We start from the raw sequence: 72,089 nt of genomic DNA, 5'->3' as shown, positions 1-72,089 counted from the left end.
CAGGACCTGTGGATGGATTTCATCAGGTCCTTGCAAATATATGGATAGATACTATAGACACTATACAGCAATATTGTATACATTAATGAAAATACCAATAGATGACATTTAGAAGGATATGAGCAAATAATGTAGACACAGCAAGATTTTTCATTATCCTGGACATGCCATAAGAATGCATCAGAAACAATCCCAGATTCCCTTTCCGACATGGAACTACACCCCATGTGAACTTACATGACTTGCCATAACAACCTAACTCTTACTGATTACCTGTACTAAAACTTTAGGAAGAATGTGCCTCAAAATTAAAAATTTGGCTGAAGTAGCTCCTTTTGCTTAAAGCAGTAATTTTTCAGAGCTCATCTAATCAAGAAATGCATGATGACATTCTGAAGGAGGCAGTGTTATTTCAGTATTTATTCCATCTACCATGATGTCCTCAATGATTAGGTATTTGCATTTTTGAAAATCAAATTATTTATTTAAATTAATTATTAAACTGCCCATTTCCATGTCCTCTTCTAACATCTGTGTTATTGAACAAGTACCAAAAGGATCAATGAGATATGTAGGACGACTGTCTTGATTTTTAGTTTATTTTTCTTTAATGACAATATTTCTCAATTATCTGTAGAGTTCATCCTTCTAGAAGAGAACAAGGTCTTCCAGTTTTCAAGTTACTGTAATATTTACTCAAAACAATGTAGGAAAAAAAAATAAAAGCAAGTAATCCGCAGTTTTTTAGAATTAGTGGGCCTACAAACCAGTTTAATAGAACACCAATTGTGGCTTATTACAAGTCAGTTATGACTACTTATGTATTATAAAGATTAAAGGTCTGTAAAGACATGTAAAACTAACTTAGTTTAAAAGAATACTGAAGATTCAATTAAATAATTGTATTGTGTCTGGCTGGGATTCTCACTGGTGCTCTATCTACAGCAGACTGGCAAACCAGACAAAACCAAGTTTCAGAATGTGAACATAAAAATGTTAGATCATTATTTTCTCCAAAACTATATTATTTTTGAAAAAAAGTTCAAGTACCAGTAATATCGTACATTATAACTTGCCAATGTTGAAAACACCAGATATAAAGAAGTGAAGTTGAACCTGTGAAAAAGCAAAAAGGCAAAGGGAAGGTGGTTTAAATATTTTGTCTTTGTTTCTTATAATCCAATTCTATTTTAATTGCCAATAAACTAAATTAATTTTTCCCAAGTCCAGAATGTAGCAAAACCAAACAAACAAGAAAGAAAATGTTAAAATATTCACTACAATTTCTCCTTAGCTACATCACCTTCTATGCAAATCTATAAGGCTTTCTAATTTGCCTCTACAGTTCACACCTGTCATGAAATCACAGAACTTTATCTTTTCTGCTCCTGCTCTCACATACTGCTTGACATTTTCTAGCACATGATGTAAACACACTCTTCCTATTTCCTTGTCTCCTGTGCCTGGACAGTGGAGTCTTAAATGATAGCCTGACAGGACAGGTATTTCTCTTACCTTTCTGGGTGTTTTAAGGTTGACTTAGCTCTATTCTACCTCAGTTAACAGATTCCTGGTTCTAAGTCTTTCTTCCTGCTAAAGTGAGTTCTCAACTATAGACATTACCTTTATAGTTACTTTGGTAGAAGAATTAAAACTTGGAATTGGTAACTTTATGAAAAACTTCTATCCCAGCTTGTAGGTAAGACCCTAAAACAGAGATTTATGTTTCAGTATGTTAATGAACCTCTCAGACAAGGCCTCAAAACTTTGAGAAGTCCCACTGCCCTTTCTTAGTTACTCACTAAAGGAGCTATGCAATTAGTGTCTTGAGAAAATAGATGCAGTCAGAGACACTGTTACTTCTTTGGTGTCTTGCTGTAAAGCCCATGCAGATTTTTTTCCTTCTGTGGCTATTTAATAGTTTTAATTCTCATTTATTTTATTAGTACTTTTAGTCTTTATTTTCCTATTATAATCTGGATTAATACTGCCTCAGGAATATTCTGAGGATTAAATTCTTAATGACAGTATAAATACTTTGAAGGAATTAATGGATTTTGCATTTGTTGTGAATCTTCTCAGCTTCAAAATCACTGCTTTTTACCAATCCTGATGAAATCCATATGTGGGTCCTGAAGGAGCTGGCAAATGAAGTTGCTAAGCTACCGTCCATCATATTTGAAAAATCGTGGCAGTCAGGTGAAGTTCCCAACAACCAGAAAAAGGGAAACATAACCCCCATTTTCAAGAAGGGGAAAATGGATGGCCCAGGGAATTACGGACCAGTCAGTCTCACCTCTGTGCCTGGCAAAATCTGGGCTGCACCAAAAGGAGCATGACCAGCAGGTCGAAGGAGGTGATCCTGCCCCTCTACTCTGCTCTCGTGAGACCTCACTTGGGAGTATTGTGTACAGGTCTGGTGTCCTCAACATAAAAAAGACGTGGAGCTGTTCAAGTAAGTCCAGAGGAGGGCCACGAGGATGACCAGGGGGCTGAAACAGCTCCCATATGAAGACAAGGCTGAGAAAGCTGGGGCTGTTCAGCCTGGAGCAGAGAAGGCTGCATGGAGACCTCATAGCAGCCTTCCAGTATCTGAAGGCAGCCTACAAGGATGCTGGTGAGGGACTCTTCATTAGGGACTGTAGTGATAAAACAAGGGGTAATGGGTTAAAACTTAAACAGGGAAAGTTTAGATTGGCTATAAGGAAGAAATTCTTTCCTGTTAGGGTGGTGAGGCACTGGAATGGGTTGCCCAAGGAAGTTGTTAGTGCTCCATGCTGGCATTGTTCAAGGCCAGGTTGGACAGAGGCTTGGGTGACATGGTTTAGTGGGGTTGTCCCTGCCCATGGCAGGGGGGTTGGAACTAGATGATCTTAAGGTCGTTTCCAACCCTAACTATTCTATGATTCTATAATCTCTACACCAAAGTGCATTCTGTGGGTCTAACCCCAATTGTTACTGTTATTTACAGCAGTATAGTGCGCACCAATAGACCTCTGCATGTTTTGTGCATTAAATGGTTAAGTACAGAAGGATGATTCCTCTTTCAGACAAAGCTCCTGTTTACCCTCCCTTTAGTAGCTGGAATAAACAGGTCACATATGATTCCTTTAATGTCTTTGGTCTATTTTTCCCATTAGCAATAGGCTTCACAACTAACCTTGGCTTTGTGCTGAACTTCTACATGCTCAAATTATAGTCAGCTGTTCACCCTTCTCAGATCAAGTCTAAACTGAAGACTGACTAGTCTGAACACTGAAAACAGCTATAAACTTTACACCTAAAAGTACTAAAAGACTTACTCTAGTGAGAAAACTGCATTACTCTAGTATGCAAGAGGTACAATATTCAGGTTTTGGCTGAGTATAATAACTACACTTGCATAGTTATTGTAACTTGATTTGTTAAAATTGATGGATAAGAGTAGCATTCTTATAGCTAAGGGGAAGCTCCAAATGTCTGCATTTGTAAAAGTGAGTTGAGTTGGGATATGAATAGGGGAGGTTTGTGGCAGAAATAGCTGTGCAAACAAAAGCTCCAGATGTAAATACAGTGTTACATATAGTGGCATATACTTATGCCACTTTATGTCTCTTAACTTCCAGTGAATTATAAAATCTAAGGCTACAGTGACATGTTACAAAAAATTGACATTTTAGGCATAAAGCCACATAACAATAATTCTTATCAAATGAAAAGCAGGTTCCCCGTAATACATGGTCACAAAGCAGGGTCTACAGCACAGAAAATGTTTAATGGAGGGAGTTTATTAAGCAAAGGTGCATATTGCCTGACATATAACCTAGTACTATGACCTTTGTTGCAGCCATATATATCTGGCCAATGCTCTACCAACCTGGCCAACTGGACAGCCAGCTGAATTTGGGAGGGCTGATCAGGAGAGAGACTACTAGAAGTTCACAATACACAGAATGCAAACAGGAAAAGCAAGAAAGGGGCTACATGAACAAAACCTGTATGATACTGCTGTTGAAAATCCTGAAGAAGGCCATCTACCCTACAAATATAACAGCCCTCTAAAACAGACTTACGATAGCTGAAGTCTACATATAGGAGCTGACACTTTTTGATTTCTCAAGAGATGTTTTAAGTAACTTTAAACTTAGATTTTTTTAGGGGTGTTTTGCAAGTGGACATCAGAAAGGGCCTTCAGAAGACTGGCTACTTTCTTTTCCACACATTATTGGCACTCTTCTTCTAGTAGAGTTTCCTAAAGAAAAAACATGAAGTTGCATTGACTTTATTTACTTTTTCATTCCCTATCTGCTTCTGCAATGACTTTCAAAATCAACTAGCAAGTTCAACCTAGTCTATCAGAAGTAGTAGGGCCATGAAAATATAAAGTCTGTGGTAATAAACAGAGGTCTAAATGAATGCCCTCAGTTTCAGCTGGTATCCAAGAAAGTCAAATTAGCCTCCTCTTGCTTTTCCTTCCCTTGCCCAGCAGTGCAGCGCAGTTAATGGTCATGTAAAAGAACTTACGGTTTTAAAGAGTGGGAAAGGTCAGTGAATATAACAGAGATTGAGTTGGCTGGTATAGAGGATACAAGTTTGCAGAAACAAAGATCTTTCTTAGCTGTTCCAGAACACTTGCTTGTTTTTCTTCTTTCAAGTACTTGGAGACTGCCAGGTACACTGTGAACCTGCAACAAAGGTAGCTAGTGTCACTCTGTAAACAAGAAAAAGGTGCCTACTAATGGCTAGGACTGCTCATGACATCATGTTTTCTTTTCAGAAAGTAGCCAGCTACAGTTTTACCTTCAAAGCCTGAATGATTCTAAAAAGAAGGTGTTCTTTTGAAGTAAGATAGTGATTTTCCAAAGTGATAGACAAAAGTTAAAATACACTGTATCCCTTCTTGGATACTGCTACTGAGCCCATACACTTTACCAGGTAATTGAAGCACTAAATAAACATTGCAAGAAAGTACAACCTGTCCCGAAGGAAAAATGGTGGCAAGTGGAAACATAGCTTGAAGATGTCGCTGCTCAGCAATGGCTTGCCACCCACAGTAGAACTATGCTGGTATATGGGACGAGGAAACACAGTTGCAGAATTAACTGTTTGTACAGCTCCAGATGAGGTATTAACTAGGTTGTGTATTGTGATGATTATCACATGGAAACTGAATAGCCTTAGTAAGGCTTGGAGATTACAATACTCTGAAATTATATTTCCTTGATGATTAGTCCCCACCTTTTTTCAGCTTCTCATGATTCCTTTGATCTTGGCCAAAACTCAGATATGCCAGTGATTTATTTGTTAATTTTCAATTCATGAGCTAATTTTCAACTAAAATTAGAACTAGAAAGCAAATTCCAAGTGCAAATTTCAAATCAGTTAATTAAATCACTTCAAAAAGTGAGACCATTTGAAAACAAATGATACCAGAGCCTCAAAGTTAGTATTAATACACCAGGAAGATACCGGTCCATTTATAAAAGCTCCACAGATGTTAGCTACCTATCAAGAATCAGGCTTTACTGAAATTAGCTCCAGCTTCAAGTAGTGCCTGCTATTTAAAGTATAGGCTACTTCAAACATAGATCTTTACATGAATTGTTCATTTCACCTGGGCATTTACAGTATTTATTTGGGCTTTTTGAAGTTTTCTTTATCTTATATTGTAGACTAATGGAATACACATGTATGAGAGACAGCCACAGACCAGAACTTTGTAGATGTCATCATTAGTACAGTTACATCTTCCTACCATCAGCAATGCCTCCGACAAATCAACAGTAATTTGGATAGACCAAACAAAACAGCAGTATAGAGTAAAGTGTGAATTTAGCTGTTCTGATGGATATTAATTTTAAAGCTCATTAGAACCATTAAATTGTCATTAATTATTTCTTTGATCTTTTCAGCAAAACATTTTGCTAATGCACTGATCCAATGTTTCTGTTCAGTTGTTCCAATCACATCCAGATATTTTGTTCAGACAAAGCAGAAATTTGTAAAAAGTTTATTTAATTGTACTTTATATGAGGTGTAAATAAGGCCTTGAATTATACTAGTCTAATTATCAGTTTGCTCTGCAATTTAATTAAACTCCTATAGTTAAGAAATGTTATGTATACACTTGTACCAGTGGAAGCTGTTACACTTTTTGTGAAACTTGAAATGATTTACTTGAAGCTCATGTACTTAGATATTTTAAGGGATTGCATAAATAATTTAAGAATTTATAAATAAATTATTTTCAAAACCCTATGGTTAGTTGGCCAAATCTGGCCAAACTATTTAACCAGCCATTGGGGTTTTTAAATTTTTTCTTCCATGCACTACAGTTAACAAGTCTGCCTGCATTTTAGGCTAGGAAAACTTTGTATTTTACTATGACATAAGTATCTATGCACAAAATTGTTTTGAAATAACTACTTCTGATCAGTTGTGCATGAAGAGAAGACCTAAGCAAGTAATGGATTAACACTAAACTAGTTTCTAACATGAGTACTCTGAAGTACTCTGAAGCAGCAGGAAGGATGTAGTATTTAAGTGACAGGATAATGACTGGTTTACCTATATCAGTTGCTGTTGATGGCTTCTTAGAGGGGAGAATGCAAAATTAAATAAAATAACAGTAGGGATACAAAATGAATGAAAACCAGGCAAACTAGGCTATGCCTGGTAACATCTACTGAGAAGAAAGAAAATGTTTGTTTGTGTATTATATCTAGCATTATGACCTTTGAGCTCTTCAGGACTTATATAAAAAGTAACTGAAGATTAGAAGAAGAAAAGTCAAAATATTAAGGGTTTGGGAGGAATTGTTTAGAGAGAAGATAAGGGGAGAAACCAGTACCTAACTTAGCACATAGTTGAATGTTAAGGGTATTTATTGAGTCTATCTTGCCTCACTGAAGTCTGTTAGATCACTGTTCAAGGTTTCACTACTTTAAAAAGGAAAAAGCTTCTTTGTCCAGAAGAGTTTCTAAATGTTAAGACTAGGAAAATGATAGATATTTCCTTTAATAATACTTGATAAACATGAACCACTACCATTACTAAAAAGATAAATTAAGGTAAATAACCTGAAAACAAGACATTTAAATGTATTGTGCTGAGTAACAGCACGCCTAACTTGGATCATGTTTTGTCTACAAGCAAAAATACAACTCAAGAACAGGCCGGGGATACAGGTGGGGTAAATCAGTGACACCTTAGACACAATAAATCACTCACTTTGTGGAAGATGATGGCATCTGGCACCTCACATTCTGAATTTCAGAAAAAAGCAGCTTATTCCCACAGGTGATAGCTTTTCTGTAATAACAAAAAGCTTTGCTAGCTGTTCCTAAAACACTGTATGTCAGGTGTATTTGTCTCTTGATACAGACTAAAAGCTATGTGTAACAGAAATCAGTATTACTTACAGCCTGAGATGCTGCTAAGAATGTCATGCTTACTTTGCCTAAAAAAAAAAAAAAAAAAAAAAAAAGCTTAAAAATGCAATACAAATAAATTGTGATGCGAAAGAAAAATCCTTCTCTCAAAGGGATGTGGAGAAAGTTCTCCAAACATGGTTGCAGCAATTTTTAACCACTCTAAGTAACTATTGTTGCTACTATTTTACTGCACAAGGATCACTGCACATACAGCTGTGTGGTGACCAAAGTCAGGAAGTTGAAGTGGCAAGAAAGCAAGCATGTCTGAGCAGGGTAGGTTTTGGATGATACGGCCACAGATCACAGCAGCTCTAACTCCAGTTAATTTAAACCATTGTGAAACCACACCTTGAAAGGGGATTTCCAAAGCAGCTGAGAAACCCGCAAATGAATCTAAGTGAAGGAAATTGAAGAAGCCTATTAAGTAAAATAGAACCAAAAATTTTGACTTCTTCTAAGTTTTGTAATTAGAAGTTCAACTTGTATCCTCCTGAAGCAGAAATTTATTCTGCTTGAATCTTAAACCTGCCTCATATTGCAGACACTCCAAGTGAGGTTTCCAAATCAGAAGCACCTATATTTCTCAAATAGAAATGAAAGGGCATGTGCAGGTACATCCTGGGGAACAGCACTTTGGGATGTATTTAGAAGACTAAGGGAACAGAGGTTACTTCCTGGGTTGTAAAGTGTAGGCTAGTACTTTTAACTGCTGTGCTCAGGGAAAAAAATGCATAGTAGTGAGCACACAGCCTAGCATGTCTGCTACAGACAGAAAGCAGAAAGACATGTTACACCTCTAAATAAATCATGCAAATGGAAAAAAACCCCAAACCCTAAGGATTGATCCTCACTGGAAAGGAGGTGGGATTAACGTTCCTAATTTGGATATGAAAGAGGATAGGAAAACTGAAGTCCTGGGGAGATGTGGGGCAGGGAAAGAAGGGGTGATACACTGTATATAGCAGACTACCCAATAGTAACAGATTATGGTAGAGTTTACATATAAACGCCTTTCTGGCAAAAGTGTGTTCATAGCAGATGCGAGTGTATGTGCATCATTTAATTAATCTAAACCAGCATTGCCAGAACCACAAAGCAGCTCTCCAAGGACATCTGACATTCATGTATCTGCATGCAATCTGACATGCATGTAACATGTAACATGCATGCATGCAACAAAAATCTTGTAGTCTTGAGAGCTGGTAAAAATTCTCTAGCACTGACTTTGATTATTAGTTTATGCTAGTGTCCATTCTGCCATGTGATCAGTTAATTACTTTTGATATCTAAAATAAGCTATTACAAATATACTTAATATATGTACAGTCGTATCTTCCTACCATAAAGACAATCTTGCAGAACATCACCATCTTCTCAACGAAGAAGATGCCCTAAGCTCTTGGAAGACTCACAAAATTGTGCTCATACTTCAAACGTTTGAAGATTTGGGCCTTAACCTGCAAGGGAAATGATGTATGTGCAGATCAACATTTAAATGTAGAAACTGTCACAACAGTAACTCTAACCATACAAAAGACAAAGTAGTAGTTGGCATGTGAAATGGAAAAACTGGACTTTCTCCTTCAATTATTTTCCTGAAAGAATAAGTAAGTTTTGTTAATTCCTGTACTAATCATTAAAGCAAATTATTGGACTTATGGGAATACTATATTTTCATTTGTTAATAGAAGCTAATTACTATTGTTGATGGTAATATGAATTAAAAATCAATATGCACCAAAAAGAAATTATGCACATGACTCAAAGCAGCAGCCTGGATAGATATTTTCTGGCAGAATAAAACTATTTTCTATACATGATACCTTACAGAGGGGTAGGGGAAGGGGGAAATGCAAAAAAAAAAAAAAAAGAGAGAAGTATGAAAGTCACTAGAACTCTGAATAATTAGGAAATTAAAGAGAGGAAGTTTGATAGCAAAAATAGAGGAATTTTAATAACATCTGCCTTCTTTATTGATGTCTAATGGTTAACAAGAAATTTGAATGGTTAATAAGAATTCTGTAGCTAAGCAACTGGAATTTATTTAGCTTTGGGTTGGTTTATTTGGTTTGTTTGTTGCTTGGTTTTGCTTGGTGTTCTCTTTTTTTTGTTTGTTTTTTTTTTTCCTCCTATCTCCTTTCTTCCCTGTTTTTTATTTATCTTCCAAAAGACAGTGTTGTAATTTGTAAGAGAAAGGGATGCTGTAAACAGAAAGGGATGCTAAATTCATGTATTTCCTTTTATTTGTATTTAGGTGTGGCTGCATTATTATAAATTCTGTGGATCATATTAATATTAAAGGTGTAAATTATGTATTTAAATATCTATATTGACCTGTGGGAGTTTTGCAATCAGCTGTAAAATGCACTGAAAATGTCTGTTATTTATCTATGTAACTCAAATCAGTCACACATTAATTCATATAATTTGTACACCAAACACCTATCATGTATTAGAAATTATCAGCTTGGTCTTATCACTTGCTTGCTGAAGGTAATTGCTTTAGTCCACAATTTCTGCATAAGACCTATCTGTTCTGGTTGAACAAGGCGGTGGCTTTCTACTCTTTTTTTCCTTAAAATTTAAAAATTCCTAATAGCAATAAAAATCCTTTTGTTAGAATCTGCTCTATCCTTAATTATCCTATTATTTATCAGAGTAGTTTATTAACTTAAAACAGTTACTTTCATTCTGTCTTGATTTAAACTTCAGAACATTGATCTTGTAGCGCTCTTGTCTATCCAATCTATTTTATTGTCTGTCATAAAAAATATTCTCTCTTAAGCTGACTTAGACAATCTTTAGTGCTTTGATAAGGACAATAATGTAATACAACCTTCTTGTAAACTTTGAAGCTGTTTTTGTCTAAGCAATTCCTTGTGCATTTTTTAACTCTAGAGGGAAAAAACACCACTGGGATTTTGGGGTACACTCCTACATGGTGCTTGAGAGCTGGACTGGTATATAATTTTTGTCTAGCCTCTGCTGCTTCTCAGGTAGCGAGTCACTGTGCATGGCAACCAATCCCACAGCCCTCTTGGTGGGCTGAAGGTGCAGATCCAGGAAACTGCAGCAACCCAGATGAAGAGTGGCAGGTACACTGGCTGACCACCCTCCACTGAGTGCTGAAGCAACCAGCTTTGCTTATCCTGGAAGAGCAACCATGAGGTAAGCTATGAGCCCCAGAGGTCTCCAGCTGACTGACTGTGGCTCAGATGTGAGCTCCTAGCCAACACAACTCTTCAAACTTAGAACTGATTTGACAGCTACTGTAAATTCCTTCCTCTAGTATACCTTCACAGTGACTTGCTTCCTTCAAGCTTCCCTTCATTGATGGCCAAGCTGTGTTTTCATGCTGATCTTGACCTCTTTCATTCTTGCAGGGTGCTACATAAATATCCAAAGGTCTGGTGCCAGATGTCAGTAATGACCCCACAATCCTGTTGGGTTACAGTGTAATTGCATACATGTGCCTCCAAAGAGGAGAAGACAGGCTGGCTATGCCATTGAGTTTACAGCACACTCTTCCACTCAGCTGCCACTTTCTTTGCCATTCTGGGAAAATTCAGACACACAGCTTACATAACTTTTTTCCTTGTGTGTTGTATTTTAGATTTGGGGGGTGCATGGTGTTTGTTGTATTTTTTTGGGGGGGGGAGGGTGTTGTTGTTTTGAGGGGGTTTTTTGGTTAACGAACGTGATGCATGTTAAATAAAAGGCTAACATTAATAACTTTAAAAAGAGCGACCGTTAGGTTCTGGAAGACCAGCTACCCCCCAGGAGAAGTCCTCACGGCGACAACGTCCTCCCAGCAGCAGAGCGCGGAGCCTTCCTAAATAACGCCCAGTACTACTTCTAACTGTGTAGCTAGACTAAGAAACGTGGTCGTGTTTGTCGCCGGGCTGCGATTTTACACCGAGAACCCCCACCAAACAACAAAAAACCTAAAACCAACAACCCACACTCCGCAGAACTGTAACGGGAGGCCGGGCCACTCAGGTCATGGAGTCCCCTTTGGGTGGGGCCCCGCCCTTCGCCTTCAAAGACGGCTGGGAGCTGGGCCCGTCCCGCCCTCAACGTTCCTTCCGTGTGGCAGGCAGGGACGGGAAGGAGGGACAGAGGGAGGGCACTACTACCGGCCCCCGGCACAGCGAGCGGCCTACCCTGCCTTCAGCAACCACTCGAGAGGCTCGGCAGCACTGCCCGTCGTCCCCGGCCGTGGCTCCTCCTGCTCCTCCTCCTCCTCCTCCTCCTCCTCCTCCTGCTGCCGGTCGGTCCCAGGGCGCACGGCTGACATCACGCCCGGGGTTTCCATCCGACCGCGGGAGGGGGAGCAGAGCGGAGAAGCGGCGTGATGGCGGCGGTCGGGAGGACTTGAGGAGCGGTGGCGGAGCAGAGCGGCGCAACGGTCACTCGGGTACTCCCTGCGCCCCTCCCTGCCCGGTTCGGGGCCCCATTGTTCGAGCGGGCGGGCGAGCGAGTCTACCGCGCCAAAGCTGTGAGAAGCCGGCGGCCAGCGGGACGAGCGGCGGCCCAGGGCCCGCCGCGGCACCAGCCCCCTACCCTCGGCTGCGGTACGAGCAGCGCCGCGGGGCGTAGCGCAGTCACGGGCAAGGGAGGCTCTGAGAAGGCTTGGCCAGGCTGGGCGCACGAAGGTAGGCAGAGGCCGCCATGGCTTCTTTCCCTTTCGCCGGCCGGGAGTTGTGCAGCTTCCGAAGATGGAACGGGAGGCGGGCGGTGCTGAGAGATGGATCTCGCTGCCGGGCGGGGTCCGGGGGGAAGGGCTGGATGCCCGGCGCGGGGTGGGTTCTTGGGCCCACTTAGCGGAGAGTGGGAGCTGCGAGGGCCGCAGCGGACAGCGGGTGTCGAGTCTCTCTCTGTTGGTCCTGCGGGGGGAGCCAGCGTAGAGCTGCCCTGGAGGCAGGAGAGCGGCCTTGGCTCTCTTCTGGCCATGGGGGGCGCCGGGAAGAGCGAGAATGGAGGACAGCGGCGGCCTTGGAGACGCTGCCAGGGAGCTTTGGCTGGGAGCAGCGCCTGTGCAAGGCCGCGCTGCCAGCGGAGGGCTGGCTTCGGGGGCGGGAGACGAGCGCCCTGGGGGCGGGCAGAGCGAGAGCTGCAGCGGGAGGCCGCGGGAGCAGGGTCTGGCGGCCTGCGCTCTCCTCCCCTGGAGGAAGGATCACCGCGGAACGGGAAACGCGCGGCAGGGGGAAAGTTAGGGCGCTGCTCAGGGTGCTTCCCGGGGCTCACCAGGTGTCGGGCCCGAAAGCGACGGGGGTGTTTGCGCGAGAGGGCGGGCAGCGTGCGGCCAGGCGGCTAAGCAGAGAGCGGCCTTGCGGGCGGACCGCGGGGAGCCGCCTGGCTCGCCTCCGCCGCGAGGTCCCCGATGTCGCTTCGAGGGCCCTGCGGTGTTGCAGGGCTTCCTTCTGTTACTTTCCCCTCCCTCATCGCCTTTGTTTGGTGGCCGGAGTGGCTCGGGTGCCTGAGCACGGAGCATTTCCCACCGCGGAGCGTTGCACCCCCCACTGCCACGACCCGGTGAGCTCCAGGTTGGGCTGTTATATATTAGAGAGCACCTTGGGGCAGGCAGCTAGCAGGACACACTCTAACCACTTTCACATTATCAGTGAGTTTATGCTTGCAGTCCATTTACCGTGAGCCTAAACGTATCTAGCTGTATGGGATACTGCAGTGATCTGATTTAAGATGAGCTTCTATGTGAGAAAATTATCATTCCATGTGTGGGATCTTGCTGGTTTGATTTACTGGAGACAGTTGTTTTGAACAGGACAGTCTTTATCTTCCTGCCTTTACCCACAAGTGGCTCTAAGCATTATGTGTATATCTGGAAATGCTTCCACTGTGTTTTGTCTATTGAATACATTTTACTGAGCAGATAGCTGAAGAATATATATGTCATTTTACCTCTGTGTTCAGGTGAGCAGTTTGTTTTTTTTTTCAGTTTAAATCCACTTTGTCCTGAAGTCAGTTGTATGGCAAAAGTTAAATCACACGATATAGTGCAGACATGCAGTAAACTGTTCTTACCCTGTAGTGCTAAAGAGAATGTAATTTCTATACCGTTTCCTATTCTGCGCACATTGCCATCTATATTGCCATGTTATTTTTCGTTTCTTTTTAGATGCAGACATGCTTTCAAATTGTGTCAGTGTTTTCCTTTACTGTTTTAGGTATTTGAGGAGAAATCTCGAATACACACAAAGAACACTAGAGCAAACACCTGACTTGGCAAACGAGCAGAATACCAAGAAGTGAATTCTTGATATCCACATTGTAACCAGAGTGGTCTTTTATTTATCATTTGAACCTACTAATATTTACAATGAATGGGCACAGTGATGAAGAAAGCATAAGAAACAGTAGTGGAGAGTCAAGGTAAGCACTTACTTGTTTCAGTTATAATTGACTATGTATTCTCCTATGTTGTTCTCCTATATTATTATAAACTGGTTTATATTTGAACTTGGTGCCAAAGCTTCCTGGTTTGCAAGCAGACCTAATTAGGAGGACTGCACATGCTTTCTTGCAGGTGACATTTCTGCTTGTTACCCTCACGTCGCTTCAGTGATGAACTGTAATGATCTTGTATGCACCTTATGTAATAAAGTTTATATAGTATTATGATTGTGTCAGCATCCAACAGAGTAGTAGTATTGCTCTTTTGAGGGGAAAAAAGAATGTCTGAAGTGTCAAAAGCTGAAACATTCTATTTGAATGAAAGCTAAATTGAGGAAGTGTAGTCTGGATGATCGGGTAGTGAGATGGACTGTAAACTGGCTGAAGGAGAGAAGCCAGAGAGTTGTAGTCTATGGGGCGGAGTCTAGTTGGAGGCCTGTATCTAGTGGAGTGCCTCAAGGGTCGGTACTGGGACCAGTATTATTTAATATATTCATCAATGATTTAGATGAGGGAATTGAGTGTACTATCAGCAAGTTTGCTGATGACACTAAGCTGGGAGGGGTGGCTGACACGCCAGAAGGCTGTGCTGCCATTCAGCGAGACCTGGACAGGCTGGAGAGTTGGGCGGGGAGTAACTTGATGAAATATAACAAGGGAAAGTGTAGAGTCCTGCATCTGGGCAGGAACAACCCCAGGTTCCAGTATAGATTGGGGAACGACCTGTTAGAGAGCAGTGTAGGGGAGAGGGACCTGGGGGTCCTAGTGGACGACAGGGTGACCATGAGCCGACACTGTGCCCTTGTGGCCAAGAAGGCCAATGGCATCCTGGGGTGTATTAGAAGGGGGGTGCTTAGTAGGTCGAGGGAGGTCCTCCTTCCCCTCTACTCTGCCCTGGTGAGACCTTATCTGGAATATTGTGTCCAGTTTTGGGCCCCTCAGTTTAAGAAGGACAGGGACCTGCTGGAGAGAGTCCAGCGCAGGGCAACTAAGATGATTAAGGGAGTGGAGCATCTCCCTTCTGAGGAAAGACTGAGGGAGCTGGGTCTCTATAGTTTGGAGAAGAGGAGATTGAGAGGTGACCTTATTAGTGTATATAAATATATAAAGGGGGAGTGTCACGAGGATGGAGCCAGGCTCTTCTCAGTGGCAAACAATGATAGGACAAGGGGCAATGGGTACAAACTGGAACGCAAGAGGTTCCACTTAAACTTGAGAAGAAACTTCTTCTCAGTGAGGGTGACAGAACACTGGAACAGGCTGCCCAGGGAGGTTGTGGAGTCTCCTTCTCTGGAGACATTCAAAACCCGCCTGGACATGTTCCTGTGTAACCTTATCTAGGTGTTCCTGCTCTGGCAGGGGGATTGGACTAGATGATCTTTTGAGGTCCCTTCCAATCTCTAACATACTGTGATACTGTGAATTGTAAAATAAAGCTACTGTCTATAAAGTGCAAGGCACACATGCATAATATGCGTTGTATAAAACCCTACATAGGCTATGTCTAAAGGTGGAGTAGTGACTTTTTTATAAATAAATCTGTTCTTGATACAGAGTGTTTTATGATTCTTATATCATAGAATGGTTTGGGTTGGAAGGTACACTCAAGATCATATAGTTCCAAACCTCCTGCCATGTGCAGGGACACCTTCCCTAGACAGGGTTACTCAAAGCCCAGTCCAACCTGGCACTGTCAGTGCTAGGGATGGGGCAGCAACAGCTTCCCTGTGCAACCTGTTCCAGTGTCGCACCACCTTCATAGTGAAGAATTTCTTCCTAATATTTAATCTAAGTCTTCTCACTGTCACTTTAAAGCCATTCCCCCTTGTCCTGTCACTATGTGTCCTTGTCAAAAATCTCTCTCCATCTTTCTTGTTGGCTGCTTTAGGCATGGAAAGCTGCTCTGAGGCTTCCCCTGAGCTTTCTCTTCTTCAGGCTGAACAACCACAACTTTCAGCCTGCATGGCCCTTCCTTCTCTAGAGCTGTCAGAGCAATATAAGTGTTGACATTTATTTATTTTCTGAAGTGAAAGTCCAGTTTCCCAGCTGGGGTTTTTTTGTCGTTGGGGGGGGGGGGGGGGAGTTGTTTTTTGGTTTTCGGGTTTGTTTGGGTTGTGGTTTTGTTTTTTTTTTTTTTTTTTTTGTTTGATTTACTAAATATAAAAATCAGTCCTGTGATGCTGAATGCTAGTTTTATAGCATGTGCAGTGTTCACATTTTAAAGAGCCTGGTTAGAACTTTCCTGCATCCAGGAATGACAGCCAATTTAGAGAGGTTGAATTAGGGTTCAAAAATTCACATCACTCCTGTGCTATAGTTTAGATTTCTAAAATTGGAAATATGGTGAATGCTGAAGGTTTAAGTTGAAGTAAATGTGCAAAGTGGTTTTAGACTTCCAAGAAGTGTTTGTGAGCATGCTGTTAATCCACCCATTTGTCTTTGAGTCTCTCACTAGTGATCAGAAAGAGGGGTGGGGCAGGGGAACAAGGGAAAGCCTTATCGGGTGAAAAGAGAAACATGAACAAATACAGTAGTGTGAGCAAGGCTATTCTTCTGAACTCTTAGATGTTCAACAAATGCAAATTTACCAGGGACAAGTCTAATGATTATGTGTGTAAAGTTTACTACTTGAAACAAGCTACCTTGCTAAAGATAGGTTGGAAAACCACTCTGTAACTGTGAGTACCCATAAACATCAGTATATCAAAGTTATTTAAAAACTATAGTAATTCTTAAGACTAAGCCAACTAAACATTACAGTTCGCAGCAACTTCATTAAAAGTAACTATCAGGAGGATGCATAGTACTTAAACTTGACACTTGCCTGGGAAGTAAGACTGTTATTCATTTTAAATGTCTTGTTGAGCACATCTTTAAGCTTTGTTAGGTTTTAAAAAGCTAAAAACATTTTTCCTAGGCTTGTATCAGTCATTAACCCTATAGCTTAGTTCACAGGCAGGTTTTCACATTTGCCATGTAGTATCAGGAAACTGTTTTTATAAATTGAAGGTCAACGATTTCCATTCTAAATGATGGAGCTGGTTTTGTCTAGCCTACTTCCATTACTAAAATAATTACTGCCAGAGGCCAAAGGAGTATAATGTTTATGGAATATCTTTATATGACTTGTCCCTGTTTAGCCTTTTTTTTTTTTTTTTTTTTTTTGCTTCTCTTTGAGTTTCCAGAAATCTAGGTAGTTTGTACTGAGAGGAGAGTTGCCTTAGCAAGCTGCAGCTGCAGACAGATAGCTAACTATAATTTGGGAAGCGTTGCTGTATTTAGCTTTCAAATGTGGAAATGTGAATTCTGAAGAGTGGAAGTAGAGATCAGTAAGAAATTACATTTCCTAGGCTTCTAGTTGTCCTGTTTCATACCGAATGCTAGGGAGGGAAGTGGAACAAGTGAAGAAAGTAATTGAGAATTGCTGTTGGGAATAAAGTGCAAAGATGATCAAACTTTCAAGAATTGGTAGAAAAGAAGAAGAGATGAAGGTGAAAACAGTGATAATCTAAATACCCATATTGGTGATAACTATAAGAAGTTTATGTCACTTTGCAAATTTGACACTTTACAAGTTCAGTAAAACTGTTCACTTCCGTTTAATGTGTGGTGTCATTCTGGAGTCAGTCTTGGTAACAATTAAATACAGCCTGATGTAGGAGAGCCATCCTCATTACTTTAGAAACTTACAAGAAGCAGTGGATTAGGGCTGAATTTACAAAAAAAAACAAACAAGGCCTCATGGGTACTGCATTTTATTATTTTAGGGAAACATGACTTGCAGAAGTAGTGGAAAACCTGTAGTCTCATCAGTAGGAGGGCTGGAGAAGGAACTGTTCATAAACTTTCAATTTTATGCACTGGTTAACATTGTAGTATGGAATTGTAGCTATCCTTTGTTCCCTGTGACTAGCTGTGAATTATTTCTGAGGTGTGTGAAAGGAATGGACAGTTTGCCACACTTCTGCATTATTTACAGCATTGCATCTATTCATATGACTGGTAAATGAGCAGACAACTTTGCTGCTGTTGTTAAGCCTGAAGTTCTGTTTTGTTACAGGTGGAAAAGTGCATCTTTTGTATTTTCATTGTTAAATAACTGACCATGCTCTTTGAATTTTCCTTGCCTATTTCAACAACCCCTGAACCTATAAAAATCAGTACTAGAACCAAGCATGATGGAAGTTCTTGACTATCGTAAACACTATTCTTGCTTGATGTGCTGATTTTTTTGTAATAATTACAGTGGAATCTACTTTCCAGCTTCTTGTTTACTTAAAATCACTATTCTGGCATATTTTTAAATAGCTCAATGTAAAATATCACAGATACTGTTCATCTGGATAGCGAGTGTAGACACAAAAACTTGATATTGGTACTTGAGAAGCTGACTCTTCAGCAAAGCATCTTTGTGTAGTGATCTTGAAAGCATTCTGTTGCAGACTTAAATATGAGCAAATACATTCTAGTTAGGTAGTAATAAGAAACCTTAATCAGCAAGGAAGGGCAGTTATACCTGAAGTGCAAGACAAGCTCCAGGTAGAACAGGGACTGCAGAAGTGAGATGTTGGTGCTAATTGAATAACAATCTGATTTCCCATCTCTTTGCTCTTCCTACGTTTCTTGCAGAACAAGGTATAGAGGACTTAAGCAAACCTTCCTTTTCTGGAGGTTTAAAGAGATGTGCTTAGTGTAGCTTAACTGCAAAGTAGTTGGCTGAAATGCACTGTACTTCCATTTTTGCACTAAGCAGAAAGCAGCTGCTTCACACTAAGGACTTTGCCCAGTCTTTGCACACTGGAAAGCTGATTTTAATAGAAGATAGTAATTTCAGTGGGTTTAATTCACTTTGTGGATTGAGTAGACTATGGACCAAAAAAAGCAGTTAAGTAAAGACAAAAGATTTTGTCAGCAGGCTTCAATTTACTATACAAATTCATACTTTCCATTGAAGGTAAAAAAGATGAATCAAAAGGCATGAATTAAGTTTATTGCTTTCAAGAAATGGAAGCGGGAATTAAAACAGAGATACTCCAAGCATATTTGCATAATTACTCCTATGTGGTGGCTTCCTTTTTGAATAAATTAAATAGATAATATTAATAAAAATGTGTGTATGTAGCAGGAGAGAGCATATACATAAAACTATGCATACGCAGATACATACGTAGTACACAGGAGTTCTTGAGAGCCACAAAAGTAAATGGTAAAGGAAACTGTGGGTAGGACTTACTGTGAATGGCTAGTGGGTAAAGCAAGCTCTTCACTTCTGTTAGCAGTAATATTTTTGGTTAGTAAGTTGCTATTCTATCAGGATTATTAGAGTTAAGCATGAAAAGCTCTCCTAATACAAGTTAAAAGCATCTTTCCACTTCTTTTGGAAGAGTTCAGATAGAATGTTTATCAAAACCAAAGTGGTTTTTTGTCTAGAAACCTTGCCAGCTAAAAGAAGGGATTATAAATTCACGATACAGCTTTTCTTGTACATATCGTCTCTGTTTTGGCTTTGGGACTTGTCGTGCTTTAATCAATGCCAGACAGCTTGTCCACTCACTCGCCCCCCCCTTGCCCTCCACTATTCTTGGGGGGACGGAGAGGAGAATCAAAAAGAATGCAACTCCCATGGGTTGAGATAAGAACAGTTTAGTAACTAAGGTATAACACAAATCACTACTGCTACCACCAATAATAGCAATGACAAAGGAAATGACAAGGGAAGAGAATACAAGCCCTCATCACCAGCTGACCGATAACTCGCCCCCCAGCCTGACCAAGCACCGACCGATACCTCCTCCAACCCTGCAGTCCACCTAACCCTTCCGGCTAACTCCCAGTTCCCCCCTGGGCATGACGTGCTGTGGTATGGAATACCTCTTCGGTCAGTTTGGGTCAGGTGTCCTGTCTCTGCTTCCTCCTGGCCTCCCCTCCTCCCTGACAGAGCATGAGGCTCACAAAGTCCTTGGCCAAACCAAACCATCATTTTTATCAGCTTTGTTCCCAGCTGAAAGTAAAAAACACAGCACTGCACCAGCTACCAAGAAAGAGAAAAATGACTGCTACTGCTAAACCCAGGACAGGACTCCTGCTGATTTTATCCAGGTCTTGTTCTTTCTCTGTCTGAACTGGCTGATAGATAACTTTTGTATGTATGTTTAGATTCAGTTCCACCATTCTGGGAGTTTCAAAATTCACATTCCTCAAGACAAAGTCCTGTCTTTGTGATACAGGCAGTGCACACCTATCCAGATGTGGCCCCTCAAGGAATAATGTTTGTTGGGTTTTAAGTTGGTTGTTTTTTTAAGGGGAGGTGGTTTGTAGGCTATGTTTTGTTTGGTTGTGGTTTTTTTTTCTGTTCGACTGTTTTCTGTTTGGTTTTGTATTTGTTTATGTTAGTGGATTTTTTTTTTTTGGTTGTGCATTTCTGTAGTTTTTGATTAAATTGAATTTAATTTTTTTTTAATTTTTTTTGCTGGTGATCTGTAAAGAGCTCTAGTAAAGACATCATTGTGTTGCTCCTGGAACCAACTGCATGTTGAAGGATGGTCGCATCAGACCACAGAGTAGTAGACCCCTTGGGAACCACTTCCTGCCTATGAAGGATTCCTGGAACTTCTTTGGGTTCTTAAGATATGTGACTTGTGGCTCTCAAAGACTTGCTCTATGTTTCATGGGGTTGTGAAAGTGGGTAGATGATCAGTGTAGTTTTGATACCTTTACTTTGGGGATGGTTTGTAGTAGTGGCGCAGATAGTAGTCTGCAGTACTAGAAATATAATGCATTTCTCTGAGTTGTTAGCGCACATCAGGAAAATTCAGTTAAATTCATGCTTTGTAATAGCTGAGGAGAGGAAATAACACTTGCTAGACTGAACTTTATTCTGTTTATTCCCTCTGATTTTTACTGGTGGTGATAAATAAGATAAATCTTCTTTATGCGTATAAATCAAATTAAGTAGTTGTTTTCCTTCAATTTCTGGTATGTTTCAAAGCAAACAAACAAAACCAAAGAACCAAAAAGTCCACTGTCACATCAGGTGCTTTTCAATGACCCTGCAGAAAGTGTTGGGGTTTTATTTTCCCTCTAGTGTGTTGTACTTAATTTTGCCCAAATTGTTACTCTCTTTCCTACTGTCCTTAGAAGACTCTTAAGGTAGTTTAATGTAATGAATGTACTTTAAATCAGTGGGGATTAATTATCCACTCTTGGATCCATTATTAACCTAGACCTTACACAGGAGCCTAAGTATTATTTTACAAGTATTTGTATAGCTTTCCATCGTAGGATTTCTGTTCCTAGTACCTTGTGTGAATTATCAGACTTTGTTCCTCATTTTCTGATCCTTTCAGGGCTACCTCGTTGTAAGAGGTAAGCTAGTGATACTAAATTTTAGAATATTAAAAAGAACCAATGACGGTTACAGGATACTTGCTTTTGATATGTTTCAGCTATCTGCCTCTTTAGACCTGTGATCTCCCCAAAGTATTCACCAGTTTCATTACATAGGTATTTACTGTGGGGCGTGTGGAAAAAAAAAAGGCAGGAGTAAATATGAAAATCTGTGGGGTTTGATACTTTAATTAAGCTATGTGGCTTTTCTCGCAAAGGAGTTTGTGAATAAATACTGTATACAGGCATAAATTCATACAGAAAAGGTAGGGAGTGTCTGGAGCTGTTTGTTTGGTTTGGTTTGTGTGGTTTTTTTTTTATAAAAAAAGGACAGATTGCTTCAGTGTGTCCAGCTTACAGAATCATAGAATAGTTAGGGTTGGAAATGACCTTAAGATCATCTAGTTCCAACCCCCCTGCCATGGGCAGGGACACTTCACACTAAACCATGTCACCCAAGCCTCTGTCCAACCTGGCCTTGAGCACTGACAGGGATGGAGCATTCACAGCTTCCTTGGGCAACCCATTCCAGTGCCTCATCACCCTTACAGTAAAGACCTTCCTCCTTATATCCAGTCTAAATTTCCCCTGTTTTAAGTTTTAACCCGTTATCCATCATCCTGTCACTACAGTCCCTAATGAAGTGTCCCTCCCCAGCATCCTTGTAGGCCCCCTTCAGATACTGGAAGGCTGCTACGGGGTCTCCATGCAGCTTTCTCTTTTCCAGGCTGAACAGCCTCAGCTTTCTCAGCCTTGTCTTCATACAGGAGGTGCTCCAGTCCCCTGATCATCCTCGTGGCCCTCCTCTGGACTTGCTCCAACAGTTCCATGTCCTTTTTATGTTGAAGACACCAGAACTGCACACAGTACTCCAAGTGAGGTCTTGCAAGAGCAGAGTAGAGGGGCAGGATCACCTCCTTTGACCTGCTGGTCACGCTTCTTTTGATGCAGCCCAGGATGTGGTTGGCTTTCTGGGCTGCAAGCACACACTGAAGCCGGCTCATGTTCGTTTTCTCATCTACCAATACCCCCAAGTCCTTCTCCGCTGGGCTGTGCTGAATCTATTCTCTGCCTAACCTGTAGCTGTGTCTGGGGTTGCTCAAACCCAGGCGTAGGACCTTGCCCTTTGCACTGTTGAACTTCATAAAGTTGGCATCAGCCCACCTCACAAGCGTGTCAAGGTCCCTCTGGATGGCATTCTTTTCCTCTAGCGTATCAACTGAACCACACAGCTTGGTGTCATCAGCAGAGTTGCTGAGGGTGCGTTTGATCCCACTGGCCGTGTCACCGACAAAGATGTTGAATAAGATCTGTCCCAACACCAATCCCTGAGGGACACCAGCCGTTACTGGTCTCCAGCTGGATGTTGAGTCATTGACCATAACTCTTTATGTGTGGCCAGCCAACCAGTTCTTTATCCACTGTGTGGTCCATCTATCAAATTAATGTCTCTCCAGTTTAGAGACAAGGATGTCTTGTGGGACAATGTTGAACACTTTGCACAAGCTCGGTTAGATGACATTAACTGCTCTACACCTGTCCTTCGGTTCCATAGCCCCATCATAGAAGGCCACCAAATTGGTCAGGCAGGATTTGCCCTTAGTGAAGCCATGCTGGGTGTCACCAAGCACCCTGTTGTTTTTCATGTGCCTTAGCATGCCTTCCAGAAGAATCTGCTCCAAGATTTTGCCAGGCACAGAGGTGAGACTGACTGGTCTGTAGTTTCCTGGGTCATCCATTTTCCCCTTCTTGAAAAGAGGGTTATATTAACTTTTTTTCAAATTTCCATACCAAATCAGATTTGACACGTTGCTGTACAAATGGAACTACTTGACTCAAGGCTGGGGTTGAGAGTGGTTTCTTGACAATGTATCCTAGAAGGTGTTTTTTGGTTTTCTGTTGGTTTTGGTGTTTTTTTTGTGGTTTTGTTTGTTTGGTTTTGTTTGGGTTTTTTGTTTGTTTTTGTTTGTTGGTTTTGGTTGTTTTTTACTTGTTTTGTTGTTTGTTGTTTTTTTTTTTTTAAGACTATACTGAATGTAATGTAAGGTTTCTTAAGCCTAAATTAAACACTCTTTAATGTAAGGAATATCTCTAAACATGTAACGCCATTTTCATTTTCCTGATTTTTGTGGGTGTTGTTTGTTTGTGATTAGTGTTGGGGTTCTTGTTGTGGGGATTTTTTGCTTGTTATTTGTTTGAGTTTTGAGGTTTGGTTTTGTTGGCTTTTTTTGTTGGTTGGTTTTTCTTTTAATTGTAAATGTATATAATTCACTTGGAGCCAAATGAGTTAGAGGCTCATGCTGCCCATTCATAGAAACAGGACTTAGAAAAACAGGCATTCCATTTTCAGTAATTAACTGCTTAAAAGAGCACAAATGTCTTCAGCAGTTCATGTTACCAAATATTGTATTCTTGTATACATTATATTAATAACCCCTCTGTTCTGTACCTTAACTTGGTTTGCGCTGTTGTTTCCACTTACACATCCTATTCTAGTCTTGATAGTGTTTATAGTTTCTGTTGGCATTTGGTTTCTTGGAGGCCCATTTGTCAGTGAAGAAGGCAGGAAAAAAATCAGACCACAAAATAACAGCTGGTTAGAGAGCACTACAAGAGCAGAGCAAATGACAAATCCGAATGGTGACATGGTGGAATAAGGGTAAATTTGAAAAACACAGGTGGATAGTTAACTGAGAATGAAGTCTTGCATGCTGATGGTTTCTCTGAATATATTTAAGATATGTATGACTTTTTTTACCAGAAGAGTTGAATGAAGAAGAGCACCAGCTCTGTATTGTCTTGCAGAGACACTATTTTGACTGTGTTTGGAAAGGGTAGCTAGCTACCTGAGAATAGTAGATATCTTCCTTGCCATTTTTAATCAGGCTATTTTGGAAAGAAGGAGAAAAGAGGATACAGATGCAGAGATAAAAGGCTAGTCAAGTTGTACTCAAAACCATCGCTTTTACTCTACCTCAGGTGTCCATAGCATAGTGGGTATGGTGTCCACTTTTACTGGAAACAGTTTAGCAGAAGGCAAAAGCATCTGAAGCAAAGGCAATGACCCTGGCCTGTACAGGAGGAGAAAGTGGCAAGAGGTAACACTTTGCCTCTTCTTTACTTTAAGGGGAACTCTGAAGAGCAGGGGACCAGAATTCTGTTTTCCAGAGATATTTAGGTAACAGCATTAGACAGTAGGTGACAGGTAGTTGTGGCAGTATTCTAATCCTTATTTGAGGGAATATTGAATGTTCCTTTCATCCTACCCCTAGAGATGTGATACCAGAATCTTAGTAATCAGTTGTGCTAGTTCAGGTGATTAGTTTTGTGGAGGTCAGCGGTGCTGTTTTGCACTAATGTGCCTTATTCATTGCAAGAAAAGGTACTCAAATTATGAGTCCTTGCTGGTCAACGTAAGATAACACTTAAAGCTCTTTAGCTAGAGAAGAACTGCTTATAGACTATGCCTAAAAAAACGCAAGGAAGATAACCCCATAGGCGAAGGTGGAAAAGCAAGTGACCATAGCGTCATAACTATCTCTCCGCTATTATCTCTTCAAATTTACTTTTTAGCATCTTTATTACAGAACTTCAGGTTCTCTTTCTTCAATGCAAGTAAACTGTCTTGTTATCAGATGGTGGGTTTTGTCTTTGATACACCAACTATTTTAAAAGTAAAATTTTTGTACAGTGTGAAATGCTCTCACTTGTAATTCAGTTTGCAATGATAGCTTCCATTGATTATAGAAAAGACAATCTCAGAATAATATATTTCCTTTTCACTTCAAGCAAGATAAAACCGTCTCTGGAATTCTTCTGATACAAGTTGTTAAGAGAATAGTGATCTTTACATTCTGAAAAAGCTTGTAGACCTCTCTCAAGCTGATTATGTTTGTTGTTGGTTTTTTTTTGGCTTGTTATAGCTGTCTTGTTAGGGTATCCATTTCAGCAGGTAAAGAAAATGTTCCTTGAATCATTAGAAATCTGTGTGAAACTTACGTATCCTGTATGTTTTTTCCTGTGAACTTCAGCAACATAAACAATTATGTTCTAAAAACTCTGCAAATAAGCTTTTTAGATTTCCTCTGATGCTAGTAGACACTGCAGTGTAATGGGAATTCTGCCTGCTGTTGACCTTTTAGTAATGTCAGCAACGTCATGCTGTGGGAAAGGGGAAAAGGCATTACATAAACCATGTAGCAGTTTAAGTACTTGGAAAATGACTTGCAAGTACGGAATGGGTGTGTAGTAAAATTGCAAACTACAAAAAATCTGTAATATCAATATATGTAAGGTCGGTTTATTGTTGTTTTTCTGAACTCTGTATTGATGTCACTGTTTCATGCTTCAGTTTTAGGACAGCAGTCATGAAAAATACCGACTGTTCACTCGTTTGTTCCACTTACTTATTGGCCTTGAGAATGTTTATGAAAACAGAGCTGTTCTAAAAAGCTGAATCTATACCCTCTGTGAATGACACCATAGGGAGGGGATTGTAGAGAGCAGCAGTAACAACGTCAAAAAAGAAAATAATTATTCTTGGAGAACCTTCATCAGCAGGTGAATGTATTAGTGAGAACTGAGAGTGTTTTCAGAGTGTGGTACCTCATACTACTGCTTGTACCATTGTTTGACTTGTGTGAAAACTACTGAAACTCAGAGCAAAGGTAGGAGCAATTAAAGGGAAACTTCACTTGCTTGTTCCTGAGTTCCCCCTTTACTGAGGGAGATGATATACGTGAATTTTATTTTTGAATGTGTGTGTATGTAAATATGTGTACCTTTTTGCAAATAATTCTCTCTTTACTCTTTAGAGTTGGCATCTAGCATAGGAGGATTTAATCTGAATTCCTGCTCATGCGGAAGAGGGTCATAGTAAATCCCATGACGATTACAGATTTATGTTCATTTTTAATAGACAAGGCTTGATTAATATGTGTGGGTTTGAGAGAAAGGAAGGCTTCTGTCCATTACATTGGGGTTTTTTTAACCCTCAGTGCAGTAGTCTCCAGAATTTTTGTTTGCCCACTCCTGTCAATAAAAAATACTTGAGCACACACCTCCAATGTATGTGCAGTTAATTTTTAAATTGTTAGTACATACAATCAGTTTATAATTTATAAATTATAATTACTACTCTACTAATGCCTACATTATAAAGCATAGACAAGAAACAAAAAGTTTTAAAGGATGAGATGAATATTAACTAATATTTGAAAATATTTTACTTTGCTAATGGGAAAAGCCCACTTTTTTGTGCTTACTAAAAAAAAATAATATTTTTATTTATTAAAATCTTACACTTTGTGATACAGGGATTTGAAGGTTCTAAGTTCAGTTTATTTTGTTTTTTAATGGCTGGCATAGCTAAAAAGGCTACCTCACAAAGATAAATGGATCCAAACAGAAGAGCGTTACTGACTGCACTTGCTAAATCATAATACTATTTTTTTCAATCCCACCAGCTAAGTATGGAAAGGTTTTTCTTAAAATTTGACTAGTAAATTTCCATCTGTTCTGGCGTCAGTCCTTGCGAATTAATCAGAAGGGATTGCAGTTTTATGTTTCTTATAAATGAGTTAAAAACCCACTGAAACTTTTTAGAAGTTTTTTTTTTAAACAGATTAGGAACTTCTGCTTCCAGCATTATAAGTGTAGAACCGTAGGATCATGGAATGGTTTCAGTTGTAAGGGACCTTAAGGATTACCTAGTTCCAAGTCTCCTGCCACAGGTAGAGACACCTTCCAGTAGACCAGGTTGCTCCAAGCTCTGTCAGACCTGGCCTTGAACGCTGCCAGCAATGGGGCAGGCACCGATTTCTCTGGGCAGCCTGTTCCAGTGTCTCACCACTCCCATAGTTAAGAACTCCTTAGTTCCTATTTCCTATATATTAGATATAAGATATATATATTATATATATAATAGATATATATAGTTATATATATTAGATACAAGGAATCTAATATAAATCTACCCTGTTTCAGTTTAAAGCCCCCTTGACCTGTCACTGCATGCCCTTGCAAAAAGTCCTACTCCAGATGTCTTGTAGCCTCCGCCTAGGCACCAGAACGCTGCTTTTAGGTGTCCCCTGCGCTTTCTCTTTTCCAGGCTGAACAACCTCAGGTTTCTCAGTGTGTCTTCATAGGAGAGGTGCTCCAGCCCTCAGGGCATCTTTGTGGCCCTTCTGTGGCTGGACAAACTATTCCAGGTGTGTCTTGAGAGCAGAGAAGAGGTGGAGAATCCTCTCCCTTGACCAGCTGCTCATGCTGCTGGTGATGAAGCCCAAGACGTGGCTGGTTTCTTGGCTGCAAGTGCACGCAACTTAGTCATGGTGAGCTTTTCGTCAACCAACACGTACTAGTCCTTCTCAGGGCAGGTCTCAAATCTAGTCTCCGTTCACCCTGTATTGGAATTTTTGTTCCTTGCTCTTAGGTAAAAGAACCTCAGAAGAGGCTTCTAAATATTTATCGTTAAATTTATTGAAAGTACAGGATTGAGCATAACCTGACTTGAAACACTGCTGAGAAAAACAGGTTCATATTTGTGTTCTGGATGGTTCTCAGATGTCTTGATGATTGTGGTGGCTTCATACTAATTATCTTGAGGCATAATATACATTCAGGGCAAGGTTAATTATTAACAGTAGTGGATGTAGATATATATTTCAAATAGTCTTGGTAATTGTGATTTTTTTTTTTTTTTTTGTTCCAGCTTCTTGTCAGGTGCAATTACATTGAGCATTCCAGTTGTACTGGTGTTTCAGAATGGCACAAGCTTTTTCATTTTGGAAAACAAAACCTGCAAATTTTTATTACTGTACAAATAAACTGCAGCATTGCAAGGATCTGTAGCAGTATAAATAAATGGCATCTTACAGTTAAATTAGTATTTTAACATTTCCAAAAAAAAAAAGAAAAATTACTAGTGGTGTCCTTCAGGGTTTGGTTTTAAGGGCCAGTGTTGTTTAATATTATCATTGGTGATCTGGATGAGGCAATGTAGTGCACCTTCAGCAAATTTGCAGGTGACACCAAGTTGGCTGGGAGTGTTGATGTACTGGATGGTAGGAAGGCTCTGCAGATGGATCTGGACACGCTAAATTGATGGGCTGTGGGAAATGGTATGAGGTGCAATGAGGCAAAGTGGCGGGTCTTGCATTTGGGCCACAATAACCCCATGCAATGCTCCAGGCTTGGGAAAGGGTGACTTGAAAGCTGCTCATCAGAAAAGGCCCTGGGGATGCTGAGTGACAGAGCTGAACATGAGTAGCTTGTGCCCTGGCAGCCAAAAAGGCCAATGACATGCTGGCCTGTATCAGCATCAGTGTGACCAGCAGGGCCAAGGCAGTGATCATCCCCCTGTACTGAGCACTGGTGAGGCTGCACCTTGAATCCTGAGCTTAGTTCTGGGCCCCTCACTACAACAGAGACATTGAGGTGCTGGAGCGGGGCCAGAAAAAGGCAGCAGAGCTGGGGGAGGGCAATGGAGCACAAGTGTGATGAGGAACAGCTGAGGTAACTGGGGGTTTTAGTTTGGAGAAGGCCTGGGGAGACCTTACTGCTCTCTACAACTGACTGAAAGGAGGATGGAGGTGGCTGGTCTCTTCTCCCAAGCAGTAAGTGATAGGACGCGAAGTTATGGCCTCAAGCTGCACCAGGGGAAGTTTAGACTGGAGATTAGGAAAAATTTATTCACTAAAATGATAGGCATTGGAACAGGCCGCCCAGGGGCACCTGGGAGTCACCATCCTGGAAGTCACCATCCCTGGAAGCATTCAAAAACCATGTAGAGGAGGCCCTTAGTGACATGGTTTAGTGGTGGACTTGGCAATGCTGGGGGGAATGGTTGGACTTGATGAGTTTAAAGGTCTTTTCCAACCTAGTTGATTTCTATGATTCTAGATTGTCATTGTTTCTTACTTTGCAGTGTGGCTTACAAAGCTTGTGTAGAAGTATCAGCTCTGTCACTTTATTTTTAGCTTATGGTCATAATATTAGTTAGCTTCAGCTGGCAGAGGAGGGAGCTATTTCTCCTTCATGAACACCTTAGAGCAAATACTGCAACTAGAAGACTGCCTCCTTAGATAAGGGTAAAGGGTGTAGATAAATCCTGGCACTCCTCACAATTAAAAAAAGTAGGGGCTGTGTTTCTCACCAGGGAGGCTGACTTTCAGAGATATATTTCTCAGTTTAAGTAGTGAGGCAGAGTGTCTTGAGTCCTGCTCACGTGATAATGCAAAGCAGTGACTCATATTTTGTCTAAGTCAGCACTACATGTGAAACAAAAATAAATCCAAGTACAGATAATGACCTAGTGATACTACATCTGCAAAGTGATAGGAAAGGTTGGTCTGTCTCGATGTTGAATTGATACGGTGTACCAAAAGGCTAGTATCAATGCTGGATAGAAGTTGAAACTGAACGCTACTGCTAGTTTTTCAGTAAGACTTCATTTTCTGTACCCTGTTGTTTCATTATGGTCTCTGCTTAAGAGACATTGCTTAAAAATGCCATAGAAACATTTTACTTTTCCATTTGCTGTGAGAGGAAAGGTAGTTCTTTATTCTTCCCTTTACATAACTATTCCTTGTTTGTCCCTGGCAAGTCTTTCCATATTTTGGTGGCATTCTTGATTTCTAGAAAAAGTTAGATAGGTCTATGTTTTTACTTTATTTCTCCCTCTTTCTTACAAGTATTATTAAACAAGCAAACAAACAAATAAGGTGCTCCTTTATATCAGAATTTCACTGGTAGTCTGGTAAATTCATAGTCTAGTCTGATGCTGGTCTAAAACTCTTTCCCGTAAGAGATGAGTAAAACCAAGAAAAAACTCAGTGGTCATCAAGTCTCTCTTTCTGTCTGCCTTGTAGATACTTACCTTTAGAGATAATTAAGAAATAACTCTTAGGCTGAAAATTTCCATTCAAATTCTGTTTGAATATTTAACTAGTCTTGTTAGGCACTAGAAGTTTAGATTGGGTTTTCTGGGGGGAAAGGCTTTGAGGGTTGGTTTTGTGTTGCTTTTTTTGTTGGTGGGTTTGTTGGTTTGCTTTTTTTTTTGGTAGTGTTGAAACAGAAAAGTTTTCTTTTAACTGCTGTAATTTCCAGATAGTTTGGATGGCGAGTTAATTCTTCTCCTCCTGCCCACAGGTTAAGAAAACATTTCTGTGGGAGCAGGGGCAGTGGTTTTGATAGAGGGAATGGCTGAACTAAGTTCCTTGTTCTTCATCCTTCTCATGATGACACCTGTGTTCCTGTGTTAGCATAAAATCACTTGGAATTTCCTAGTAGTAAGTTTTTCTTAAAAAAAACCCAATCAGTATTGTAGTTTGAAATGATGATTTTTGTTACACATTGTGAAAGAAGACTTATCATTAGACGTGCTAGACCAAACAAACTTTTTAAGTATGGGAAAATCAAAGCACACGGAAGTTTTTGATATTTTGATCTTGGCATAAATTTGTTCTCTTTTGGATCTTTGACTGCAATGACTTAAGTGATAAACAGAAAAATAACAATATTCTCTCTAATTTTGAAAGTATTTTTCATGCTGAAAACAGGGCATTTAACCTGTATCTTTTACTATATGGTGTGTTTTGGTTCCCCATCAGTTACTTTTGGTTCATACATTTTAAATTTCCCAGAGGAAAGTTCTTTGTGTGGAACATTGTAGCTTTGGGGGATTTACAGGTATTGCATGTCACGGAGTGTTGCTTGGTACAGTCTCAACAGTCTGCAGTGTTTTCTTTATTACGTATGTTTATGCAAAACTCACTCATGTATTACCCCACTTCCTACCTTCTTTGCAAACAAGAGCTTTAGATTTTGGGGTGATAGCACCATCTTTGTGGAGGTTATGCCTCCAAGTCAACATCCTGCAGAAGCTCGGAAGCTCAGGCTGAAACACTGTATGGAAGGACACAATGAAATAAATACAGGTTGGTAGTCCTTAGAGCCTATCAGCTGCTTGTCCTGTGGCCAGTGAACAGGAAAGTTCTTCACAGTTCAGTGCAAATGAAGATGCATCTGTTAATCTTGCCTATTTTTTCTGTGCACTGTAGTTGCATTAAGACCTCTTGCAGTATGTGATGCATGTTTGCAGAAATGCTAGTGTAGTTTCAAACATTTGTATTACTTTGGATTATTAAAGTAACCTTTGCACAGCATAGTCTCGTGTGTTTCAGCTGCTGTAGTGCTTTTTACTGTTATTTTCAAACTCTTTTTAAGCACTGCCATAGCATCCTAAGATTTGATTTTTATTTTAGCAAGTCATTCCCTAGTTTTAAAATTACTTGCTGCTACTCAGTTTGTATTGTCTCATTTCCTTGTGCTGACTTAACACTGTGGGATAAGAAGTTTTATTAGGACATTATTGATACAATGGCCTTTAAATTTGGTGGTTTTTGTTTTTTTTCTCTGTGTACCAATAAGCTATTACTCTACAGTAGTGATCCTGCATTGTCCTTCATATATGGTAGCATTAGGGCAGCTCTAAATCAGTTGTGGTGAGCGTGGTTATTTTTTCTTTCTTCTTGTTTCTTGTAATTACTTTTTTTTTTCTCTCCCCTTCCCCTTTACCTGCAGCTAGCTGGTCTCTTCATAAAGAAAAAGATTTCAAGCCACTCAGATTCACAGTTGATGGGAAATTTTAATTGATGTGATTTTTGCTTATTTACATAAATAAACTGGAATTTCAACTCCCTACCCCCACTTTGGTCTCTCCACCGTTCTCTCCGCTTATCATAATGTTGCCAGGTTTTTTGACAAACATAGTTTATTTCAGTGTCAACTACCTTAGGAAATAGATACTTTGTTCTGGTTGCCTCTGGCTCTATGTGGAATTGAACCTATGAGTGGCACTATATTGATGCATATGAAATGTTTTACTGCTATATGGAAAACTAACTTAATTACCATTGTTATGGCTTAATGTTTTGCCTGTCTTTTAGATTTGGTAATGCACATTATTATTGTGCTGTTCAAGCAAGCCTTGTCCTGCGTGGAAGTATTTAATTCCCTTCCTCCGCAATTATGTAGGATCACAGTTTTGGTGGATCTTTGTCACTAGGACTTGTCTAGCTAGTATTTACTTGTGTCTCAAGGTTTCTCCATGCTGAATTTTATTCAATTTCTCTTCGTTTATAGTTAGTTGACTTCCACAGTCCCTCTGACATTCATGTACGGTACTTTGCTGTGCTGAAAAATGTGGTTGTTTCATAATGGTCTGATCTACCCAGCATTAAAGGTAACATAACATTTGTGTACAAGAACACTATTACAATTAAAATCTCTTCAGAAGATCATAATGGAGTGCTGTTAATTTCTTCTAAACAGCTTAAACTCCGGCCATATTCTGCAGCAGTTGCCATGCTTTGTTTGGCAGGTGAGGTTAGTGTTAGAGCACCATGCCAGAAGTACACTTTCGATGACAGAAACAGGAAGTTTGGAAGCAGCCTTGTGTCCCAGTTTTCCTCTCTGCAGGTGCAAAGAAACCCAGCAGCAGGGTGTATCTCTGTATCTCCAGCTTCAGAACCAGGAATCTTCACCATGGTGTGTTTCTCTTTCTTTCAAAGCTGACAGTTGCAGATGGTTGATTGAGGTGCAGTCTACAGAAGTTAGTTTGTGAATAGCTTCATATATTTTCTTTACTTGTATAGTGTTGTTGGTGTTAGCAAAAGCAGAAGGAGGAGTGATTTCGCATTGTTTTGTGGTTTTAAAATGAATTAAGTATATTCTAGGGCAGAGGATGATCAATCTCTCCTCCCCATACCCCTGAAGTACCTCCAGCTAACTGTCAGCCAGGTGAATTGTACTTGCTAGGTTTTAATTCCAGCTTTTGGTTTTACCATTTTCAGTTCTCCTTCATGTTTACTTTGTCTTGTAAGTGTTTGCAGTCCAGGTGTCAATTTGCAATTATTTTGCTCTGTGGTGGTGTGATTCCAGTGTTTTTTTTCTCATGATATCTTTGAAATACGGTAGTATTAACCTCATGAGTAATTTTATTAAAATTTTAATTTGGCTATTTGTTGTAGAACTCTATTACTTTAACTCTACTCATTGTTTCCTAAGTTTTTTTTGAATTGTCATAAATATTTATCTTTAATTATTGTGCTTTCTTTAAATGAGGTGCAAAATGAGTATATCGGTAGAATAATCTGGCAACTCAAGTATATGCCAAGGAATGTGCCTCGGCACAAGTCTTACTGTTGGTGACAAATTCAGAGTTGTCTGTATGAGGGATTTGGCTGCCATTAATTTAATAGGAAAACAGTCTGCATAGTTTTGTGGTTTTGGGTTTGGGTTTTTTTTTAAGAGATAATGTGCTTCTAAATTTTATTCTTTTAAAGGATCACTGCTTATCTATAAAGATTGAAAACAATCTTATATTTTAATTGGACATATCTTTGTGGAATAGACTTAACTGCCAAGAAATGTGTAGGTATGTATGGGGTTTGATGGAGCTAAACAAGGATTTTGGAGAGGATGGGAGTGGAGAGTAAGAAACATTTGTACTACTTTTATTTCCCGTGCTTGATCCTCCATATTAATTTGAATGTTCTTGCTTTATCTTGCCTTTTTATAGGCTTCACAAAGAGTATGATTGCATCTTTGTTTATTTTAGTTTTATTAATCTCAACTTATTAAATTGACTGCATCCATTTCTGTGCTACCCGTTTGTTTGGTCTTACTTAACAATTGATTTATATGTGAAGCAAAGGTGACTTTTTTTTTCTTTTAATCCTGTTGCTTTGGCAACTGTATAATACCCTTCTAACTTCTCATTGTAGCCGATCAGATGACGATTCCGGGTCAGCATCAGGTTCTGGATCTGGTTCAAGCTCAAGCAGTAGTGATGGAAGCAGCAGCCAATCAGGTAGCAGTGACTCTGACTCGGGTTCAGAGTCAGGCACTGAGTCAGAATCAGAGTCTGACACATCTAGAGAGAAGAAACAAATTCAAGCTAAACCACCAAAAGTTGATGGATCTGAGGTAAACAAAACACATAAATGAACTCTTTTCAAGGGGGGGCAAGGTGACTCTTAAAAATCTGTCTTACTACTTTCAAGGGCAGTTTTTATTTAGAAAAAAATTAAAAGAGATAACAAAGTGGTTTTAAATAGATTTTAATTTGGTTGGATTACTGAATGCATGTGCTTAACTGTCTTAAACACTGCTCCAAGTTTCTTATGGATAAGTACTTGGGCTGACACTTTTAAAATTATTTCTTAGTATTTTGAATTAAATGGTTACCTTAAATTTCATCATACAGAAGCACACAATAATTTACTGGAACTTACGGAACACAAAGGCACACATGTTATTTCTGAAATCCTATTTTTTACATTGTTTCTCTAATGCTTAGTTTCCTTTTATCAATAAAGGATTTTTATAAAAAATCCAAGCTTACATACAATTGGCTTTTTTTATCAATCAGTTAGCTAAATGCAAGAAAGAGTGGTGCTTAGAAATGTCTTAAATATGGTGGGCCAAAACTACTTGCGTTCTTCTCTTACATGGAATTTATTGGCTGGTGGACCATATTTATGAAGGGTAATCTTGTATTAGTTACCACAAGAACTGAAGACTGTTAAGGGTTCTGTGTTATATTTCTGTTTATGTACTTCAGAATTACTGTGTGAAAAAGAAACTTAACCAAGTAATCAGCCTAAAAGGATTTATCTGGGTCAGTTTAAAAATCTACTTCATAAATGTTTTACTTTCTACACTTTCTTTAACTATTGTTAAACTCCACTGTTAAACTGCTGTAGAAATTGTCCTGGCAGTTACTATATAACTACCTATTCTGCAGAAATCCTATTAATTTAACCTATTATCAGTGCATGGAGTGAAATTTTTTTATTTATAAAATTAAGATTGGTCTTAATAACAGTGCTACTCAGAAAAAGTAAAAATGTGGAAACTGTAGACTTTCAGAATGTTTAACAGACTCTTGCATCTCCATTCCTGTTCAGTTTTGGAAGTCTAGTCCAAGTATACTTGCGGTGCAAAGGTCAGCAGTACTCAAGAAGCAGCAGCAACAACAAAAGGCAGCCTCATCAGACAGTGGTTCAGAAGAGGTGAATAACATAATTTAGATTTTAAAAATATATTAAAAGTAATATCTCATTGTCCCATAAGTTAGAATAAAATTAAATAAAGCCAAGTTATATTCTTACCTGTGTAAAAGTCTGGGTTTAGCCTATAAAAGTAACATTCAAATAACTGATGATTTTATAAAAAAAAGTATAAATATCTCTAGTTACTTGTTTTCAGGCTAATTGTTCCAAAATTATAGAAGCCTTAATTATGGAATATTTTTAGATATAGGTACTCTGTAATACATAGTGAAAATTTTCAAGCACTCAGACCCGCATTGGATTTTTGGCTTCTTGATTTTGTAAAGGCATTTAAAAATGATAGAATTTTTTTTTAATTTCATTTTGTATAAAGGTAGATGCTGCAGTTATGGAGTAAAAAAGAGATGTTTTGACAAGTTTTGTAACGAGTTACTACAAAAGAATTGTATTTTAAGAATGACTCCCATATTCTAGGTATTTTAAACATAAATCATAGGCTAAAGAAATGTTGATTGTGTAGGAGGAACAGCTTTTAAGGACACTAGTGATTATGAAGTGGAACTTACTTACGGAGCAGTCTTTTTCTCCTGTGTTACAACAACTATGCAATGTAGTCACACTAATTTGATTGGTTTTCTGTTTTTTTTAATGGTTTAGCAGCTTATCGTTAAACACAGAACTTAATCACCTCTTGTTAAAACAGTAATTTAGTATTCTCTTTCAGAAAGATGTTTTTCAGGTTAAAACTTAATCTAAGTTAAACTGAATCCTAGTGAGGTTGGTTTTAGAAAAATCTGATTTTAAGAGAGTTCTTGTTTTTTCTTTGAGAACAGAGAAAGAAGAAACATTTCTAGCTCTTAAACTGGTGTTTAAATGTGAAAGAATATGGAAGATGAGAAAGCTGTCTGGTAGAGAGAGGGTTGCTTTTATTAGGGTTTTGTTAGAACCGTCATCTTGATTAAGTTGGGGCAATTTAAACCATGATTTTTTTATGTATGACATAACAATTACATGACAATAACAATGGTTATTTTTTTAAAACAGGGTTTCTTTTTTTATTTCCCTAGAGCTGTGCTGGCACAATGTATTCATATATTGATAAATACAAAACCAGTATCATTCTTTATCTCATTCTGCATTAACAGCTACACTGTGGGGAATGAAGAGGGTAAAACCTGAATAATAATGCCTCCAATGTGAAAATGGGAACTGATTTGTTGTTTAATTATGTTAGAAATACTTCATTCATTTTGTAATGACAAATTGGTGTGGTTACTTTTGCTTCACCTGCAGGACTCATCAAGTAGTGAGGATTCTGCAGATGACTCATCCGCTGAAACCAAGAAGAGAAAACATAAAGAGTAAGATATTTTTATAAGTATTTTTTTCTTTTTTGTCATGGTGACATATGCTCATAATTCATTCTTCATTTTTCCACAACTGAAATGCTTAAGTTCCCTTTCTAATTCTTCTTGATACTGCATTTCCAATTTTGATAAATCCTTTGGAATATTTAAAATAAACTCTAAAAGATGCATCTATATGGTATTTTTGAGGGAACAAGTGCAGTGTTGTTCAGAAACATTCATCAAGGCTGTTATTTTAAAAATATTGTTGCAATTTGGTTTTGAGCTGAAGGCCCTCTCTAAAAATTCTTGTAGAAATGCAAAACTGCTTAAATAGGTTGTCTCACAACAAATTTAAGTTAGAATCTTAGTTAATGCCAAATTCTTTTACCTGTTTTTTTAGGTGATTGGTTTTCTTATTTTTTTCCTGGGACATGTTTAAAAGTTATTGTAGTTCTGGTAGTAATTAACTTCATTGACTAGCAAAGAATTTTCACTGAAGATAAGCTTCATTCTAAATAGTAGATCAAAAAGGATGTAAAAAGGATTATATATTGTTGTTGCGGCAGTGAAAGGCAGTGACCTGTGTATTTTATGCATGATGTGTAGAAATTTAACTGCTCTATCATTCCTCTTCTCCCAGTTCATGAATCCCCTCATTATTGAGGGTTGCCAGTATATAGAAATGGTAGTACTGTTAAGTGTTTTGGTTTCTTAATATCATATTAACTCATTTCTTCATGCTGAAATTTATTTAGAGGTCCAGATTTTTTTTTTGTTTGAATTTTAAATCTACCTCTTTGTAATAGAAAACTTAGTCCAACTCCCTTTGAAGCCATTGGGCATTTTTACTTATCTGTTATTCATTGATGACAGTTTATTCAGTGATGACAATTTTCTGTCTTATCAGCTGAAATAACCATTAAAAGATTTTTATTTCTGTGAAGAGTGTTGAAATTACAGCGGATACCCAATGAATGAATCCCGGATGTAAAAAAAAAAGTTACTTTTTTGTCTTTCAATATGTACAGTGAAGACTGGCAAATGTCAGGGTCAGGGTCAGTATCAGGAACTGGTTCCGATTCTGAATCAGAGGAAGATAGGGAGAAAAGCAGTTGTGAAGAGAGTGAATCTGACTATGAGCCAAAAAACAAGGTCAAAAGCCGGAAGCCACCAAGCAGGTAAGAAGTCATTCATTTGGATACTTTGGTGCTATTTCTAATAAGCAGTTTAATTATATATTGCTGCTCTATATTCAAATAAAGACATTAATGCTTATTAAAAAGAGTGTTTTTAAAAGCATTGTTAACATACTGCTTTCTAGGGAATTCATTTTCTTGTCTGCTGTAACTGAAATTGGAGTAACTTAGCATTCATTAACTATGTATTCATTGGGCAATACGGAAGATTTATAGTTGTCCCTGTTGTGTCATTATCTTCCAGAATTAAGCCAAAAAATGGGAAGAAGAGTGCAGTACCAAAAAAGAGGCAACTTGATTCATCAGAGGATGATGAGGAGGAAGAGGAGGATGATGATGATGATGATTATGATAAGAGAGGATCTCGTCGTCAGGCAACAGTCAACATAAGTTACAAAGAAGCTGAAGAAACCAAGACAGATTCTGATGATTTACTGGAAGTTTGTGGAGAAGATGTCCCACAAACTGAAGAAGATGAATTTGAAACTATAGAGAAATTTATGGATAGTCGCCTTGGACGAAAAGGAGGTATTTTTCTTACTTTTTGTTGTTGTTGTTGTTGTTTGGGGTTTTTTTGTTGTTGTTTGTTTTCTTTGGGGGGAGGTGTGTTTGTTTGTTTGTTCATTTGTTTGTTGTTGGTGTCCTTAATATCCTGGAGTATGCTGTGGTACAACTTCAGCAGATGTTCTCAGCTGTAGGTCATCTGTGAAATTCACAAACAGCTATAATTTTAAAGTTACTAAAAAGTCATCTTGTTTTGTCTCATGTTTATAAGGATGTTCCTTTCTAAAGTTCCTCTTAAGTGTTTCAAAGTAAAATGTAGAATTTTCTGCCTAAGCAGAAAACAAAAATGAAGTGGGATATGGCATAACCGCATACCATACTGTTATGACGCTGTTTTTACAGTTTAGTGATATTTGATAAGTATAAATTACATATGGAGTGGAGTGGAGAAAGTCCAAGAGCCAACTAATAATCTGAACCTTGAAAGATGGTGTTGGCAAGGCTAAGCCACTGAGGTTACGATTTCAGTTATTGCTGTACAGATTGTCTTAATACAGTGCAATGTGTTGAATACCTACAAAATGAATCTAAAATTTCAGAGGCACACTTACATTTGAACTCTTGAAAGTATTTTGTGAATATTGTTCCGCTTTCATATTTCCGGTAGTAATGGGTTGCAGTGTCTAGCAGCTCAGTGTAAGTGTTCTGAATCTGCAAATTAGGATTCTAGTTACAAAACCAAATAAAAAGAAACCCAGCACCCAAACCCTGGGGCCCTTGCACTTCAGAGTTGCCTTTCTCCATTAGTTATACTCCGTCTCTAAAGTTTCTGACCTGTCTCAGAACTTGCACTCTTCTTCCTCTCAGTTTTCTTCTCCCATCCTGTCCTGAATTGTAGTGTATCCTGCTCCAGTGCATAATGTTACTGCTGTGGTCAGAGGCTTTGGAACTCAACTTCTTATATTCTTCCTGCCCTGATGATGTTGCTGGTTGTGCTGTCTTCTTGTTGCCACTCTCTGTGGCTTTATTTGGCCCTACAGCTTGCTGGGCTCATTTCCTTACCTGTGTGTCCTCACAGAAATAAGCCTGTTTGCTGCTGCTAGTAATCTTCAGCTGTGATATAGCCTGTACTTAATTACAGATTTTCCCAGCTAAGATAACAAAGGCAGACAAAGTAGACAAGATTTGAAAGAAACAAGTTTATAGTATCCCCTAGTAGTACGTTATTAGTGTCTCAAGACTGACCAAGTATGATGTCAGATATCTTTTGTATGCTCAGAGATGAGCCTAATACAACAGAAGATGACAAGCAGCATTAGTAGAGTGTTCCCTGGTGATCACTGTAAAGACTGAGAATGCAAAGAAAATTCTGATGAATAAAGCAAAGATACTGTAGGTTAAGTGCAGAAGTTTTGTTTGCTCTTTTGATTCTCTTTTGAGTAGTTCTCCATCTGTTTACATATCTGCCCCATAATTGTTCAAATAAGAATAATGACATGAGAACTGTAGTCACTAGTCAACTATATACTCATCTAAAAGTGTCACTAACTGCTTTCTACACTAGATTTCTTACTGGTTAAGTTATCACAAGGCACACTTAATTAAGTCTTATGATGTTTCTTTCTTAGCCACAGGTGCTGCAACCACCATCTATGCAATTGAGGCAGATGGTGACCCAAATGCTGGGTTTGAAAAGTCAAAAGAGCCAGGAGAAATACAGTATCTTATTAAATGGAAAGGTTGGTCACACATCCATAACACTTGGGAAACTGAGGAAACACTGAAGCAACAAAATGTTAAAGGAATGAAGAAACTGGACAACTATAAAAAAAAGGATCAGGAAACAAAACGATGGTGAATATTTTTATATAGGCTTCTTCAGTACTTCTTTTATAACAATGTAGATGCTTTATTGTGTTTCTGAGACCTGTTCCCTCTTTTTGAGGGAATAATTCCAAGTGTCTGTGCAATAGAAAGACAAAATCTTAAAAAGTTGAAGCCTTCATAACATGTTACTGTAAGATAATTCCCTGAACCTGGTTTTAGTGTATATATATGTTATAAATGCAGTTTTAACAAGTTGGGTAGTGTTTAAAAATAATAAATGGTACCTTTTACTAATTTTGTCGTTATACTTTGACCAGAGTTCTTCTGCAACTTGGTACATTAGCTGTTTCAGATTACTTTGAAGAATTGAGTTTTCTTGGTTCAAACCCGAGGTTCAAGCCTAAGAACAAAAATCTGAAGAAATCCATATATTTTAATGTTGCCTTTTTGGTGTTGAGTTTTATTAATATGTATAATCAGAAAATACTGGTGGGATTTTTAGAAACATAATCAAAAGATGGATTCATGCAGAGTTGAGCCACGATGAACATTACAATTATGTAAAAATAGTCTGTAACTCTCAATTAAAATGGAGAATTAAAATTTCAATGGAGAGTACTCAGTAGTCTCCATTAAAGTACTCTGTGAAATACTCTACTGATTGTTGAGAATAGGTGTTCTGAATTAGCTGTGTGATTGGTAACACCTGTAGCTGTAGTAGTTGTGTCTCTCAGTAAGCATACTCAGTTGTTAATGATGACCTAGGTCAGATGCAACAGTTTTTGTAGTTGGAATTTCTTCAAAGAATCTTTTTAAGCAACTTTCATATGATGCTTATATTCAGAGCTTTAGAGCTGCCAAATTTTCTTAGTTTTAGAACTATATAGTATAATAAGCAAATTAATTCCCATTACAGGCTGAAAAATGCTTCTCCAGAAGATGTGGAATATTACAACTGCCAGCAAGAGCTTACAGATGATCTACATAAACAGTATCAGATAGTGGAAAGAATAATTGGTATGTTACAAACTTGTGAACAGAAAACAGTGTTGAGAATATTCTGTATGTTCAGTGCTTATATGTTGCACGTGTAACTAAGAAGTTTGGTATGTGAGTATCGCTCACTTTTTAATCCAAAACAGAACTTCAGGTAAAGAGAAGAGTTGTCATACTGTCTGTACTATGAAGCTAGCTTATGTTGTCTTATTATGTAAAATGAGCGTTTTCATAAGAAAGAAGTAAAATGCTAATCAGGTTGCTCTGATGCATTTCTGCAGCTCATTCAAATCAGAAATCAGCAGCTGGTTATCCAGACTACTATTGTAAGTGGCAGGGTCTGCCCTATTCAGAATGTAGCTGGGAAGATGGTGCTCTCATTGCCAAAAAGTTTCAGGCACGCATTGATGAGTACTTTAGCAGAAATCAGTCCAAGACAACTCCCTTTAAGGATTGTAAGGTATGTAATTTGCAGTGGTTTTATAATCATTTGTACTGGGCCTTGCTGGGATGGAGTCAGTTATCTTCATGGTAGCTTGTATGACCTATGTTTTAGATTTGTGACCTAAACAGTGTTGATAACACAATCAGTGTTTTGGCTATTGCTGAACAGATCTTGCACATTGTCAAGGCCTTCTCTGTTCCTTGCTGTGTCTTCCCTCCTGTGAGTAGTCTCGGGGTGGGCAATAGATGGGAGGGAACACAGACAGTACAGCTGACCTAACTGGCCAAAATTATATTCCATGCCATTTAATGTGATGATAAAACTGAGTGGGCTGAGCAGGGGTTCAAAGGTGGCTGAGTTTTGGAGACTTGTTGGTCGTCAGGCTGCTGGTGCGTTAATGCATGCCTCCCATTCTGTCACTTGTGGTTCTTTTCTGTTGTGGGTTTTTGTTTTGGTCAGTTGGGGTTTTTTTCCCCTTCACCCAGTAAACTCTTTATTTTGATCCACAAGTTTTTCTTATTTTTGCCCTTTCAGTTATCCCACCAGTCCCAATAGGGTGGAGAGTGAGTAAGCAGCTGGGTGGTGGCGTAGCTGCCTGCCAGGTTCAAACCACCACACCAATTGTGATTAGCAAATATGTGAAAACTTTCTATGAATCCAGAGATAAGATACATATTATGAAATATTTTTGAAGGTTTTTCAGAATAGCAATAATACATACTAATCTATATGGAAGTTATCACTACTAAGGATAGTTTTTTGTAGATACAGTCCACTGCGGTATTACTGGCATTCAAAGATGGGCTTATGTAGTATTGTAGTTTATTCTAAAAGTAAATTTTGAGTGAGTTAATGTGATTCCCATTGTGAAATCCAGATTAGCAATCAAACTAATTTTGGCTTGCAGATTGTGTTTTTAGACGGCCTAGTTTTTATCAATGGTTGAAGACTAAACTTGGTGACCCAGTAGATCTCTACTACTATTTTTTTCTGTAGGAAGACATTTTGGTAACTAGTCAATAGTAGGACTGATGATCAGTTTGCTTTTGACAGGTTCTAAAACAGAGGCCAAGGTTTGTTGCACTGAAGAAGCAACCGTTGTACATTGGGGGACATGAAAGTTTGGAGTTAAGAGATTATCAGTTAAATGGATTGAATTGGCTTGCTCACTCATGGTGCAAGTAAGTGTAGCCTGAAATGAATTTTTCTGTTTGTACATTGTAAGCTTTTGTAGAACTTAAATTGATTATGTCTTTTGTTGGGGTTTTTTTTTGTCTTTTCTTGGAAGGTGAAAGGTTTCATATAATAAGTTCAAACCAACCTAAAACAGTAACAGAAAACCCAAAACAACTGTTCTGACATGTCAACATTAGCATTAATAAGACTCACAAAGGAGTGTTTACAAAATTCTGATTAGTTTTTTTAAATATAATTAAAATATTAAGGAGGGATGGAAATTGGTTTTATGGGAAAAGAGTGGAAATAAACATCAAGATACATAGCTGGAAAATCTTAAATTTGTATGAGTGGGTTTTATGCTCAAAAGGTAGTAATTTTTCTTCTTGTCCAAATCCTTCCCTTCTCTATACCACTTGCCTCCTACCCCCAATTCTTTTTATTTTTTATTTTTTTTTTTTTTTTTTTTTTTTTAGAGGGAATAGCTGTATTCTTGCGGATGAAATGGGTCTGGGTAAAACAATACAAACAATTTCTTTTCTGAACTACCTGTTTCATGAACATCAATTGTATGGGCCTTTCCTGCTGGTCGTGCCACTTTCTACCTTGACATCTTGGCAAAGAGAGATTCAAACTTGGGCTCCTCAGATGAATGCTGTAGTTTACTTGGGAGATATAACTAGCAGAAATATGGTGAGTATTTCTCTTTGTCAGTGGAAAGGCTGGTAGATAAACAAGACTCACTTCAGATTCCTATCCTGTGCTAATCTCAGTATTTTGGTTAGGACTGAGCCAATACTTATTGAAACAATGTGTTTAAGATGCAAATTGAAAACTTAGATTGGATCTGATATAAATGTGTGTGAAAGATTTCCTTCCCTCTTAACGGTGAACAGGATTAGAAAATTTGGTCTTGCATTTGAAAACAAATTATTTTCTGCCAGATGATTATTTACCTATTTACCTCTAGTAAAAATAAATACATAAGCAAGCCAGTCATGATCTTAATTTATTTTCTTGAAATGCGGTTGGTTTGTTTTCTTTAATGTGTTTTCTGAATGTTACTAATCTTATCCATTAAAGTAAAAAATGTTTTGTAGAAATTCTTTGCTGTTTATTCTGAAGTTTAAATAGAATATTTTTGGAGTACATAGGTTGGAAGTTCAGATTTGCATATGTTAATACATCTTGCTTGTTTTTCATGATCATTATTATATGGCATTAAACACTTTGATTGCTGCAGTACATAAATTCATCTTATTCAACAGACCTTTTTTTCTCTAGCTTATAGTTCACTTCAGGTTTTTTTGTGTGTGTGTGTAGATAAGAACTCACGAATGGATGCATCCACAGACCAAACGGTTAAAATTTAACATACTCCTAACAACGTATGAAATCTTGCTTAAGGATAAGGTAAACACATTCCTTCAGAGATATAAAAATAATTCCTCCATTGTAGAACTCTCTTTAGACTTACTTGTATTTGGGTTGTGGGCAATTGCATTTATGGACACTGATAGCTTTTGCTTTTTGAACTATGAGAGTACATGGTTGGAGTTTTGGGATTTTTTTTGTGTATGGTTTGTTGGTGGGTGTGGGGCTTAAGCACTTCCTGATTTTCTGTGTGGTGAGGCTTTCAGTCTTTTTCCATTTTGTTAAGTGGGTAGCACTTCCTTTTTCCGTAGTTTGCTTGGGATTTGAATTCTGTAATAATCTCCCATCTTCAGGAGCTCTACTTTGCAGACTACCATCAAGGAGCTGAAAAAGAGCCTAACCCCAGACATGATTCAGAGCTCTAAAATTTCATGTGGTTTCTCCTTTGTTATAGTGCATACAATAGTGTGTATACCTGTATTAATACTGTCTCCATAGTGGTAGCACACGGAGTTACTGTTAGTCCTTCTAACAATATATGGAGATTTTTATAGATAGTCAAGAAGCAGAACATTTTTACTTCATTTGTACATGCTGGGAAGAAGAGGTCAATAGTTTTTTTTTTCTGTGATGTATAAATTAGTATAGGTCAGGCTTCTGGCCATTTTCTTCCTTTTAAATTTTAATTATGCAATGTGTGTTTGTATAACATTTCCCCCCATATCCATTTTTTTTTAAAGTCATTCCTTGGTGGTCTGAATTGGGCGTTCATAGGAGTTGATGAAGCTCATCGTTTAAAAAATGACGACTCTCTTCTGTACAAGACTTTGATAGACTTTAAGTCTAACCATCGTCTTCTTATTACTGGAACCCCTTTGCAAAACTCCCTGAAAGAGCTTTGGTCTTTGTTGCACTTCATCATGCCAGAAAAGTAAGAGAATTTTACACGATTCTTTTTAACATTTTTTGGTCAAGGTTGTTACTGTGAAATAGTGTAGTGATTTGAGAATTGATAGACAATCATACTGAAAGATAATTTAAATGTTTTATATCAAAGCAGATGCATATATGTTTTCATGAAATAACACTGGTAACAGTTGTCACCTTTTTTTATTTTAACAGTCCACAGACATCAGTGTATCACAGTGATCAATGCATGGGTGAAGACCTGGAAAAAAGGCTTCATCTTAGCCTAAGAGGAAAACAATATGGGGAAATTTACTCTGAGAAAATAGAATGGAATTTTTTCTGTGTTAGTACTATTAATGAAAACAAACTTGTATGAAGATTTGCAATACCTTGTAGTTCAGTTACATATCTGGTTTTCCCATATGGTTTGCATATAGTAAGCTTACTGTGTTGACCTTATTTTGTACTCACTTTTGTTTATACCTCAGATAAATTATAGCTCATGTGTAAAAGCACATGTTCCTGTCAGGCGTACTGTAAATGCCAGGATCATAGCTCTATTTAGTTTGAGCTATAGATTATACTGTCTGCTTCAGAACCTTACAAGCAAAGCCACTATGGTCTAGTACCCATTCTTCATTTAATGGTAGTCTGTTCTCCTAGTCTTTAGCATAGAGGATAGTTATGCTTTAGATAGACAACAGAAGCTGCAAAACATACATTAAGTAGTCTCTTGTTCTCTTGCACACCCTCCAGCTATGCAGCTGGGGTTATTTTATGCTTCTCTTGATAAATGTGTAATAATGGAATTTCTGCAACCATCTAGGGAAGTATCCTTGCAGAAGAATAGATATGTTGCATTTCCACTGGGGAAGTTAAAATTTAATTCTGTAAATTTTTTTTTTTAATTCCTTTCTCTATTTATAGGCAAAGTGTTTGGAATTTATCAGATGAAAATTCAGAAATTGGCTAAATTAAACAGAAGGGAAGAAATCCATATGTGTGTGTGCACTATTTATGTTGTGTTGAACACATTCTGTGTTTGTCTTTTCTTAACTTTTTGAATTTGCTCCTTCAGGTCATTCACAGCATGTCAATATTTTGTGTTCATTCTTTGTTTTGTTTAAGGTTTTCCTCCTGGGAAGATTTTGAAGAGGAGCATGGCAAAGGGAGAGAGTATGGTTATGCAAGTCTTCATAAAGAACTTGAACCATTTCTGCTGAGAAGAGTTAAAAAAGATGTAGAAAAGTCTTTACCTGCTAAAGTTGAGCAAATTCTGAGGATGGAAATGAGTGCATTACAGAAGCAATATTACAAGTAACAACACTTTTTAAGTTGAGCTCTTTCAGTGATATATCTACAAGCAATTTACTGAAATATAATAGATTTTATAATGCAGTTTGAACTTCAGGCTTCTAGGGTTTCACAGCAGTAAAATTCTTGAAGCGAGGGCTCAAGAATTACACTGGTCTAATGTCATGTAGCTTTTGTTTGGCATGGTTGTACATTTTGGGGCAGACCTGCTTTTCCTTTGGCTTGATTAGATTGTGAGAGCTTACATCTATCTTGCTTTCACATATGATTAGAAATTACTTACATTGTACATCTTACACTATAGGTGGATTTTAACGAGGAATTATAAAGCCCTCAGTAAAGGTTCAAAAGGCAGTACCTCAGGCTTTTTGAACATCATGATGGAACTCAAGAAGTGTTGTAACCATTGCTACCTCATTAAACCACCAGATGATAATGAATTTTATAATAAACAGGAGGCTTTACAGGTAATGATGCTTTAATATTTTATCTATATATGTAAGTTCTCTTTTACATCTGTAATATTTACACAGTTTTATGGTGCTCTGGAATTTTATTCTAAGTGAAGTATATTAAGAAATGACAGGTTCTCTGGAAAACATGCATCCTGTATTTTACAGGTAAGTGAATTGATTCTTGTTTCTTAATCAGAAATGAGTAATTGACACATAATTGACTAAATATTTCCAATTTTAATTACAAAGTAAAAGGCAATAGTTTGAAACAGGGTGTGTATTTTGATGCAAAAGAAACCTACCTAAGTAAAATAAAACAGCTAAGAGGGTAAATAAAATGTGAGTGGAAATGCATGTGACTGGAAGTGCTATACCAGCAATCTATGTGATAGGAGGAACTGATCTACAGAATACTTCAAAGCCTTTTTTGTAGTCAAATACTGTTTTCTGTATGCCTGCAAACAACCAAAGTGAAAGGAAATGGTAGCAATGAGCATCAAAAGCTCCATCTTACTTTGCTGCTTCTTTTAACAGGTAAAACTAGTTACCATCACTACCAAAGATGGTATGCTGTTTCTACTGTTTTTTTAAGGTTAATACTTGTACTAACCTGCTGAGCAACAGATAAGACTGTTGTTATTGATGCAGTTTATACCAACATAAATATTTCTAAAGATTTTTTTTCCTGTAATTTTTCAAGTTCATAAATACCTTTCTAAAGCTACTAGTTTTTTACTAGCTGCTACTTGTGCAGTCAAAAATATTCTTCTCCTTTTTGGCAGGAAGAGTAAATCACCTAACTAAATTGAGCATTCCCCAAACTTCTGTCCCAAGCATCTTTACATAACATTTTTAACATTAAATTTCACGTTTGCTTGAGTTTCTGTACTGAGAAGGCTTAACAAGCTTTAGATGGGTTACAGTGTTAGGCACCACGAGTAAGATTCTTCTCACTTTATCTTGTGGTAAAGAGAAACTTGATTGATAGGTTTTGTTAAAATACTTAGAGAAATAAGCAGCAGTACCTGTTCCTTTTCAAAAGATGTAAGGTGAAGAGAATGTAGTACCAAGATAGTGGTGGTTTTTTTCTCAGTCTTAGATTTCATTGGTTACCCAATTTGATTTTTTACTTTGCAGAAAGGAATTTGGGTCTATGTCGTAACTGCTTAGACTTTTAAGCCATTTGCATTTACTTCATCTTTTGATGAGATGTTAAGATGTGACTTTAAAAGGGAACTGAGTATTTCCCTTTTGTGATTTAGTAATCATGTTGATTTCAGTTAGAATCAGCTAAAATCAGAGTAAACTTTTTCAGTTAATGCTGCATACAAGTAAGATTATATAGCAGTGATGTCTTCTTGTGTTTGGGCTTTTTTTTGTGGGGTTCATTTTGTTTTTTGTTTTTTTTTTGTTGATTGGGGGTTTTTTTATGGTTGCTTTTCTTTTTAGTTCAAGGAGATTACATATTATATGTACATCTTAAATTATGAAATTCTTCAGAAATGTCAGATTTTGCCTTTTTTGCCCCTTTTTTCTTCCCTCAGCACTAGGAAGAAAAGCAAAACTTGAATGTCTAACCAACTGCTGTGTATATTAATGCTGAGATGAACTTATTTATTAATATGTATTTCTTGGATTTTGTAGCATTTAATACGTAGCAGTGGGAAACTAATCCTTCTTGACAAGCTACTGATTCGTCTGCGAGAACGTGGCAACAGAGTTCTGATTTTCTCACAGATGGTGAGGATGCTGGACATCCTAGCAGAATATCTGAAGTATCGTCAGTTTCCCTTTCAAGTAAGAATCTTGGTGGTAGTAGCCAAGAAGCTTTGATCCTGAATATTAGAAAAATCTTTTCTTTATCTGAGGGTGACAACTTGTTCAGAGGATATGATCTCTGTGACATTCAGAAGCCACGTAGACGTGATGCTGGGCAGCCTGCTTTTGCTGTCCCCAGTTAAGCTGGGGAGTTGGACAGTATCACCTCCAGAGGTCCCTTCCAACCTCATCTGTTTTGTGAATATGATCTGTACCACTTTGCTTAAGAAAAGACACAAGAAAACATGTTCTCTTTTAATAAAATCTGGCAATTGCTATATGCTAAATAATAATTTGATGCTAAATAGATGAATTAAAAAAATATAAGAATTGATGCATCACAGGTTTTCTTTTTTTCTTCATATAACAGGTTTGGCATTTGAGAATTTGGGGTGCTCTGATTTTGAATATAGTATAAGAATTACTTTTTAACTGTAGCATTCAATCTCTTTAGAGACTTGACGGATCAATAAAAGGGGAATTGAGGAAACAAGCACTGGATCATTTTAATGCAGAAGGTTCAGAGGTATGATATTTTTTTCCTAAGTAATCTGTTTTATTTTTTCCTGAGAAATACAGAAAAACGTTGCACAAAAATGGAGGCTGAGGAAAGTGAAGAATATGTCAATATTGTTGAAAATTTGTTGTTACTGCCTAGGCTATAGGGTTTACATCTGCTAATTTTTTACTCTGAGGTTAAGTAAAAAACACATTAACTACATCATTCAATAAATATAATTTTCATAATCTGTTTTTTTCTAAAGCTCTTTATCAAAGTAATTTTAATTACTATATAAATGTGTCAGAAATTCAACCTCTGCTTTGAACTTAAACCAACAGTGTTTACAAGAGCTTTGAACTTGAAGCAGTTAGTATCAGAAACATCCATTGGCAGTGGACAGAACTGTATTCTTTTGTATATATTCTTGCATAAACAGCCATCTTCAAATGTGGGTTCTGTTTTCCTCGTTTGTTGCTACCTGCTTAACTTATCCTAGAAGAAATACTAAAGAACAGATTTCTAGATATTCCTTGTGAGCAACCTGTGAATATGTAGGTGTCTGTCACAGATTCTTTCTTTTTTGCGTTAGTATTCTTGATATGCAAGCCATTCCATACCTTTGATCAGCTTACATTTTTTGTCCTACAGTGGCAGATCTGGGGAAGTGAAGGTTGATTTTTTGTTTGTTTTTTTTTTTTATTAAATCAGTAATTAAACCATATCATTTGTCACTTGCTTCTCCAGCTTGTTTCTGCTATGATGGAAGGACTTAACTCCGTAAACTGAACTTCAGACATTTCTTAAATACAGAAGTTAATTTTGTTTCAGATTTCTAGCATAGACGTCAGTGCCTTCTTCTGAAATCTTTGCAATTACACTGTACCTTTTTGAGATTCGGAGGAATTTAAACTTTGTGCATTTCAAAAATGGAGGCAAATTATGCATTTATGCAGCAACAAAATTGTCTTCTCAGTTTTGTATTTTATTTCTTTCCTAAAAATGCAGAGCATTCTATATGTTTTTCAGTCATTACTGAAAGGCTACATTGAAATGTCTAAAACAGTTCTCAGGACTCATTCTTGAGTGTAATGGCTTGTTATTTCATGTAACTGAACTGAAATATTTGCGGTTATTTTTTTTTTTTACCAGTTTTAGCTGTTGTCTTGAATTTCTTGTGTTGTTTCATTGCATGTCTCGAGATCCTTCTGCAGTCCTTCAAAGTTGTCTCTGAATGAATAATTATATGTCATTTACTGGCTTTTTCACCTCCTTGCTTGTCCCATTTTCATACTGTTCATGAATACTTTGAACAGCATTGATGCTGGCAGATGACTTTTGCTTCCTGTCTCTTAAACAAGCTTTGTGTCAAGCATCATAGCTGTTCTGGCATGGCTGCTTAGCCTTTTATGCTTTTAGGGCAGGAGGTGTGTGAACAGAGCTTTGTAACACAAAAGGCTTTAACAGTAGGTAGGGCTTTTGTACTTTTAGGCCAGTCTTTTGGTTGGTTGGATATTTTGGTCAGTGATCATCATCGTCTAAGATGCTGTTTCCTTTAAACTGTTAGGAACTCAGAAATTGATACCAATGTTTGTTTATACTTAAAGGAGCTTTAACTATAGGACAGTTATGGAATTGGTAGTATATGATATTATAGTCTGTGCCACAAACCGCGTAAAGAAGTGTCATACTGGGTCCTTTAAGAATATTGCAACTATTATATATAAAACTATTTCTTATTTTATTATTTCAGGATTTCTGCTTTTTACTGTCTACCAGAGCTGGAGGATTAGGTATCAACTTGGCATCTGCTGACACTGTAGTTATATTTGATTCTGACTGGAATCCACAGAATGATCTGCAAGCACAGGCTAGAGCGCATAGGATTGGACAAAAGAAACAGGTATGCACATTCAGCTTTTAAGATCCAAACCTGAAGGAGGGTTCTGTACATTTAGCTGTTTGCTCTTGGTCAGCACCATTCAGTCTTCATGTATTTTTGGGAATAACTAATACTTGCTGTATATGTAATGTTAATAATGCTGATTTAAATTTTTTTTTTTTTTTTCATCTCCCATGTACGAAGAGATAATACAGGTGGGAGAGGGAGAAGAGTTGTGTTATCTGTCTCACATTTATTGGCATCATGTCATTCCAGAAAATAGGTGCCACACCAGGCACATCTCCCTTGCTTAAATATTTCTTAGTTCTCTTCAGGGTTCTTTCTTGCAGAAGACATACAGTAATAATTTGAAATGGGACAGTTTTGCTTTTGGCAATGCTTGTGCCAAACCACTGAAGCTTTAAAGAGGCAGGTCTAAGAATTAATTTCTCTGTTGCCTTTGTTTGGTTGGCTTTTTGTTTTTTAATTATGTAAAGTCTGTGGTAACATGATTAACCTAGTAATTCACACTTGAAATCAGTCAACAAATTCAGAAGCTTTGTAGTGAAGACTGAGTTTTCTTCTTGTTGTTGCTTACTATTTTTATAATATACATAGGTTAATATTTATCGGCTAGTCACAAAAGGATCAGTAGAAGAAGATATTCTTGAAAGAGCGAAGAAAAAGATGGTGTTAGATCATCTAGTAATTCAGAGAATGGACACTACAGGGAAAACTGTACTACATACAGGCTCTACTCCTTCAAGGTATATTTATTAGTATTTATTGCCATACCAATTTACAATTAAGTATATTTGACAAATAAAAAGGTAAGTGGCTTCACTTATTTAATTAAAAGCAAAATAAGGTTTAAAAAATAAAGATGCGAGGTATATTGGCTTTGTAGACTTTTATATACATACATATATTAAAATAGATATAGTTTTTATTTAACAGCAAAAAGAAAGTTTAATTGACTCATGATTTTAAAGAACTTTTTCAAGTTATGAAGATAAAATGTTTTTCCTCAAACATACTTTATTTCAGCTCAACACCCTTTAATAAAGAGGAATTATCCGCGATTTTGAAATTTGGTGCTGAGGAACTTTTTAAAGAACCCGAAGGTGAAGAACAGGAGCCTCAGGTATCTATCTGGACTAGATAGATAATATAATAACTTAAAACATGTATGAATTACTTCATTGTAAAGAGAAACTTCTTTTATAGGAAATGGATATAGATGAAATCTTGAAGAGGGCCGAAACTCGGGAGAATGAGCCAGGTCCATTAACTGTGGGAGATGAATTGCTTTCACAGTTCAAGGTATTGGTCTGTTCTTTCCTTCTTGCATACTACACTTTCCTTTATAAACAGTACTGTCTTTCTTCTGTGTGCCTGTCTGTCTCTTCGTTGTTAAGAAATAGGTGCCTCAGTAAGTCAAATCTGCATTTCTTTCTAATAAAATGCTTTTTCACTTATACAGAGAACCAATCATCAGTATACAAATTTCAAAATACATTTTGTATTTTGCTAATAAAATAAGAGGTATATATTAATGTGTGATCAGAATTCCAGGTAGTTTTGTGCTTTATTTACTCACTTTGTTGTTAAGCATAATGATATCATGGAACGCAAAATATAAAGTCTGCATTTTTTGTTCGATGACTTCTCAAAATGGTGTTCAGCCCTGAAGTAAGCTTGAATACAAGGTATTTTAAGTGTTATCAGTTAAACTTATTATAATCTGAGTGCAAAAAAAAAAGGCAGAACTGGAGGTATTTGTTTACATCAGCAGATTATTAAATAGCTCTCCTACTGATGAATCATTTGCAATATATTTTGGTTTCTACAATGTATTAACGTTTTGTTTTACATTATTGTAGTTTCACATAAGCTCTGGCATTCAAATGTTGTTAGCCCTATTTTGAAGAAAGTTAAAAAGCAGTCTACAGCTATCGTAAAGGTGTTTCACCATGCATTGGTAATAGCAACTTTTAAAAGAAGAAAAAGATTCTCATCTTATCTTAGCCCATGTTGCATGGAGTCTCATGTCTGTTTCATAAATGATTAAAAATACTTGCACTAGAAACAGTGTTTTATGAAGTATTTTGTATGTATGAATTTTATACATATTATACAATAATAGCATACATCAAATATGTAAGTACATAAAATGCCATCTAGAATTTTGTTTTCCTAAAATATTTGTTGATTAAACTTTTTCAAATTAAGTCATATATCAGTTTGTTGAAAATACATGTAATCTGATTTACAAGGTGGCCAACTTTTCCAATATGGACGAAGATGATATTGAGTTGGAACCAGAAAGGAATTCAAGAAATTGGGAAGAAATCATTCCAGAAGTCCAGAGGCGAAGAATAGAAGAGGAAGAAAGACAAAAAGAACTTGAAGAAATCTACATGCTCCCAAGGATGAGAAACTGTGCAAAACAGGTGTCGCTTGGTTCTGTCTTACCTGTACTTTTATGTTGCTGTTGGTTTAGTTAGTTTGTTGGGTTTTGGTTTTGGGTTTTTTCCCTCCTTTTCTGGACACATATTTTTGACAGGCTGTGTAAAACTTCACTTATTTTTGTTAATAATGTAGCTTTGAACTACTTAACTCTGACATTCCAGATCAGCTTTAATGGAAGTGAAGGGAGGCGAAGTAGGAGTAGAAGATACTCTGGATCTGATAGTGACTCCATCTCGGAAAGGAAACGGCCAAAAAAGCGTGGAAGACCACGAACTATTCCTCGAGAAAATATTAAAGGATTTAGTGATGCAGAGATCAGGCGGTAAGACATGGGGGTACATGAATATTTAAAGGGACAAGACATAATGATGCATGAAAGTACAAAGAAATTCAGGAAGAATAGACTGCCTTCTGAAATTTTTTATTCTAAGTGTTTAGAATTCACCTTATATATTACGTGGTCCTGACATAGTTAACTGTTACAGCAAGAACTTGAATCCATTTTAACAAGGGATAAAATTAGTTTTGAAAAATATTCTTGATTGTTTTGCGTTTCTTAATTCCTGCAACCCATGAGGACATTGATTCAAAAATCCAGTTGTTACAGTGGGTAAGCTAACAATGGGTAAGCTTTTCCTTCAAAACACAAACAAAGTAGTAATGCTTCCCATTATCTTATCTACTGCAGTGCTGAAAGAATATGTAAATCTTTTTGGTGACAACTACAAAAATTTGAATGGATTTTGTTTCATTTTTTTATTTCTTGACATTAGGTGAATTAATGTGTTCCCATGCTTTTTTAAACTAAAAAAAAATAAAATTCTATTTGAATCCTGTACAGGAAGTGCCTTCAGTATTTGGTGCTAAAATATCTTTCGGGGTTGAAGGAGGGAATATTTTTGTTCTACCTTTTGGGGATTGTGAAATGTTATTTTGCTTCTGAAATTTAGGTATGCATGTTTTTCTGAAGTGGTGTAAAGCTTTCAAAGTATTTTTGGTTAGAAAAATAATTTTATAAAGATTCTCTTTGCCTTTCCATTTCATCTAGCAACATACTGAATTGGTACTTCTCCCAAAGGCTAATCTTGTGTTTGCACTAGCATTTGAGTCCTTGATTGTTTAAGAAATTTTCTTTCTTTTTAAAATTATTTTTATTTATATTATTTTAGTTCTATCCCAGGTATCTCGAGTTTCTTTCCATCACTTACACATTGCTAGAGCGAGTGTGTTTTTTAATGTCATATCTTCCAAAATGTTCAAATTACCTGTTGCAAATTGCTCCTTTTACTGAATAAGGCATAACATAATGTCCATTTACTGTAAATCCACACGAAATTTTTATGATTAGATACATCCAGCTGCTGAATCTTGTCTCTTTTGAAATTAATAAAGCAATTTCTGAAATAAATTGTACTAACTATTGGATTATTTACATCAGTTCTTAAACCATTAAAATTCTAATTCTGGGGGGAGTTATCTCGATATATACTAAGTTGCCATACTTTGGATTTTTTTCCATTGTCCACATAGCATTATACTAGGATTAATAATCATATTAATACAATTGTGTAACTAATATAGTTAGCTAAGCCTATGCTTAAAAGGCAATATTATTTTCTGTTACTAGGTTTATCAAGAGTTACAAGAAATTTGGTGGCCCACTCGAAAGGTAAACTTGTTTAATTATTATGTGGGTAGCAACTTGGAATCTTGTTCTCATAAACATTCAAGCAATATACCAAGAAATCTTCTGCTGAAGAGAAAATAAAGTGTCTAGTCTTTTTTCTCAGATGTAGCAGAAGTTTAGGTTATATCTTCCCCTTCTCTATGTTATGTGTGCAGAGAGCCACACAATAAACTTTTTGATTTGCAGGACTATTTACTATCTTTAAACTTTACCTTCTGTCATGTTTAATCTCCATTGATGATAATCATTCAACTGTCCTGTTTGATAGCCTGTTGAAAGCCTGTCAGTTTATCTGCTGTGACTGTCAAAGTTAGTTTTTCATTTTCCTTACTGTCAGTTCTTATTTTTAAGCTTGCTTTATTCCATATTTCAAGAAGAACTTCCCTTCATTACTTTCCTTAAAATATTTATGATCTGTATGAACTTATTGTATATAATGATTCCTTTTTCGTTTTTAAAATAAATGCACAGTAACTTATCACAACACTGTATGGTTAGGGTCCTTTACAGTTTTTGTTGTATTGTCTCCTGATGCCTAAATCACCTTTTTTTTTTTTCTTTCCCCTCCTTAGATCAGAATTGTACACAGCATAGCAAGTGTGGGTGACTGATAACTTACGTGATCATTTCTCTAGTTTCAGAGTCTGAAGGAATCATTCACAGTTCCTGAATTTCAATGATACATATGTTTGTTTTGTTACAGGTTAGATGCTGTAGCTAGAGATGCTGAGCTAGTTGATAAATCGGAGATAGACCTTAGACGTTTGGGAGAGCTTGTACATAATGGATGCATTAAAGCTTTAAAGGACAATTCATCTGGACAAGAAAGAGCAGGTACAATGTGTTCAGGGGGCTTAGGAGGCAATAAAAAATGTCAGGTCTGAATTATTCTTGATTTCTGATCATAACAGAAAACAGTTTTGTTGGGGGAAAATGTAAAGAAAAATGTTTGCATGCTGGGTGATTTTTTAAAAGGGCTGTAGTAAGGTGTTGTTTTAAATTTCTTTTACTCTGTGTGAATTGTCATTGGAGACAGCAGTATGTCTTTGCTTTACTGTGAAATGGAAAAGTAATTTGTTATTTAGAAGACCTTTTGATTCTGAAGCTTAATTCAAGCATTTGGCTAAGAAAAGGTCATTTGGTGAAATGTGAAAAGTGAGTTTGCTGCTATAGCATCAGTCTTACCTGCTTTCTTTACTACTTTCTATATGGTATTTGTAAAGGTAAACATTTTAATAGCTGTGTCATTTATTTTAAGGAGGTAGACTTGGGAAAGTTAAAGGCCCGACATTCCGAATCTCAGGAGTGCAGGTGAATGCAAAGCTAGTCATATCTCATGAAGAAGAGTTGGCACCATTGCACAAATCCATTCCTTCAGATCCAGAAGAAAGAAAAAGGTACTGCTTTTTTTGGGGGGGGGTTGGTTGGTTGGTTTGGTTTGGTTTTGTGTGGTTTGGTTTGGTTTTGTGTGGTTTGTTTGGTTTGGGTTTTGTTTGGTTTTTTGTTTTGGGGTTTTTTTTAGGAAGTAGTGATGTTGAATGTTTTTCAAGTTTATGAGCTTTGTTTCAGATATCGTGACTCAAAGCATACCGTGACAGCATTGTCCTCTATTCCCTGTAAGGACTGGCATTAACGTGCATTAACGTTAATGTTATTCCCTGTAAGGACTGGCATTAACGTGCATTAACGTGCTGCACATCTTTCCTTCATTCTTTCTTCCCATGCCATGGAAGCCAGTAACAGCTTTGGCTTCCCAATTGTATTCACTGGGGGCTGTATTCAGTTACCAATAATAATTAGAATTAGAATTAGAATTCAGGCTTGATGAGGACCTGCTGTATGTGTTGTCTCTGCTGGAATGGAAAGCAGTAGTTGTTACTGCTCTCTGAACATTTTCCCTTCCCTCCTTGTGTATCACAATCCCTAAACTATCCGCTTAGTTAGCAGTTACACTGGATGATGATTTTTGCTTTTGTTCATGGTTAGCTAACTCTGTGACAGAGCTCATGGTCACAGACAGATGTCTGTTCTTCACATTTTAGTCTTGGTCAGCTTTAAAGCACATTTCAGTGATGATTTCAATATTCTATAGAAATGTGAAGGAAATACAATAATAAATATATTTGCTAATTTCCTAAATATACTATCATCTTAGCAGAGAAAGTAAACCTAGTTAGATCACTTTTAATATGATCTTTTCTCCCTTGCTAAATGTCAGAAGTAATATTGTCTTTCTAATTTATTTCTGTTAGATATGTCATCCCATGCCACACCAAGGCTGCTCATTTTGATATTGATTGGGGTAAGGAAGATGATTCCAATCTGTTGATAGGCATCTATGAGTATGGTTATGGCAGCTGGGAAATGATAAAAATGGATCCTGATCTCAGTTTGACACAGAAGGTATGTCATCCACATTTCCTCAATGATTTTTTTGTTTAGGTAGTAATGCCACTAAGAACAAATATGAAAAAACTTATTTTATGATAACTGAAATGACGGAGACTTTATACACCAGTTGTACTTCTTAGTATTCTTCTTATGGTATATTGTTAAATGTTAAGGTATTGTGTGTTCAGGTTAAGCATGCTTTCTTGCAATTGGTTGTGTTGACATATATCCATGTAGCTGGACCGCTGTCATATGATTTTTTTTCAGTCTTCCTTCTCTATTTTAACTGTTCTAGTTTTGTCCATTTTGTGTTCTTGACCTTTTAGAAAGGAGTATTTTCTAGAGATCTGATTTGGTTTCCCCATCCCTGCTTAATCCTCAGGTTCCTCACTTGAAGCTGTCTTTCACTCACAACATAAGAATAGTTGAACTAAAATTAGTGCAATAGCTCCTTAGCACTAATGAGCAACAGGTGTTGAGGGAAAGATTGAGGTGAGGTAAACTTTGTAACAGTGCCAACAAGCTATGGGTTTGGGATTTGAGGAGCCAGGGTTGTGTCCAAATTCATTTAATAATGATTCCTGCTCCTGCCTTCCATTAATTTGTTTCTTGAAACCCCCTATTTATGTTTTTGTCATCTGCAATACCATGTAGTGAATTTTGTGTTTAGAAGATGAATGAGGCAGAGCCAAGAGTTCTGTTGATGATAGGTACAGGAGTTAAATTTCTTAACTAACTTTCTTAAATAGGTTTCTTAATAAAATTCTTAATTAAACTGTCAGAGTGGAAATGAATCTGAGGCTGGTTTCCTTAGTTTGTTTTAAACTGGGGGGTAATTTCCAAGACTGCACTGGCTGTGTGATTGGAGAGGAATCTAAAAAATTCTCCATTGCTTCAAAAATGCTGACATATTTGCCAGACATTGTTGAAGAGGATTGTTTCCCACCTTCTATGCAGCTTTTTCTGTTCTATGTGCCCCAGGGTAGCATCTTCCAAACCTGGAAATACGTACTCAAAGCTGTAATACTACCGTTATTCTCCTCAGATTTTGCCTGATGATCCAGATAAGAAACCCCAGGCGAAGCAGTTGCAGACCCGAGCAGACTACCTCATTAAGTTACTTAATAAAGACCTTGCAAGAAAGGAAGCACAGAGGCTTGCTGGTGGAGTAAGTAAAGTTTGGCATTCATTAGTGAGATAATACACTTACGGGCATGTCAGCTGGCCCTTTTTTAGTTCTGTATTTTATGTAGTATTACTCTGTGTTATAAATCATATGTAATATATAGTGTCATGTGATGACACTAACTCAAGAATTTAATTGCAGTTTCATACTGTTGTGGTTTAAACCCAGCCTGTCACTCGGAAACCATGCAGCTCAATCTCCCCCGGTTCCTGGAGGGATGGGGAGGAGAATCGAAAGAATGTAACTCCCACAGGTTGAGATAAGAACAGTTTAGTAACTAAGATACAATACAAACCACTACTGCTACCACCAATAATAATAATAATAAGGGAAATAACAAGGGAAGAGAATACAACCACTCACAACCCGCCAACCAAGCAGTGATCTCCCTTCTGAGTAACTGCCCCCAGCTTATATAGTGGGCATGATGTGCTGTGGTTTGGAATACCTCTCCAAAGAGGTACTGGGTCAGGTGTCCTGTCTCTGCTTCCTCCCGGCTTCCCCTCCTCCCTGGCAGAGCATGAGGCTCAGAAAGGCCTTGATCAGACTAAACGTCACTAAGCAGCAACTAAAAACATTGGTGTTATCAGGGCTGTTCCCAGGCTGAAAGTCAAAACCACAGCACTACACCACCTACTAAGGAGAAAAATGACTGCTACTGCTGAACCCAGGACACATACTGAATTTTTCTCTTATGGTTTCTACGTATTCTCTACTGCTGCACTATGCTCTTTCTCCATTCCTGAGAAGAGTGGTGGTCATGAGTGGCAAGAAATCAAATTAAATGAACCCTTTATATGATATAAAAACAAATCTTTTTTTTTTTTCTTGCAACTGTGGTGCAAAGATGCTTGTCAGTTACATATTAAAGAGACCAATTTGCATTCAGGGCAATTCAAAGAGAAGGAAAACAAGAACTAAGAAGAATAAGGTGATGAAGGCTGCAAAAATGAAAGAAGAAATAAAAAGTGAGTCATCACCACAACCCTCAGAAAAATCTGATGAAGATGATGATGAGGATAACAAGGTAAATATCTTTTCATACGGTAAAGATGGCTGTTTAGTTCTTTGTGTTAGGATTGATTTCTATGTTATGTTTTATTTGGCTTAATAAAATTGAATCACCTGAAACCATTTTCCTGTTGCCAGTATATCTGATGTTGCATCACTGCAGGCACATGGAAGACTGTGTCTATTTTAATTAAACACTAAGCCAGTAACTTAGGAATTAAGAGTAATTTTCCAAATAATATTTAAAATAAAAAAGTCATCGTCAACAAACATAATGCAACACATAATTATAAAATAATGTGTTAAATGTGTTAAACAACTGATAGTGATTCTTCAGGTAAAGTTTTTTGTTCAGGCTTGGGAAAAAAGCATCAAGCTCAATTAGAATGAGCACAATGAATAGATGTTTCTTAAACACTTGCATTTAAAGCTTCTGTATATGTCATGGCTTTCATTATCCAGAAAGACTATCTAGCCAACTATTTAACCTTTAATGTTCTGTAACTTCTGATGTTTCTTTAGGCCTCTACTTTTGTTGCATCTTTTTACTACTAACACTTATTACACAGCAGTAACCACTAGAGATAAATACTTAAGTAGTTTGGGGTCATGTCACAGCTGATTTTATGACTTTGATAGTAGTTTAAATAAATCAATGCAAATCTATATGTATCATTAAAATACTTCATACTTGGTTTAAAATAAACTAAATTGAAGTGTCTCGCATAACCATTTTAAACTACTACAAGTCATTGTAATTGTCAACTCACCGTAGACAGAGTGAATACATAAAAGACACGGTGAATAGTTAAAACTGAGTCAGCCTTAGAAGAACCATGATACATCTATGAAAAAAAAAAAACCAAAAAAACAACAAATTTTTAACTAAAGCATTCCTGTATATATTTAAACTGTACTATGGAGATTAAAATGTAAAGCTGGAGAAAAAGAAATAAATTGAACATTGAATGGCTTATGTTTATAGATACAGTAATTTGTCTGGAATATAAAACTAAGAATTGTAAACGTCCCATTCTCAGTAAATTAACATGGGCAACTGAATCGTAAAACTAAATTAAATGCTCAGACTACTTGAAAAATGAGTGTTTTATTTCATCTCCACTCAAAAGAGTAGACATTGCTAGTCAGTTGATTGACTTGTTACGTTTTGGGAAAGTGCCCAGAATGCTGTCCCCCTTTATATATTTAATAACACACATTCATCACTAATATTTTTAGACACAGACTAACAGTTGCACCTCTGAAAACTGGAGTGTATGAAAAATGGGCTTCAACCATCTAAACCATTGGCTTTAGCTACTTAGCTGCCATACTGTATGCAAAATTTAAAACTTCACTGTTTAACTGCTAGAATGTTCAGGAAACTCTTGAAGTCATGGGATTTTTGCAGGGAAGTTTCCATGATGCCTGAATACCGAAGTCCTGGTTGGGCTGATTACTTAATACTTAATCTGAGTAACTTGTTCAGATTCATGTATTGGGAATTCTTTAATCTGTTCTTCTGCAATGGATTTTGCATATGTCTTTCCAGCATGTACTCAAATAAATTAAAAAATCATAATGATTCTTGCTCCTGTACATAATACTCTTGTAGTTGTAGTATTTTCTGTGTCTGAAAGGATTTGAGTTTCCATGTCAGACCTTACAGGTAGATATTATAAAGACCAGTTGAGCAATTCTTCCTTCACCTTCAGATAATTAAATCGACCCCTATCAGACTACTCTATAACTAAGACTTTTTTTTAAGCCCACTAAAAAGAACACCTCTGGAAAAAAGAAAGCTGTGACTCTGTTACTTCTGTGAATGCTTAATAATGGTAAAAAGTTGCTGGACCAAAGCTAACTAGAGCAGAGGTCTTTTAACATCTGCATCACTTGAGTGTCCTGACCTATCAGCTCAGTTTTGTGAGACCTGCTTCCTTATAGTTTTTAGCTGTTCAGAGCCTAACTACCTTTTAGAGTTACAGAATTCTAAGTTAAATGGACATTAATTTCTCACCTCCACTACCACTGCCAAGTCAGTGCTTGCTTTGTCACATCAAGGAAATGAACAAGTAGTTCTCATCTTTGAAACTGCATTCAGTTCTATTTGATAGGTGTTAAATCTGTGTCCATAAAGAAAAAAAAAAGCACAGATAAGAATATGGTTTAGTCTGATAGTCACAAAACTTTGTACAGATAGGAATTCAGTTGATGTGACATATATGCTTGCATATTGCAGGATGAGATTGTTTCAGTGAAACATCTACATAAAAAACTTAAAACAGAAAAAGAAAACGAAGAAAAACCTGAGCCAGATATTGGTATAAAGAAGGAAGCTGAAGAAAAAAGAGAGACAAAAGAAAAGGAAAATAAGAGGGACTTGAAAAGGGAGAAAAAAGAAAAAGAGGATAAAAAAGAATTAAAAGAAAAAGATATTAAAGAAAAGAGAGAAAACAAAGTAAAAGAATCCACACAGAAAGAAAAAGAAGTAAAGGAAGAGAAGGTAACTAGGTTTACTTATCTTGTGTAGCACTAGAAAAGGCCACTAGGTTTATGTGAGTGATTCTGAGATGAAGACGTATTTTGGATCTTATCAGTTGTCATTTCATTGAAGTCTTTTACATAATTTGAAGTTTTATTTTTACTACCTAAACCATGATAACAGGCATTTGAAATGGGAAATTACGTCTTCAATGGCAACGTTTTATTTGGACTGAGAGTACAAGTGTGTTCAGGAAATCCTTTTATTCAATTTCTATTCCTTTCCATCCCACAAAGAAAGTAAAATGTACTGTCATTGAATGTCAGCATAGTTTTTATTCTCACTGTTGAAAAGAATTCAGTAGTTATGGGGATTGTCATATATTATAGGATAATTCCAGAGCCAAAATAAAATTTACTTAGGATATTTTTATATCTTGTTCTTAGGTAAATGAAGTAAAAACTGAAAATAAAGAAAAAACTAAAAAAACTCCATTGTTAGATACTCCAGTTCATATTACAGCAACTAGTGAACCAGTTCCTATATCAGAAGAATCTGAAGAACTAGATCAGAAAACGTTTAGTGTGGTAAGTCCCTATTTGGTAAGTTAGCGTTTCTAAGTCTATATAAGGACAATTTCTGGCATTCTTGGTTCTGTTATTGGGCACAGTAACACAGGTGTTCTTTTGCTACTATAGTCTCATATCAGTGGAAGTTACTGATACTGGACAAAAGTAATTTTTGTCTTCATCCCATCAGTTTGCTGTATGTATTCAGTATTTATCCACTGATCTGTCTGCTGAATAGATTTAGAGTATAGACTTTAAAGATACATCCTGAAGAATAACTTCTTGAGTTATTCTTTGAAGATTAGGCATCAGTGACCTTCAGTTCAACTGCTAAAGTCTCTGCCTTTGCTTTATCTTGTATATCTTTATTCTTTGTAAGCTAACAAGAAATTAAGTTTCAGCATTTCCCTCTGTAAGTATTGCAGACTTAAATTAGTAGACGTAGGAAGAAACAAAGGCTAAGGCCCATAAAAATACCTTGCTGGAGTAATGTCTCTGACAACAAGATAATCTTGTTTAATCACTATTAAGAACAGAATCAATATTAGAGGAAAAGAGGTGCGTATGCACAACTTATGTAAATTTTATAGGCTGGCTGGGTCCTTTGGAAAGGTATTAATGACTTTGAGCAGCTACTCTCCTTTGGGTGTTTTGTCATTCAAGATTTCAACAGATGTTTGGTTTTGCCAGCCAGGTTTACTGGGGTTGTTGCAGGTGCTGGTTGTGACATTCAAGTAAGATCCTCCTGAGTATGATAGTGACTGGTCTATGTATGGTTTTATTCTAAACATTTCAAGTAACTCACCTGTGATTTCCAGGATGAGTCTCAAGTGATTCAGGTAGATATGTTTGTGTGGCTGTGTGACAGTAAATCACTTGATTTCCATGTACAGTTCTATTTTTCTGGCCACTTCTATATTTAAGCAGTGTACTCTTCTAAAAGTAAACAATCTTCTGAAGGACAACTTAAAGCTGTGTCTAGTGCAATATGCAGTGCAGCTGCTTAATTACTTAGTGGCATGAGCTGGCAATGGAGTATCTTTCCTGGTTGTCCCTAGATGCTTACATGGTAATGGCGATACTCAGCTTCACTCTGTTACAATCATTTGTCTTGTCTTTTTTTTTTTTTTTTAAAGTGTGGGTTGTTTTTTTGTTTGTTTGTCTTTATTTTATTTTTATTTATGTAGTTGATTGGGTTTGGTTTTTTGGGTTGGTTGTTGTTTTTTTCTTTTTTCTTTTTTTATGTTTTGTTTTCGTTTGTGTGGGTTGTTTGGGGCTTTTGGGTGTTTTTTTTTGTGTTTGCTTTTTGGTTTGGTTTGGTTTGTTTTTTCTACAAGCTTCCTTTTGTTTTTACTGGGAGTGATTCTAGGTTGGTTTTCTGTATAGGGAAACACTTGTTTGTCCAGGGTTTTTTTTCTGGAATGTATGTTTGTCATTATGCCATGGTCAAATGCAGTCTACTTAGCATATTTAACTACACTTTCAAGTGCAAATTGCAACAGTGGGTTATTCAGGCTTAACTAATTTGGCTTTTTGTGACAAGGAAAATATTCATTTCTTCATCTCTTTACCATGCTATTGTAGTTGGATGGTGTTCCTAAACAAATGTTTGTAATTTAAATCCTGCTAACTAGTTTTATCTGGATTTATTATTAAAACGTCTGAATCAAAGTGTGAAAATTCAGGAACTCACATATGATATGTATCTGCATTGCTATCACTGTAGTTACTAATCTAGGCATACCCAAACTAGCTTTATTCTTGATAGCACAAGTTCTTCTAGAATTTGAATAGGACTGAGGTTAAAAAACTGCTTGGAGAATTGGTGTTGATCCTCTGCTGAGTGCCAGGTTTAATTTGCAGAAAGTATCTTTTTGAAATGTATTGAACACTCATAGTTAATTATGATGTTGAGTTAGTATAGGTTTCAAGGTGCTAAAAAGTTTGTCTTGTCCTGTATGCTCGTGCTGAAAGCTTTGATCATAAAACCCAATTGTAATGAGTCCTTTCCCCCAGGAAATCCCTTATATTAACTCAGTGATTTCTTACATCCTTGATATCTGTATTTTATATAATCTAATGCTTTCATGGAGGAGTAAATTTCCAGGGGATTCAAAATACAACTTTTTCCAAAGGAAACCTGTAAAAGGTTTTGAAGAGCTGTGAGCAAGTCTTATGTTTAATTTGGCTTGTAACAATACTGGCTTTGCCTGGGTATATGTGTATGACAGTAAAGGGTGGGTCATAGTTCAGAATTTTCTTTTCCTTTGAAATAATACATTACTTGTTTCCTTTTTACAGTGCAAAGAAAGAATGAGGCCTGTCAAAGCAGCATTGAAACAGCTGGATAGACCAGAGAAGGGCCTTTCTGAAAGAGAGCAGCTGGAACATACTAGACAGTGTCTAATCAAAATTGGGGATCACATTACTGAATGTCTAAAGGAGTACACAAATCCTGAACAAATTAAACAGTGGAGAAAGTAAGTTATTCTCCATGTTTTTTCTTGAAAAAGGAAAATCTAAAATTGGTTCTATTGGCAGAGTAGTTTTTAATTATTTCTTTCATTTCTTATTTTCCCTTTCTGGGATCTTTCTGACGTTTTAAATAGGAATCTATAAAAAGAAGATTATAGATGGTTGTGATTTTTAATGGATTGGCTTTTTCATACTGCATAGCAGTGCATTTTGTCCAGTAGGCAGAGTCATCTCACATCTTAAAACCCTTTAAAATTCCTGAGGCAAATTGTGCTTTGTATGATTTTGAGCTCCAGAATTCCTTATTCTTTTAAAAATATACTCAAAAATTAAATTACATGTTAACTATGACTTGATGCTTGTATTTATTATATTGTACTCATATTAAAAAAATCAGAGTTTGCATCTTTAGGAGGTGACCAAAAAATAAAGAAAAAGATTTAGTTTGTAAACTTCTTCATTAAGTTCTTGATGCAGTTTAGGTTACTTTTATCAGAATATGCACTTCAATATTTTTATGGTTGAAAATACAGCCTGTGCTTTCATATACGGAAGTCTGTTAAGCATTTCATTTTCTTGGAGACTTCTGCTTCTGTAGAATGCTTCTGCTGGTTTTACTTGCTTTACTTCAAAATATTAAGGTGATCTGAGGTATGAAATCCAGATCCACGTCTTACATTTTGGTAAAGGCTGTATTTGTTGAAGTAGAAGCTCAGAGCTATTCTTCTTTATAGTGCCACAGTGTTACATGTATATTAATAAAATACGTATTTCAGTTATCTTTGATAACAAGTGTAGTAAGTTTATATAAAGTTATACAAGTATAATTCGGCATACCATTGACTGGTTGTCTACTTCTGCAAACCTCTAGACCAAAATGTCAGTGTTCTGGCAAAGGAGCTGTTCTTCCTGATTCTGCACGCTTCAGGTGCTTTTGAACACTAGACTGTAGTCTTTTTAAACATTCCACATGTAAATTTGAGTTAAAAAAAAATAATAATCTTGAATTCAGATCTGTTACCTGTAGAAGGAAATTATTACTTTAGAGATTTGGCATCTTGACAGCAAAAGACTTAATTTGTTCCTCTTTCACAGTTCTTCTTTCCTTTCAAAGGTTTGACCAGATTTTGGAGTTCTGTGGAAAAAATCTCTGATATTTTCATGCAATAAGGCTTGTAGGTCATATGTCTTACACTGTAAGAGATTTCAATTTTTGAAGTATTTTTTCTTAAATTTTTATGTATTGAGTGGTGAGTACTCATTTAAACAACCTTTCAGAAGACATTCATAAACGGATATCTACATTTTTAAGCAGCTTCACAAATCATTCTAAACATGATTGTTATTAGTGCTACTTTCCATCCACTTTGCATTCTGAAGTATTTACGATAAATATTAAGGAGTGACAAATGTTAAGGGAGTTAATCTTTCGAATATTTCAAATACAGCTATGTAGTTTTTGCTGTGCAGCTCGGCAATGCTGTGTAAATTTCACAGTGTTTCTGGTTTGTTGAAGTACTGCTGTTCAGATAATTTCAGTTAAATCCATGTTCTGATGCATAATACAAGAAAAATATATAAAAGAATTATATCTTCTTTTCTTCTTCCTCAGAAATTTGTGGATTTTTGTCTCTAAGTTTACAGAATTTGATGCCAGAAAGCTGCACAAACTGTATAAACATGCAATCAAAAAACGTCAAGAGTCTCAGGTAATATTTTTCAAACCTTTTCTAAAAATACAGGTATGTATTTTAAGGATTATAATGCTTTTATTAGATTTTATAATGAACACACAAATACCCTTTATCTAGCATTTATGTTTGCAGTACTCTCTTTTGTTAGGATATTTTTCTAATTAATTCAGATGAACTTTGGGATGTAGCAGTGAGTTTTTGTACTTTTCTCTTTTAGCAACACAATGACCAGAATATTAGCAGCAATGTGAATACGCATATAATTAGAAATCCAGGTAAGAAACCTTAAGTATATTCTTGTGTTAGATATGTTAGTTTTCATGTTTTTTTCATTTTATGTCTCCTTGATCTCTCTCCCTCACTGCTAATGTCTTAAGAGATAGGCTAATTAGCAAAACTTCACTAGTTGATGAAATACAGCTGAGTGCAGACTGAAGCTGGTACTTACTGGTTTAAGTAGCAGGTTATTTCACCTTCCTTTAAAAACCATTTGGAAACAATTTTTGGGTTTATTTTTTTGATCCCACCATACATATTGCCAAAGATGTTAAACAAGCAACATAATGTATTTCAGAAATACCACTGACAGTCTTTCACTTGCAAGCTGTATCTTTACAACTTCTTCAGGCCACCCCTTCTTAGAGGGGAAGTTGCTGTCGTTCTGTCTGATATTGCTCTACTAAAGGCATCTCTACTCACTTCTCGGTTGGATCACAGTTATCTTCACAGACTGAATGGAGAGGTTGAAAATTTCAGTTTCCGAGTCCTACACATCTACATTCAAGCTTGCTTCCCTCTGACTTCTGAGGTTTCTTTCAGTTCACTTGCATTAGCGCATTTATTTTTCAAGTATTTAGATCTTGTTTCTGTCAAATTATAGTGTCAGTTTTACACTGTTTTATATCTGACTGGTAGGAAATGCTGTTTGAATTAGGTGAAGAAAGTACTTTATGAGACTACTTGTAACCTCTGCCTTATTAAACAGATGTGGAAAGACTCAAGGAGAATACAAACCATGATGACAGTAGCAGGGACAGTTACTCTTCTGATAGACATCTGTCACAATTCCACGATCATCATAAAGACAGGCATCAGGGAGATGCTTACAAGAAAAGTGACTGTAGGAAAAGGCCCTATTCAGCCTTCAGCAATGGAAAAGATCACAGAGACTGGGATCACTACAAACAAGACAGCAGGTGGGTTCAGCACTTTTAAAATCTGTTCAGAATTCCCTTCCTGGTTTTGTAGTGTGCTTGTAGCAAGCATCAAAAGATCTTTTTTGAGTAATGCAAAATCATACCAATATTTCTCTAATGCAACTCTGTTGATCTGACATAATTGTGGCTTTTAATGTGTGTTCAGTAACACTGATACAAATAATTTCTATTTTTAGATACTACAGTGACAGTAAACATAGAAAGTTAGATGACTACAGGAGCAGAGACCACAGGTCAAACCTGGAAGGAGGTTTAAAAGAAAGCCGGGCTCATTCGGATCACCGTTCCCATGCAGACCACCGGATATATTCAGATCACCGTTCAACTTCAGAGTACAGCCATCATAAGTCTCCTAGAGATTATAGGTACCACTCAGACTGGCAAATGGACCACAGAGCATCAGGTAGTGGCCCAAGGTCACCATTAGATCAGAGGTCTCCTTATGGTTCAAGATCTCCCCTAGGACACAGATCTCCATTTGAACACTCATCAGATCATAAAAGTACACCTGAACATACATGGAGTAGCCGGAAAACATAACAAAGACTGTCATTCTCTGAACGTTTTAGCCATATCCAGTAAACTAACACAGTAATTGCCTTACATGACTTGAAAGATATGGACTGGTTATTCTATCAGTAGCAGTATTGTTACTTCTTTCCAGGATGCAAGGTCTATTATCCCAACAGAAGAAAAATATTTTTGTATTTAAAGTTTATGCTGCACTGTGCTGCAAATGCTGGGGCACTCGTTTTTTAAGAAAAGATAGATGTTTACTTTTACAGGGACCTCAACACTGCCCCTTTCAGACTGGATCTTACTCTAAAACTCTTCATGTCAAAGTGGGTTTAGGCTGAACACATGTTAAATTATGTTTGTAAATGAACTTTTAAACCCTGACCTGCGCTCTTGTTTCAGGAAGGAATGGGGAGTTTCTTTTCTTTTCTTTTGTAGTAAAGAACTCTCAAGGACTTTGTTCACTTTCCAAAGCTACTTGTTTACATTGTACACTGCGACCACCTTGCCACTTTTCATCACAAGCTTGAATATTTAAATTCTGTAACTGTAAAATAGCCAGGATTTCTCCTGTTTGTGATCAGTTATAATGCCTTTTTACAAAACAAAACAAAAAAATAAAAACCAACACACAAACAAATGACTGTAAATTATTGTAAATTCATTAAATGAGCTTTTTTCCCTCTCAGGCTTTTTTTGACTGTTCCTTTCCCCACCAACTCAGGCCTTCTTGTTACAAGTATGAAATAAAATCAGTGTACTTACATGTTTTAATAAAGTATCTTGATGGAATCACTGTTTAGAATGTAAAAATTGGGAAAGGGAACATATTACTCTGTTTAATGCTCCTTTTTTATTGGATAATTTAGATACATGTTTTGGGGGGTTTTTTGTTTGTGGTGGTGGGGTTTTTTGTTGTTGTTTGGTTCGGGTTTTTTAATTTTTATTTTCCTGTTAAGCTGTTAGTGTTGTGATTGTAATGAAATGGTAAGAAACATCCAGCTAAACTGTGCTCTGGAAAGCTGCTTTTCAGGTGCATTGGTTTTAAAGGAGGAGTGTTAAATATCTGAACTCTTCAGAACCTAAGTCAGCCAAAACTTCTTGTAAATCCATTTGTGTTCCCTCTTCAACATGGGCAATAATGTCAAATGTGCTATGCAGCCAGTTAATATTTTAGAAGATTTGAATGAATTTATTGACAGAATTGTTACAATGCACACAGATTGTACATAGATAACTTCTGTCTGACAAATTAAATTAAGCTAAAAGGATATGTGGGCTCTTGTAGTAGTTTTCTGCTGTTTTTCTCTACAGCATTACTTTTTCTCAGGTTTACCCTTAAAAACATGAAGCTGTAAAGTACTGAATTTTAATATGCAATGTGATAATAGGAAAGTTACCTAGTCTGGCTTGCTTAGTTGAAACTGTATCTGTTGCTCCAGTTTTTCTCTGCTCTTGCAGTGTTGTGCACTTTTTCTAATTGAACAGGTTTGTATGAAAGCATTCATGTAGAACCAAAACGTCCTGGTTTCAGCTGGGACAGAGTTATTTTCCTGGTATCTGGTGAGTGCTGCGCTTTGGCTTATAACACACCAGTTTTGACTTATAACACACCAGGTGCTTATAACACACCAGTTTTTTTAGGTGTTGCTCAGCAGCATTTCCCCTGATCAAGGACTTTTCAGTCTCATGCACTGCCAAGTGAGGAGGGGCACAAGAAGCTGTGAGGGAGCAGAGACAGGACACCTGACCCAAACTAGCCAAAAGGGTATTCCATACCATAGTATGTCATGCCCAGTGTATAAACTGGGGTAAGTTAACCTGGAAGGGTCCAGTAACTGCTTGGGTTGGGCTGGGTATTGGTCAGCAGGTGCTGAGCAATTTTATTGGCATCACTTGGGTTTTCTGAATTTTCATTTATATTTCTGTTGTTTGCTATTATTTATCAGTATGATTATTGTTGGTATTACTATTATCTTTATATTATACTTCAGTTATTAAACTTTTCTTAGCACAATCTGCAGGTTTTATATTCTTCATCTCCTCCCTGTCCTGCCTAGGGATTGGGGAATGGGAGTGAGCAAGCGGCTGCCTGGTACCGAGCTACTGGCTGGGTTTAAGCCATGGCAGTCCTTTCTGGCACCCACCATGTGGCACAAAGGGTTGAGATAACAACTGACCTGAGCAGAGTGTGTTATAACAACTTTGTTGTTATTATTGTACTGTAATAATCACTGGCCATAACGTTGCCTCGTTTGTTCTCAGAGATCACACATGTGCTTTCTGGTATGCTATGTGATAAAGTTCTTGTCATAGGTACTTCCTGTGGTGTTGTTTATCTGTGGGGCTTGGGCTAAGGTTATAATTTTGTTGTACTTTGTAGTGCTGGGTTATGATATGATGGAATTGTTAGTCATGAGAGTAATCTGGTATGTGCACTCACTATTGTATCATGACCTTTGTCCCTCAGGAGCCATCTGTTGGGAACCATTAACAATTACAGCTTTGACCTTTTCTCCGTGAAGAGCCACCAGCTCCCCTTCATCTTCCCCTTCCTTCCCTTTCCTTCCGCTAGAAACCAGCCTGGGTCTTTTGCTAGGAGACAGCATGTTGCTGAATATGATTCAGATCTTGCTCAGGGTTAAACAGCTACCTGTGGCTACTCCAACCCCTGTGAGAAGCACTGCGGCTGGAAGGCACTCAGACTCCAGTGCCAAGACTTGCAACTTCAGCCCCTGTGACACACTACAGCTATTAAAACACCAGTGGCAAGCACTACTTCTACTCAGTCCCCAGCAACAAGCATTGCTGCCACTTCTATCTCCACAGCAAGCACTGTAGCTACTCTTGTGTGATGACCAGTACCAGGGCTGCTCGAACTCTCGCAACAGGAACTGCAGCTATTTTGAGCTCCATAACAGCAGCAAGTACAGTAACTATTCAAATTTCAAACTTTGGTGACAAGCACTTTGGCTGTTTTAATTCTTGTGACCAGTATGGCAACGACTCAAACCCTGACAACAAGCATGACCACCACTCACCCCAGTGATGGAAAACTGAACCAGAGAACAAACCTCTGCTGGGATCAGTTGCCCCTATATGCAAGAGAAAATGGAAATATGAAAATAACTTGTTTAGTGAAGGAAGAGATGAAGAAGGGCCAACACCAGAACTAGAGGAACCACTACAAGAAACAGAGGAAGAGGCAGAACAAGGGATAACTTCTTGATCTCTCTCCTTGACTGAGCTGCAGAACATGCTAAAAGATTTCAGCTGTTGTCCAGGTGAGCACATCATCACTTGGATGCTCCAGTGCTGGGACAATGGGGGCAACAGTTTTGAATTAGAGTGT

General features: G+C 37.4%; 1 protein-coding gene across 6 annotated transcripts; it reads left to right on the top strand.

The window, feature by feature from the left end:
- The first annotated feature begins 11,709 nt into the window (after positions 1-11,709).
- On the top strand, positions 11,710-69,425 carry CHD1 (chromodomain helicase DNA binding protein 1). Of its 6 annotated transcripts, none has more exons than XM_061362616.1 (37): positions 11,710-11,829; positions 13,601-13,805; positions 34,001-34,202; positions 35,186-35,290; positions 36,584-36,651; positions 37,668-37,817; positions 38,080-38,363; positions 39,968-40,193; positions 41,083-41,183; positions 41,444-41,622; positions 42,661-42,788; positions 43,260-43,476; positions 44,107-44,196; positions 44,898-45,088; positions 46,195-46,383; positions 46,685-46,847; positions 48,480-48,632; positions 49,108-49,179; positions 50,906-51,055; positions 51,653-51,801; positions 52,082-52,178; positions 52,262-52,357; positions 53,311-53,487; positions 53,668-53,828; positions 55,134-55,175; positions 55,897-56,027; positions 56,452-56,590; positions 57,446-57,596; positions 58,630-58,752; positions 59,660-59,797; positions 62,024-62,287; positions 62,713-62,853; positions 65,137-65,315; positions 66,923-67,019; positions 67,222-67,279; positions 67,990-68,200; positions 68,398-69,425. In XM_061362616.1, exons 2-37 carry the CDS (start codon positions 13,753-13,755, stop codon positions 68,759-68,761), a joined length of 5,439 nt encoding a protein of 1,812 aa, XP_061218600.1. In that variant the 5' UTR covers positions 11,710-11,829; positions 13,601-13,752; the 3' UTR covers positions 68,762-69,425. The 6 variants fall into 6 exon arrangements, with proteins under 6 accessions (XP_061218600.1, XP_061218598.1, XP_061218601.1 ...); XM_061362614.1 differs by lacking the exon at positions 11,710-11,829 and adding an exon at positions 11,849-11,986; XM_061362617.1 differs by lacking the exon at positions 11,710-11,829 and adding an exon at positions 11,849-11,986 and having other exon boundaries at positions 37,640-37,817.
- Positions 69,426-72,089: the final 2,664 nt, after the last annotated feature.

Source organism: Neopsephotus bourkii, unplaced genomic scaffold (genome assembly GCF_033783945.1).
Source record: "Neopsephotus bourkii isolate Nb327-2 ecotype Australia unplaced genomic scaffold, CSIRO-AGI_Nbou_v1 NB_1131, whole genome shotgun sequence".
Taxonomy (NCBI): Eukaryota; Metazoa; Chordata; class Aves; order Psittaciformes; family Psittacidae; genus Neopsephotus; species Neopsephotus bourkii.
This window is presented reverse-complemented; position numbering and strand designations above follow the sequence as displayed.

What these genes read in the sequence shown, in the direction of transcription:
- CHD1 (XM_061362616.1), top strand. Translation starts at nt 13,753, where the DNA reads ATGAATGGGCACAGTGATGAAGAAAGCATAAGAAACAGTAGTGGAGAG. An exon ending in GGATTGGACAAAAGAAACAG is followed by an intron (nt 51,056 to 51,652) that starts GTATGCACATTC and finishes TAATATACATAG; the next exon opens with GTTAATATTTATCGGCTAGT. An exon ending in TTTGGTGGCCCACTCGAAAG is followed by an intron (nt 55,176 to 55,896) that starts GTAAACTTGTTT and finishes GTTTTGTTACAG; the next exon opens with GTTAGATGCTGTAGCTAGAG.